The 72089-nt window shown below is 33.7% G+C and overlaps 3 protein-coding genes and 1 pseudogene across 6 annotated transcripts in view; 2 read left to right on the plus strand and 2 right to left on the minus strand.

Moving 5' to 3' along the window:
• The window catches only part of LOC112277719 (peroxidase 71), a 2207-nt gene extending 1918 nt beyond the window's left edge, over positions 1 to 289 (minus strand). For both annotated transcript variants that reach the window (XM_024510367.3, XM_024510366.3), the window contains exon 1: positions 1 to 289. This exon is cut by the window's left edge. The gene's annotated coding sequence lies outside the window, so the exon portion shown is untranslated.
• Positions 290 to 19198: 18909 nt separating this feature from the next.
• On the minus strand, positions 19199 to 21362 carry LOC112277806 (large ribosomal subunit protein uL24z pseudogene; annotated as a pseudogene). Of its 2 annotated transcripts, none has more exons than NR_165815.1 (4): positions 21270 to 21362; positions 20849 to 20961; positions 20449 to 20590; positions 19199 to 20335 (listed from the first exon to the last, which is right to left on the minus strand). The product of NR_165815.1 is annotated as a large ribosomal subunit protein uL24z pseudogene, transcript variant 2 (transcript). The 2 variants fall into 2 exon arrangements; NR_165814.1 differs by having other exon boundaries at positions 21145 to 21286.
• Positions 21363 to 27498: 6136 nt separating this feature from the next.
• LOC112277731 (uncharacterized) lies at positions 27499 to 35856 on the plus strand. The gene is made up of 8 exons (XM_090247906.1): positions 27499 to 27672; positions 27759 to 27814; positions 28079 to 28298; positions 33933 to 33986; positions 34473 to 34592; positions 34876 to 35004; positions 35127 to 35256; positions 35427 to 35856. Exons 1-8 carry the CDS (start codon positions 27499 to 27501, stop codon positions 35531 to 35533), a joined length of 990 nt encoding a protein of 329 aa, XP_090104032.1. The 3' UTR covers positions 35534 to 35856.
• Positions 35857 to 36780: 924 nt separating this feature from the next.
• Positions 36781 to 38890, plus strand: LOC112278159 (uncharacterized). Its single transcript, XM_024511324.3, has 3 exons — positions 36781 to 36827; positions 36966 to 37092; positions 37619 to 38890. The coding sequence occupies exons 1-3, from the start codon at positions 36781 to 36783 to the stop codon at positions 38582 to 38584; spliced, it is 1140 nt and encodes a 379-aa protein (XP_024367092.2). The 3' UTR covers positions 38585 to 38890.
• The last annotated feature ends 33199 nt before the right edge of the window (positions 38891 to 72089 follow it).

Raw genomic sequence — 72089 nt, forward strand, 5'->3', positions numbered from 1 at the left:
ACTGGTAAGATTCGGTTCACCGATGTGCTAGTAGGTGGTGGAAATATCTGTAGCACCTGCACCTGAAATATATTTGTGGTTACGAGGCGCTAGTCTTGGAGTGGGACGCGCCGGAGCTCGAAACTGGATTTGGGTGGGCGCACTGCGTCGCACTTGGATCTCATCCAATATGGACGTGGTTCAGCGTCCTGCAAAAGCGCCAGGAATCGCGGATGATCAGAAGACGAATGGATACAAGACCGCTGATCCAGATGCAGGTCGAGGTCGAGGTCGATCGATTGGGAGCAGCGCGAGTTGTGGTGAGACTGGCACTGCCTCTGAAACGTATTTGTATGTGGTGTTCAGGAACTGGGCAAGTCGCAAGTTTGAGTACGAAGATGCAGGGAAAGAAGATGAGAGTCGCCTTGGCTGATGAAGCTTTGCGCGTCCGGATACGAGTGGCACTGCACAAGACCGCAACGACACGAGGAAGACTGGGAGTGTCCTATATCCGAGTTGACGTCGAGAACAGTACGGGCCGTCGAACGTGTACGGACCACAGAAACCCCTCGTGGCGTTCCAAGACTTTTCGGAGTGGGCTCAAGTCTGAAGAGGGGACAGTATTGACCGTGGGACGGAGAGAGCCGGTCGCCAGCACAACATCAGCGCACATGCTTACAAATCTAACCCACGCAAGATGGAGGCTCTAGCGAAACGAAACAGTTGACAACAGCAGCTGGACTTGGGCAATATGGCGGGACCGGTCACCATGGATGAGTGATCGAGCCTGGTATTGGAGTTGGGTGACCTTGCAACATCCGCCCCTGGAAGTGAGCAGTGATTCGGTCTCCGTGCAGCTGGCAACTGTTGACTCACCAACCGGTACCCGTCATCCTTGGCGGCCGAATTGTCTGTTCATATTAGTGGGTAATTATATGTGTGGGTTGCCTCCTTCCTCGGTGGGGTGCTTCTAATCCGTTTGGATCAGTCAAACACGGTGGAGGTTTATTCTGTGAAGCAGGGGTGGGGAAGCATGATGCTTCTGGGAAAATTTTGTTGGTGTAATCCGTGCAGCTTCCCGCATGGATCCCATCGTGCTTTGTTGAGCATGACGTTCACTTTGTTGCACTTTATGAGTGCGGTGGATTTCCCCCAGCAGTTGAGTTCAGTTATTCTATTCCTCGATTCGATTCTATCATGCACGTGAGATACGTATGGAAATTCATGAAAGTAGCGTTACCAGGTGGCGTGTATGTGTCCTGGTCAAAACATGCGCGTGTCGTAGTGAAATTGAGTTTGAAACTTTGAACCTTACAAGAATATTTGCATCTTTCATCATAAAGCACAATGAGGTAGTCAACCTTGAAAGCTGCAGCAGGACAAAATTACTATGAAACAATTGTGTATAAAGAGTTTATGTTGAGGCCCCAAGAAGGGATGGACGTGATATGCACAGTGTGATTATTTCAAATATGGAATTGTTTTTGTAATAAGTAATAAAATGCATAATTTATACAAACTTTTACATTGCCAACATTGAGGTATTTAAATCAAAGCTTTTATACAAAAGTGTTGGATTTGAAAGAAGAAAACTATGTGAAAATTTATTTACTTCTGTTTATTACTTTCTTTGAAAGTGCAAAGGTTTTAACTTAGCATTTGAATTTAGTTTGCTTTAATCTTCAATTTGATTTGAAAATACATATGAGATTTGTATGAAAATTCTTGAAAGTAGCATTGTGGCGTGTATGTGTCATGGTCAATTTTTTGTGTGATGTAATCAAGTTGAACTTGAATTTTTGAATCTTAAAAGAATTTTTGCTTCTTTGTGTATAAATAAACTTCAAATAAATTTCAAATAGTAAATAGTGTATATATTTAATATCAAACTAATTTGAGAGTGTATACATGTTTGAATAGTAGTACAAAACTTGTATTCCAAGAATGCCATAAAAGTCTAATTAAATATCTAGAAGCACTTGAAGTCTTGGTGTGCAATATTATAAGTCATTTAAATGAAAACTTTGCTTTGGATGTAGTCAATTATACATCATCCATCATTACCTTGTTAATTATATTTTTAGTCTTATATTTTTAATTTTAGATAAATCATAGTTTAAAAATTAACTCAAATTTTAATGTTGTTTTTTTGTTTGATTATTTTATATGTTTTTTTAAAGTTTATATTTACTTAATTTATATTTCTATTTATTATATGTATCTTTTATTTTTAACTTTTTTCTTTCTTTTAATGACTATTTTTATTTATTATATGCATAGTAATTTTTATCAATTTATAGTACTTAAGTAATTACTTTTTGTAAATATTATTGATTTTAATTCTTGTATGATTAGTCTATTATTAGTTTTTCTATTATTTGATTATATTGATGTCAGCTCTCAATTATATTCTAAAATTTAAATTTTTATTATTTTCCTATTTTACGATAATTAAACATGTTACTTTAGGATTTATATAAGTAGAATTCAGTTTTATAGAATTTTTAGAATCAGAACCCCTCATGGTATAAATCATAGCTTAATTCCTTGAATTAGGTTAATTAAGACTAAAGTGACAAGAGTTAAAAAATTAGAATAGCAACTTAGTTAATTTAATAATTTAGAGGTTGTTAGTCATTACTTTAAGGGTTGACTAAAAGCCAATGAGTACATCTATAATCATTCACATGATTTAGGGGTTGGAATTATAATTCTCTAAAAGATTTAGGGAAGTTAGCAATAGTAATTTTGGATTTTTCCTCCAAATTTGGCAAATTTAAGCGGCATGGTGGTTCTTCTACTTAATAGGAGTCTCTTCAATGCAATAGTGGCACCAGATTTACCTCGTGGAGTGAAGAAAACAAGATCAGCAACCTCTCCTTCAAAATACAAGAGAAGCAATGAAATTCTCATTTTGAAGAATTTCACAAAAAAATTGCCTAGATCCTTGTAAGTAAAAACTTCTATGGAAATTATAATTGAATATGGATCAGGGCATGTGAGTAGTCGATCTTAGCTTAAAAAGGTGTTTTGAACACAATAGTGAAGTTAGATTTATAAAAAAATGCCTTCTTGACCACTTACAAGGGCCATCAGCCTTGATAATGAGATTGGCTCTTGGATGAATGAAGGCCGTAGATCTAGATTAGGGATCTGAAAAATCAAGGGTGGAGATGTAGTGACCCTTCTATGAGCCTCCATTCAATTGTATAAGAGAGGCTTGGTTTTCCAAGCCCTCTCTCTCTCCTCTTTTGGTGAAGGGCGAAGCCATGCTAAAATTTGGCCAAAAATCCTAATTTTAATTTCATTTAGATTTTAAATCTCATTGTGAATATTGTGGATGGATGTGCATGGATTTTAAGTTGTGAATGATAGTCATTGGGTCTTAAAACACGTTTCATTGTGGTGAATAGCTCCCTTTGCCTCTCAATTACTCCAAGGGTTTCAAGAGCCTCAGATTTCCCTCCATCAGTCATTCAATTGTTTTAGTTCCAATGTGATTTTTTTTGTGGTCGTAGCTTTTGTTGTTAGCTTTCCAAAAAGGTAAGTCTCGCTCCATTTGGAGTTGAACTAAACTTTTGGTGAAATTTTGAGTGTGAGGGGGTCGACTGCCTTTGCAGTTTGGACTAATCGAGTTGGGGAAGGCATTTCTCAGTGCCTGATAACTGGATTAGTTTGAAATTTTGGGAGCATTAAGATTTGTAAGCTAAGCTTTGAAGGGCTCAAGTTTCCCTGGATTTAAAGACAATTTGAATTTTTAGCGAATTTCTAAGTGAAGGGGGTTGGTCGCCGCGGCAGTTTGGATCACTCAACTTCAAAGGAGCAATTCTCACGACTGGATCACTAGATTGCAATGAGATTTGTTGAGGCAGGAGCGTCTTTAAGTTAACCTTGCAACAACTTGTGAATTATTCAATTTGGAGCTAATTAAAATTTTTGGCAAATTTTGGAGTAGAAGGGGATTGTTGCCTTCAATCTTTGGCGTTGTCAAGGTACCTTCGCTTTTACCTCTCTTATTTTATTTTTACTTTTATCTTCTTAGTAACTCGTAATCTCCACATTTCAACTTTTGACTAATAAATTTTAACTTTTAACTTTTAACCTTTAATATTCTCACTTAAATTTTTAAACTTTGAACTTTAACTTTTGAATTTAATATTTAACTTTAATTTTTAACTTTAATTTTTAACTTTTAACTTTAACTTTTAACTTAAATTTTAATGTTAACTTTTAACTTTTAATTTAAACTTAAGTTTTTATTCTTATTGTGAATTAATAAGAAAAACTTAATTAATTACTTTTATCTTTTTTTTTGTGTGGTGAATTTCATCTAATATTTTAATTTAATATCGATAACCATTGCTTGGAAGGCGTTAATTTTAATTGAATTACAAACACCCACATTTTAATTAACCTAATAATTTCACAATTGGGAGTTCTTCCATTCTACCTCTTGAGCTCGTTGTGTAATACTAAATACATAGAGTGGTGGATGTTAGGCTCACAATTGATAAATTGCTTTCTTTTTTAAGAACAACAAGAAGTAGACTTAAACTACAACATTAAATTACAAAAGAAAAACCTTAAATTGTATTAAGACTTAAATTGTGAGTCTAAAAATTGAAATTTTAGACAAAAGCAAAGAAGAAGTATGGCTTTAAAAAAAAAGGTAGATTCCAAAGCATAGTTCTTCAAATAAATTTCAAATTTTAGAAAAAATTAAGAAAAAGAATATGGCATAACAAGATTAATTAGTTTTCAAGTTTTAGCTAGCTCTTTTTCTTCATTTAAAATTTCAAATATACTTAAAAAAAATATACAATTAGATTTTTTATTCTATAAATAATTACTTAGTTATTTTATTACTTTATAGTATCATTAAATATTAAATATATCTAATTATATATACCAAAATATTCTCTACTCTACTTCTTTCGATAAGATATCTTGATTGTGTTGGTCATAAGTACTTCAATTTTTTGACATTTTTGAAAAGTGAAGTTGAATTAATGGCCAAAATGACTTCTTTTTGTTATTGAATCTATATTTGTAGAAAGTGATGAAATTCACAAAATATTATTAATTATTATAGGTTATTCTACAAGTTACTTTCTTATTCACACTATTTATATTTTGTGATATCTATGTATTATAATTTAAAAAACTACTTGAAATTCTATTATTTATTTTTTTAATTTCTTATTGTAAAATAAAGTCTAAATAATGGATGATTTTGCCATTTTAAGATTAATATAAGATCCTAAAATTTCAAATAGATCTCTCACCTTTATCAACTTTAAAGACTAATATAAGTAATCAAAATCTTCCAAAAAATATTTAATTGATTTAATGATGTTGCCTAAAGAACTATCTAATATTGTGCCTTTGAAATTATAAGAGGCTTCAATTCTTTTTAATCTTCAAAGGTTTAATGGATCTATAAATAAAGACCTATTAACTCACATAGAATAAAATATAAAATTACTAATTATTTATTTAGTAATCAACCATGGATATTACTTAATATGGTTACAAATAACTTTAACATATTTTGCATATGAACGGTATACATTCATATAGAGGAATTATTTACTACATTGAAACAATATCTAGCAACCTTCTTTTGTATGTTTAAATATGTAATTGGCCAAAAATAAGCTCTTTTAACTTTGATAAATATTAAATAAGGTCTCTTAGAAGATATCATTTCTTATGTGAAGTGATTTTATGTATTATGTATCCAATATATTGATATCTTTTTAAATCAAGATACCACAAAATAATATTTTATCCAAAATTTTTCTATGCATTTTATAATTTTAGATATAAAAAATAAGAGACTGAAGTACTTAGAGAGAGTCGTTCATACTCTCTTAAAAGTAGAAATTATTGATAAGAAAAATGATTGTATTCATAAAAAGATAAAAGAACCTATATCTACTTTTATGCATTTATAACATTGATATATTAAATTCCATCAATATTGAACTTTAAACTAATTTTAGCCTTTTCCTATTTTTAATAAGTACTATAGTATCTTTAGATATATAGGCCTTCTATGATCAAGTTATAAATAATACTTCAAATGATATTAAATTGGAATAATTTAAAACTGAGATAAGACAAGAAAATGATGTGTTGGAAAACAAGATGATGAATTCTAAATCCTAAACTTGATTTCATCAAATATCAAAGTCTAACTATAGAATTTACATACCATAATTTGAAAATTTATGACTTTGAGTTGTGATGTACAATTTAATGACAAGTGAACCACACAACCAAATAATGTTCACAATTTCTATAACACATATTTATGAAAAATAATCAATTCCAACCTCATAAACTTGCTTGTTATTCAAAAAAAAAAAAATCATAATTTTTCTTCAAATCAAAGGAATACTATGATACCTTCTCTTATTTACAAAAAGCCACATTGACTATATCAATATTGGATCAAGAATGAAATTTTATACTCCAAATATTAAAGAATTCTTTCTATATATTGTTATAAAAGATCCAATTAGGTCAGCCTATTAAACCTTTCTTTAAAAAACTAGAAACTATGCAAAAAACATATAAAGGGGTTAGATTTGCAGATCCTATTATTTCAATTTTCTATCAACCCTCTATTACAATCATTAAAGCAATGATCAAAATCATCAATCTTCAATCTTCAATGATTAAAATCATTAATTTACTTATACTAATTTAGATTTTAATTATTTTTATGTCAATAGAAAAATGAAAATTATTATCTTTTTATTTTTATTTTTTATTTTTTATTTTAAATATAAACATCAAGCTATCTTTGACTTTTTATATTCAATTTGATGGAAAAATAAAATTAATATAGTCTATATTTAAAGCAATATTTAAGATATATCATCAATTGCCTTCAAGCTGATTTAACAATTTTGGTATCATAGGCAAATTTATCAATTTTTTCAAAAAATTATATATTTTTTTTAAATTATGGTATTATTATCAACTTGATTTATTTTTTTCAAAATTTTATAATTCTATAATAAAGAATTGAAAAAATCATTTATCAAAATTTTATGCTTTAATAAATTAAAAGAAGCTCAAATACAAAAAATTAATATTAGTATACATATTCTAAAAAATAATCTAAATTCTTAGTGAGTATGAAAGTATAATCACTTTATTGTAATATCAAGATTAATTGCTTTTGTAATAAGTTAGATTGCCATTAACTCAAATCATTTCTTATTTATGAACAAATGAACTCAATTGTATATTGATTATATCTATTGAAATCTATAAATATTCATGGTTTATTCCATCTATTTCTTCTTGAGTCCTATAAGATAGTGGATATACTAAAAATAAAAATAAATGCTATCTCATCTTATAAAAGTGATTAATAAGCAAGAATTTGATGTAAAAAAGTTTTATTTTCAAAGCAGCCTTGAATTAGGTTAGAATATGTTGTACACTAGTGTTGATATGATATTAGTAAATTCACATGGGAGCCTACAAAGAATCTTACAAATGTAGCAAAAAAGGTTGATACTTTCATTAACAACATCTATCAAAATTAAAATAAAGAATCAAGATATAATCACCAATCTTTATAGAACTCATTCCTTATAAAAGAAGTAATGTTATAGACATACATAATTATTTAAATATAAAATATTTAATAAAAAGTATATATATAAAAATTTGATAATATCTTTAGAATGAACTTTTAAGAAGCTTCACATATGCAACTTTGATTTTATACATATTTCTAGTTAATTGATAAGTTAAAAACTTGGCTAACAAGTTGACCATATATGACACATCTTGAGAACTTATTGTAAAAGTTGGCCATATGGCAAATATATAAGAAACTTTTTTATCAAGTTATAAATGTACTTTATAAATTTAACACATGTTAGAGGTTTTATAGAACATCATGACATAGCTCTTTGTTAGATATTAGATATAAAAGCAAGAGTGATGCATTCATCACTCTTGTGAACATCTATTTTGTTTTTAGTCTTCTTTTAAGAATCTTTAAACTTTTTGTTTTTGATAAAAGTCATTTTAATTTTAAAATTATACTATCTTTGAATGTTCATCTATTCTTTTTTAATAACAAATGAATATAATGGTCTTTTTATTATTTATAATTTATGCATTTGACACTATTTTCTCTTGATGATTTTTTCCAAATAAGGCTTTAGAAACTTTCAAGAATGAGTTTAGATCATATAAGAGTCGTGAATCATTTTCCATCAAAAAAAGAAATCAAAACAAATTACATATAGATGGAAGTGCATATATGGTTCTGTAGAATGTATAAATGACTTTTCTGGTTCGTTATCGGTTAAATAGTAGTAATGTTGGAATTTAGATGAATGGTTAGTTCGATTAGTTGTTAATAGTAGGAAGTTAGGAACATATACGATTAAGAAGCCAAAGTTTCACAACCTGTGGAATCTGCTGAATGACGATTCATATTTTGGTAGGATAAAGAGGTTGAGGAAGAAGGAATGGGGGCCAGACTGTGATAGTCGTGAGCCAGGGTAAAGCTTGGAGCTACCCTTTTGTTTTCTTTGCTTTTGTGTTTTTCTTTAGTATTGGATTTAAGAAAAGGATTGCTGAAACTGTGATTGAGATATTGAAAATTATGAATTCGAATTAATTAATTTGGAAAAAGAAAGTGTGATTGTGATAATAGAGATTATTGCATTGTGTTAGTAGCACTGGAAGATTGAGTAAAAGTAAAGGAATTGAGAATTGAAGTATTGTGGAAAGAGATTAAGCATCTTGTAGATGTCAGGAATGTCAGTGATATTTAGTAGCTGCAAGGCAGTGAATGATTGTAGAGATTGTGAAGGGATTGAATTGAGATGAGGAAGAGAACTTTGGAAGTTTTAGATAATTAATACATAATCAATTGTGACATAACATATCCAATTCATACAACGAGTCTTTTCCCGAGATCGAATCCACCTATACTGATCAAATATCTTGGTGTTTTGAGTCCGAGTCAAATGACGATTACATTTTTGGCACCGCTGTCGGGGATTGACAATAGTATGAAATGTTAAAGAATTGATGGTACAAAAGACGAGATCGAAGGAGTATGAGCAGTGATTACGATTATGGTAATCACAGAAGGAATCAACAAGTAAAGGAAAGACAGGAGCGATTTTATTTTAGAAATTTATTACGACAACAACAAGAAGGGATTCAACGTAAGAAATGTCGATGTAGTTGGATAAAGCCGTGGCTGCATGCATGTGCGAGTATTCGAGCATATCCAAGTTCTGAAAGAAGTGCAATATTGCACCATTATATACCATTGGAGAAATTACTGCGAGCGCTTATAGGAGATATCGCGAGTAACGAAGCGTCAGAGTCAAGTTCAGTAATTATAAGAAGTTTAAGTACAGAAGAATTGAATAATAGCGATAGTTTACAAGAAAGAAGAGTGAGCAAATATCAAATTGGAACAAAAAAAAGAATTCATATTAATATAGCAAGAAGACCAGCGCAAGCACCAATGGCAGAAGAAGCACCCGTAGTGCCAATAGCGGTACAGATGGGAGCAATTGGAGATTGCACCACCAGCGTGGCTCCATTACCCACGTTTAATGGATGATCGGGTTCTGATCGCGATCAACACCTGTCCCAATTTTTGACAGCGTGTGTAGCCAATAATGGCAGAACTGAAGATGTCTGGCTGCGATGGCTACCATCGACTTTAAAAGATACAGTGTTTGAATGGTATATTCGACAACCAGTGGGACAATTTTCTAATTGGGAAGCATTGAAAAATGCTTTCTTAACTCATTTTCGACCAATAGGATTCGAAGATCGTCTTCGAGAAAATTTGCTGAACAGTAAAATGTTTGTGGGAGAATCGATGCAGTCGTATTATGGCCGAGTTACAGATATATTACGTAAATGGCCAAACAATCAAATTCCAGACGCGTTTATATTGTCAATAATAGTGAATGGGTTGCATCCCCCAGAATTGAAGATGTTTGTTAAGGAGTCTCAACCAGTTATGATAGCTGCCTCCTTAGCACGTGCAAAGGTGTGGGAGGAGTGCCATTATGATCAACTGTTGATGGTGGGAACCACAATGATTCCTAGTGTAGGAAATCAAGTTCCAATGACCAATACGATGATAGGGAGCTACCCACGAATGATTGCGCCTCGTATGGGAAATCCCAATTCTCAAGGAGTATTTAATGCCACTCCTTTGCAGGCGATACCACCTGTGGCAACTTATCCTTCGCCGATGGCATATCGACAACCTGAAGTACCGATGAATGCAACAATTAACGATTCTAACGAAGCTCTATTGTTAAATCTAATGAAGAAAATGGAAGAATTAGCCGTGCATATGACTAAAGATTAAGAGAAAAGGCATAAACCTTCTAATATGAGACCTAATGTATGGTGTAACAACTGTAAAGGGCACGGACACTTTGATACGGAATGCCCCTCGCCTCATCAGAAGATGGGACAGTGTATGTATTGTGGAGGAAAGCATAACAGTGCCAATTGTTGGTACTTACCAAGACAACAAACAATGATACAACCAACTGTATGGGATGTAAATCAAATGCAAACAGGAAATATGGGTGGATGGAATGGAAATAGAAATAATAGAGTGAATCGTGGTTTCGGAAATTTCCAAAATCCTAACTATAATCAGCCATACGGGACCAATATGTAGAATGGTGGCCAAAATCCTAACTATAATCAGCCCTACGGGACCAATATGTAGAATGGTGGCCAAAATCAAATGGGAAATCAACCATCGATGCCAATACAACAGACCAATTCAGCAATGGCGACAACTAGTCAACCTGGATCCTTTACTGCACCAACATGGAACCGACCTGGAAGGTATGTCCCGACGGAGACTCCCAATGTACCTGACGGGACAGGAAGAAAACCAATTTGTTGTTTCCGATGCCGCCAATTGGATCATTATACAAGTGATTGCAACAACCCAAGATTTGTCAAAGAATACGCACCTCTTTGCACAAATTGTAAGCAATCTGGTCATTACCACTACCAATGTAATGTGCCTTTTAATCCAAATAGTAGGGACCAGCACATGACATCAACAGTACAAATTATAGAAGAAACAAACAAACCACAGGAATCACCGGTACATCGGGTGGAAGCGATTCACGCAGTATTGACAAGAAATTAGCAAAAAGGCAAAGAACCAATTCAAATATTGGAGAAATCGATACCAGCCCCGGTCAACAAATCAATACCAAAATCTGCTCCATTATTGGACGAAGCGTCACCGTCACAACCCAATTCGACCAATATATTGGTGCGTCCACCAATTTCACAAGTACCAATATTACACCAATACGGTGGATAGTCACACCAGTTAAAGGATCCAATTTTCAAGGAGCAGTTGCAACCAGAAATCGAAGAAGTACCAATTTTTGATATTGGAAGTACCAATATACGGGGACCGGGATCCGAAATCCGTAAGAAAAAAAAGACATTGGGAATCATGACCAATATGGAACCCTATGATATTCTGAAGGATTTAGGTTCAATTCAACCAACAATCACAATAAAGCAATTATTGGCAGTAGCACCAGAATACCGTAACACCTTAAATTCTTCTTTGATTCGACGAAGAACTCGTCAAAAAGAAATTTGTGAAGTAAGTTTGAATCCAGATCCAGGCGCGCCGACTATTGATGTATCAATTGGTGGAGTATTAATTCAGGGTGTACAAGTGGATGGCGGGGCTAGCGTTAACCTTATGAATGTGGATACAATGGAAGAATTGGGATTGGACCAATTAATGCTAACTGCGGTTGTTTTGCGAATGGCAGATTCAAGTCGAGTCCTACCTATGGGTACTTTACGAGGAATTGATACAGTTGTTGCGGGGATTACATACACAATTGATTATATTTTATTCCGATTGCAAAGCACAGTATTATCATATCCAATTTTGTTGGGTCGAACGTGGCTATATCAAGCTGAAGCTCGGAACGATTGGGGTCATGGAACGCTAACAATTGGAAAGGGTAAGGATAAAATAGTGCTCCAAATGTATCCTCTTCAGTATCACGGAGAAACTCAAATTACCAGTCCAGAATATACATCGGACTGCGAACAGGAGTATATGGAAGAAGAACTGGTTGTTTCAAAATCAAAGGCTGTCGAGGCACGGGAAGTTGTAGTACAAAATAGGAATATTTACCATTGTGGAGGACCAGGAGAATATTTTGTTCTTCCAGACATTATTGATGATTCAGATCATATGATTGCACACTGGATGCAGTGAAGAGATGTTAATCAAGTTGGTGCTATAGATCCCGAATTGAAAAGCTCCAATTTGTCGGAGTTTTTGAAAGATCCCAAAACAGAGCAGAAGATTACCGCTGAAGCTCTTAATGGACCAAAGTGTCAATCAATAAATCTAGGCACAAAGGATAATCCCAAATTGATTCAAATTTATGATGGTATAACGAATAAAACTAAAGAGCTTTGGACAGATTATTTTATAAAACATAAATCAGCTTTTGCTTAGTCTTATAAAGATTTGAAGGGTATTCCAGCTGAAGTTTGTGAGCATCAAATAAAATTGGAGGACACGGCTACACCAGTATGACAAAGGCAACATCGACTGAATCCTAAATATTTGTTGATGGTCAAGGAGGAATTGGATAAGCTTCTGGAGGTGGGATTTATATATCCTGTACCACATAGTGAATGGGTTTCGCCGATAGTTATGGTTCCCAAGAAGAACGGGAAAGTCCAAATTTTCCAAGATTTTTGAAAGTTGAATGCTACTACAAAGAAGGATTACTTTCCTTTACCATTTACAGATAGTATCTTAGACGCAGTAGCAGGCCACGAATGTTATTCGTTTCTTGATGGTTTTTCCGGATATAATCAGGTACAAATTGCAAAAGAGGATCAATTAAAGACTACGTTTACTACGGATTGGGGAACTTTTGCTTATAAGGTCATGCCTTTCGGACTTTGTAATGCGCCAGCTACATTTCAGAGGGTGATGATGCAAGCATTCCAAGATGAGCTACGGGTTTCAATGGAAATCTTTTTAGATGATTTCTACACATTCAGCACCAGAGAAGAACACTTAGACAAATTGAGCCGGTGTTTAAGCAAATGTGCTAAATTTAGAATTTCTTTGAATTTAGAAAAATGTAAATTTGGAGTACCCTCAGGAAAATTATTGGGTCATATCGTATCGGAAATAGGTATCGCCACCGATCCGGATAAAATAAAAATTATACTAGAACTCCAAATACCCGATACAGTGACAGGTGTTTGCACCTTTATTGGGCATGTTAGCTATTATCAACGTTTTATTTATCTATTTATTGTTATCTATATTCCATTGATAAATTTGTTGAAAAAGCAACGACCGGACAGTCTCAAACCAATTTGGACTAAGGAATGTACAGTTGCGTTTGAAACATTAAAACAAAAATTGGTTTCTGCACCAATATTGGTTGCCCCTTGTTGGACAAAATCTTTTGAGGTTTATGTTGATGCCTCTAATGTTGCGATTGGTTCGGTATTGAGCCAGAAGGATGACAAGGGCCACATTCATCCTATTTATTATGCAAGCCGTCAGTTGGTGGCTGCCGAACGGAATTACACTACAACTGAGCGAGAGGCTTTGGGAATGATTTATTCTGTCCAAAAGTTTCAACATTATCTTCTTGGATATAAATTTGTCTTCCACGTGGATCATGACGCTTTAAAATATATGATTAACAAGCCCCAGTTGAGTGGCCGCATCGCAAGATGGGTATTGCTTTTACAAGAATTTGATTTTACTATTAATGTACGGCTCGGGAAGTCGCATGCCAATGCGGACCATCTATCGCGACTGTCCAATATATTGGGAAATGAACCCATTTCTAATGCATTACCTGATGCTGAGTTATTTCTTGTCAACCTAATTACGTCGAAATATAGCGAATTAATACAGTATTTGACTTTTCAAACTTTTTCTTTCCATTTTACGGAGAAGCTTAAGAGAAGATTCGTTTTGAAAAGCGCACCTTATACTATGATTGGAGAAACTTTATATAAACAAGGGAAAGACGGAATTTTACGCCGTTGCGTTTATCAGAATGAAGCACGCACTATATTGGAAGGATGTCATTTGGATAGTTGTGGTGGACATTTTGCAGGCGACAACACAGCACGCAAAGTTTTACAAGCGAGATATTGGTGGCCGACAATGTTTGCGGATGCTCACCAGTTTGCACGTCGTTGTGACCCGTGCCAGCAAATTGGTCATCCTACGGGTACATCCGCAATGCTGTTAGTTCCAATTCTGGCACAGGCACCTTTTGAAAAATGGGGTATTGATTTCATGGGCTCAATTGCACCTGCCTCTCGCCATGGACAAAAACGGTATATATTGGTTGCCACGGACTATGTTACCAAATGGGCCGAAGCGAAGGCAACAAAATCTGATAGTGCTAGTGATGTAGCCACATTCTTATATGAAAATATTATTACACGGTTTGGCTGTCCAAAAGAATTGGTCAGTGATCGAGGAACCCATTTCATTAATAGTACAATTGAAGCATTGACTGCTAAATATGAGATTAAACACCGCAAGACGACACTGTATCATCCCAGAGCAAATGGCCAAACAGAAAAGACCAACGGCATATTATGTACAATTATCACCAAGACAATATCTGGTGCAGGCACGGATTGGGACACTAAATTGTTTGCCGCTTTGTGGGCATACCGTACTGCATATAAAGTTATGACTAATGCCACACCCTTTCAATTAATTTATGGTCAGGAAGCAATATTACCTATCGAATTTGAAGTTCAAAGTTTGTGCATTGCACTGGAGGAACGATTGGGGGATACGGAGTCGTTACAAGTTCATTTCGCACAATTGGAGCAGTTGGATGAAACTCGAACCAATGCCCTATTGAGACAGGAGGCCACTCAAAGGCGATGGAAAAGTTATTATGATAGTAAATTAAAACCAAAATTTTTTATGCCCAATGATTTGGTACTGCTTTATGACAGTCGTTTTAAAAATTTTCTAAGAAAATTTCATATTCGGTGGCATGGGCCATACAGAGTCATTGAGGGTTTTCTCAATGGCTTAGTCTAATTGGAAGACTTTATGGGTGCTAAATTTACCACGCGTATAAATGGGAATCGGCTACGTCTGTATACTACATAAACCCGGGACAGGTTTTATATCGGTGGGGGGGGAGAGAGAAAGCCAATTTAGTATTGAAGTGACAACGCAAGAGTTGTGATGGGAAGGAAAGAGCGTGTGATGATGAGATTATGGACGGGTTGAGTGAAGGTGAGCCGTCAGGAAGACACTAATAGGATAGGTTGTTATAGGCCTGTTAGGTTAAGTCATATCAGGAGGAGAACCAGGGTAGAAGTTAGGAATGGGGCTCTTGGCTGGCATTGTTTACATTGCAATTTCTTGATTCATGTTGCTAAGCACAGGATTTAGAGGATTATCGTGAGTAGCAAAGATGGTGATTGAGCGTAAGAAGAGGACAGCTACGAGAGAGGAGCGACAGCGTAATGTCAACACGAAGGAAGCATTGCCACCAATCGAGTGCGTGATAGTGACCAGCATGGAGCCGGTCGCTATGGACATTTTTTGGTCGCAAAGGAGACAGAGAGAGTTTTGCACGGCACAGATGTATGGGTTTTTGAAGTTTTTGCAGAGGCTACCACCAATAGATATAGCATTGTTAACGGAATATGTGACGAATTATGATCCGGAAGACGGGTCCAATGTGATTCATGGGAGAATTATTGGTATAGATGAGGTGACGTTGAACAAGGTTCTATATCTTCCCATGGGTGAGCTACCGGTATCGGAAGACTTGGAGTCTGATTTTGTTCCAAGCAAGTACTTCAAGTCGGAAAACGAAGCATTTGAGAAAAATCAAGGGTGGAAGACAGCGGATGCGCTTACGCCGAAGCTGGGAGAATGGATGCGGTTTGTGCAGAAGCGATTAGGGCTGAACTGACATTCGACGTATATGACAAGGAGGTTATTATTTTCAGCAATTGCGATGCTGGAGGGGATGGTCTTCAACTGGGCAGCGTATGTTGCGACCGGAATCCATGTGGAATTGGACGTGAAAAGAAGAACAGGGAAGGTTACCACGATGTTATGCTCCAACTACGTATGTGAAGCAATTAGATATCAACTGAAACAACCTTCAATGGTGGAGAGAGTAGACGCTGTAGCAACAGAGATAAGAGTAGAGTCAACGCCATTGCCATCAAAATAAGTCGAGGAAGCGGCGATGGCAGAGTGCAGCCAAGCTAGAAATTACGAACGGACCAATGTCAGCTCGTCATCTAGAGAATTGGGTCGTCCCAGTACCAATATGGCCGTCACTCTACCAGTACTGGTAGAATATTATCAACGGGTGGGTTTATCGGGAACTGGCCAGCAGGCAAGAGAACTCAAGGAGTTAATCTCGGCACAAATTACTCAATTACAGATGGCCGTTGAAAAAATGGGCAATGAGTTCAGCCTTAGACAGGTACTGGAGGAGAAGGACAAGATCATTGAGGATCAGAAGAAGAAGATTGGGGATTTACAACGTGCTTCAGTAACGGACGCTCTCAAATATTCAAGATTAGAGCACCAATTCAAGGAGACCCAAGCGAAATGGGCCAAGGAGAATAAGTTGGCAAAGATTCTGATGGAGCTTACCAAGCAGGAGTGTATGGAGTTGTGGAACCAATACCAGAAGGAAAAGAATAGGGTGGCGAAATTGGAAGCCAGGAGATCCAAATTGGAGGACAATTTTTGGAGACAATTGGAGAGCTCGAAGACGAAGAACGAGCAATTGAAGAGAAGGATTGCCGAATTGGAGGCAGAAATGATTACAGTTACCACGCAGCAAGGAGAGGTCAATCCAGCAAGTACATCTTTATGGGAATTAGAGAAACAGGTGCATGCCTTGGAAGAGCAGCTGAAAGAGCGAGACACCCAAATTGCGCTTTTGGAGTCTCAGGTTCGGGAATTGGGAGCACTTAACGAGGATTTGACAACTTTATTGAACGGAGAGCAGGTGGGAGAGGGAGTTGGAGAAGAAGCTCAAGAAGTCGAAACCAATCTCACTTATGGAAATGATGAAACGGACCAAGGCAGAGCAGAGGTTCAGACATTGGAGAAAGCCAATGATGTGGTGATATTGTAAAATGTAGTACGAGGTGGTTTGCGAGGACGCTGCACAGTAAGGAATGGGGCTATGTAGAATGTATAAATGACTTTTCTGGTTCGTTATCGGTTAAATAGTAGTAATGTTGGAATTTAGATGAATGGTTAGTTCGATTAGTTGTTAATAGTAGGAAGTTAGGAACATATACGATTAAGAAGCCAAAGTTTCACAACCTGTGGAATCTGCTGAATGACGATTCATATTTTGGTAGGATAAAGAGGTTGAGGAAGAAGGAATGGGGGCCAAACTGTGATAGTCGTGAGTCAGGGTAAAGTTTGGAGCTATCCTTTTGTTTTCTTTGCTTTTGTGTTTTTCTTTAGTATTGGATTTAAGAAAAGGATTGCTGAAACTGTGATTGAGATATTGAAAATTATGAATTCGAATTAATTAATTTGGAGAAAGAAAGTGTGATTGTGATAATAGAGATTATTGCATTGTGTTAGTAGCACTGGAAGATTGAGTAAAAGTAAAGGAATTGAGAATTGAAGTATTGTGGAAAGAGATTAAGCATCCTGTAGATGTCAGGAATGTCAGTGATATTTAGTAGCTGCAAGGCAGTGAATGATTGTAGAGATTGTGAAGGGATTGAATTGAGATGAGGAAGAGAACTTTGGAAGTTTTAGATAATTAATACATAATCAATTGTGACATAACATATCCAATTCATACAACGAGTCTTTCCCCGAGATCGAATCCACCTATACTGATCAAATATCTTGGTGTTTTGAGTCCGAGTCAAACGACGATTATAGGTTCCAACTTGAATAAATCCATCAAAATATTAGAAATGATGTAATTGTAGATAGTATTGATTTATTGTAGAAATCATCAAAATTTTAATTTTAATCTATTAAAAATTTTAATTTATTAATATTTTTTTATAATCATAAAAAAAATTGAATTCACTTATAAAGTTGATTAACTCATTTCTCTCAATTGCACTATTGATTGGCATAAACATTATACCTTATTGTTGATTTCTTCTAAACGCTTAAGAATAATAGTTCCATAATTGATATTGATAATATGTAAAATTTCTATCCTAAGATTGTTGGCAAGCTTGTAAAGATCTACAATAGTTATATATTTTTTTTCATTTCTATTAAGTATAGCATCTATGATCTTTTCTTCCAACTTTTTAACAAATGACTTTAATAAATCTGTAAATTGAATTAACATAAGATTATATGCAACCTCTAATATCTAATAAAAATTTCTACAAAAAAAAGATAATCTACTTTCTATAAAAAAATAATAAATGTTAGAAAATTAAAATATATATAATTTAAACATAAATAGTCCACCACTTTTAAAACAAAATAAAAAGAATGGCATAATTCATTCACTTCTCAATAATAATAATAATAATAATATTTTATTATACTTATCAAACTATTAAAAACATTAATCATAAAAAATCAAAATATCAATACACTTTTTTGTCATTAAAGAAAAAAAATAATCAATTAAAGATGGTATAATTTTAAAATTAAAGTGGTTATTATCAAAGATTAAAAAAAAACTAAAAACTTTTAAAACAAGACTAAAAATAAGAAATGTGTTGATAAGAGTGAAGAAGTTCTCACCTTTGCCTTCATATGTACAATCTTACAAAGAACTACATAGCAACATTCTATAGAACCTCCAACACATATCCAACTTGCACGATATGTGTCTAATTTATAAAACAAGACTCTTATACGTGCACCTCATTGCCAACTTGTAATATAAATGGCCAATATGTACAACACATTATCAACTTATTGATCCAGTTTTTTACTTATCAATCATATTAAACATGTATAAACTCAAATTAACAAATATAAAAAAAATTAAAAAATCCATAAATACTACCATTGGTTAAAATAAATAACATATTGTTTTTACATTATTAAAAGTCATGTAAAAAACATGTTGAAACACTATAAAAAAACATGTTGAAACAAAAAATTATGTAAAAAACATGAATAGTCCACCACTTATCCTTGAAAAGAATCATGGTTTTTACATGTTTCAGTATATTCTGCAGAATTAGTACAGTTCATGACAGAAGTTACATTATAAATTCAGTTTAGGTTATTTACATGAACCACGACTAATTTTCTTCTATATGTAAGTATTCCATTTATAAACAATAAAAGAACTAAAATCACAATTCGGAGTACCAATCCTAAAGGCAGTCCCGTTGAGGGGCTCGGTTAAGCTGTGTCTCCTGGGATTGTGCCTGACAGCTAAAAGATCACATCACCTGACAGAAAGTTCTCAATCTCTAGAAAACCAAGAGCAAGACGAGAGGCTACATCTAGACCAATATTCCGTAAAGTAAGAAGGCAACTATTGTGAAGAACTCCATGGATTTCTCCCCCAATTTGAAAACAGCACAACCGTGATGTGCAATTTGTACCAATGGAGGAAGTGTCTATGAGCACAATATCATACTAAACTGGCAATGGAGACCAGCTTGTAATCAGTTTGTTAGTGCGAACGATTGCAGTACAAAAACGTGACGACTCGTTAAAAAAATATACAAAGCACAATGCAGACTCACGAATGAAACACTTACGTAGCACATTGAGCTCAAAGTACATCTTCCATAGACTCGCTCCGGAATAGCCATCAGACTCGGTCTGTCAGATATGGGCAAAGCCAAACCTGTCCGCATCATGGTTGACCAGTTAGGTCACATCACTTGGCTATTAAAATTGTGTGGAAAGAACAATTTCAGTCCTAGCAGACATTGACAATTGACTCACACGTGAAACGAAAATCAGATCAATTTCCCTCGTAGACTGATATGAACAACCAGGGGCAGGGTTATAACTCAGACTAGAAGGATGACATGAATAACCATACACAACAGAGCCTTCAATTAGAACTTGTCCACTGCACACAACATCAATCCCACAATCATACATCTGAGAAGTATCACTGACGAAAATAAAGACTTCTTTAATCCACTTCCTGCAGGGGAGGAGCCATATCCTCATTTACGAACTTCCCTTTTCCCTTCTCTGCAGATCGACCCTTGCCCTTACGGTCAAGGAGAGCCTTCCTGTCGTTGTCTAACTTCAACTTCGTTGTCACTACCTTCAAAGCATCGATTCCAACATTAACGGTGGCTCCTGCAATCACAAACCGTGAAATCCAATGAGCTCGTCCCAGACACAATCTCATTACTCCACAAAACTTCAAGGGTCGTCTAAAACTAACTACATGGTCTCGAAAAGAGGATTACGGTTCACGTTCTCGCGAGTGATACACTCAACGTGGTTCACCCAATTCCGTCTATATACTTGAGCAACCTTCCCTTCTCGGCCTTTGAATGTGCCACGGACCACCATGACTTCGTCATCCTTCCTTACTGGTACAGAGCGAACCTGCAACCGTTCGCTCAAGTGAACATCAAACCACGATACCAGAAATAACTCGTGGGACACTACTAAATAATTCTACTCACGCGCCAACCAATGAAGCATGGGCGCGACCTGTCGGAGCTATACAATTGCAGAACAATCCATGTATACAAAATCTCAGTCTGGATCATACAAAAATGCGCGTTGTCTTTAATTGAACAGCATGCAGTTGGAACGCCATTTAGTTAAGTTCCAAATCTATTAGTGGAACATCCGACTTACATTGTATTTGTTCTTCAGGTCTGAAGACAGGGAAGCGCTCATAAGAATCCGTCTCTCACAAGAAGGGGCACTAAAGTGTGCCTTCCTTGACTTACGCCTTGAGCTGCTCACACCTGCACCAACACATCCACCAATTCAGAACATGTCATGCGACTGCTAGCAACATGTGGAGGCACACAAGCCTTTACCATTTAACAACCAACAGCTACTGCAAGAATTTGTGATAATTGGATTTATGTTCAACAGCTCCACTACATCTGTTTCAGCCAATTTCTTATCTCCAGCGTAACACTAACCTCATGTACAACTCCAACCACTAAACCTCTCGACCAAATCTCCCACTCAGATAAAATAGAGCGATAAACTCCATTTCCATAGCCGAAAATCACAGCATAGAAGAGCAAGAAGAACAGAAGCTTACGAGGAGAGAACTTCATGGCTACGGCCAGTGGAGCCGAGACACAAAAACGAGGAAAGAGGGCGTGACCATCACCTTAGCGTTGGCGATGGAGGGAGCATCCTTATTAGCTTGAATTCAGGGTTTAGGATTTGTCAATGACCTTATGGATGTACGATTTCCGTTGGAGTGAGCGACCCAGACTGCGATTATATTCATCCGTCCACCTGAGCCCATTTTACCTTTGTTACAAACCAACCTCGTATACAGAGTCACTTCAAAGTATGGTTGTTTGGTCAGGCGGACCTTGGACAACTCGACTTAAAACTGGCCATTAAGTCAATGTAAAAGTCATTAAAATAAAATAAATATGACTTTGATCTTGTGTACTTGATTGAGAATTGAGCATCTATTCTAATAGGCCCAATTTTTATGTAAATGGACAACTTTTTGGCACCAATACTACCATAAAAAGTGCTACCATGTAGGCACTTTTACAACCAAAACGTCCATTGATTGTTCACCTTATTGAGCACTCTCCATATTATTTATTGTAGTTTATAATAAATACTATAGCTACAGTATTTGGAATGTAGTAGAGAAGAATTATTTATCATCTCTCCTTCTCTTCTTGTATATGAGATACAACTAGATCAATAGATTTTTATGTATGAAGCTCCCTCTCCTTAAAAATCCTCTTGTGTGTATTACTTACTATTATTCTTGTGTATGTGTGCATTACTTACTACTACTCTTGTGTCTTTTTAAACATTCTCAACACGTTATTAGCATGACTTTCTTCTATATACTATCACAATTTTTTTTGCTCTAGTCTTGACTCTTCAAACCTATTGCTACTCTTGCTCCTTCTCTAACTCATGATCTTGTTGCATTTCTTGCTGGCCCCTCACACATTAGCAGCTTGCTTAGAACACTTGCTCCACTCTTTGCCCTGCTTGCTTAGAATACTTGCTCTAGTCCAACCTCCCTGCTATACCCCGCGCTTGCTACCAAATTACTGCCAAACAACCGTTGTTGCTGACCGTCAACTGCCGTCGTCCCTACTATTGCAACCCTGCCGCCCCACCGCTGTCTATCGGTACTATCCTACTGTTGCTCTATTATCACAATCTACAACCTTGTTTACAAAAATATATATATATATATATATATATATATATATATATACAAATTTTTTGTTTTCAAATTCAAGTTAATCATTTTATTTGACTTTATATTTTAAGATACATTTTACTCAACTTTTCTACTTGATCTTGTATTTTCTTTATAGATTTATTTATAATGAGTGCTTCAACATCTTCAACTACTTCTACTATGGTTCCAACTATTATTAATATATTCTAATATTTTCAAGATCTTTTATTTCCATTATTGACTATGGATAGAAATAATAATCTATTATAGGCAAAAATAGAAAAAGAAAATTTATTTATAGAACAACTCTCAAATATCATTATATTTGAAGAATCTCCTACAATAAGTAATATTATTCCTCTTACTATTCATTGGAAAGCACATCTTCTCCTTCTTCGTCATCTTGTACTTGCATTATAACATCAATATTTGAAAATGGAAGATCTTGCAAAACTTTGGAAGAATCTTAAATCCAGCTTCGATGATCAAAAAACCATTTTTCTTCCACACGCACGTCATAATTAGACACATTTATGTGTCTTGGATTTTTCAAATTCAAATGCTTTCAATAATAAAATATATAGTATTATCTCACAATTACAATTATGTGGACAAAGCATCTCTGAAGAAGAAATGATTGAGTAAAATCTCTTTACATTTCCTCTTGTATCTGCTGTGCTTGCACAATAATACATGAACATAAAATTTTAGAGTCATTTTTATCTCATGTCCTATCTACTTCTTGTGGAGAAGCAAAATGAGCTACTCTTGCACAATGCGGAAGCTCGTCCTATTGGAACCAGAGTTCTAGAATCTCATGCACTTCAAATTTCAAAGTCTAAGAAAAAAATTATATAAACATAGAAAATGTACTCATAAGTATTAAGGTAGTCATAATCATGATCATTTTTATTGATATGGAAAGAATAAATATTCTACTATTAATTATAGTAAAAAACAAAAATCAGAGATACATTCTTGCCATAAGTATGGAATGATTTGACATTTAGCATATGTGTATTGTATTTTAGAATATTTTATTAAAATATTCCAAGAAAATAAGAAACTACGAGCTGACGCTCGTGAAGTTCATACCATGGATGCATCCATGGATTCAATTGGTGTTGATGACTTAAAGGCTTATATGAATGACAAAACTTCTAATGATGAATTAAATGATGCATTCATTGATTCTGCAATAACACATACTATTCTAAGGAATAGATGATTTTTTATTAAAAAATATTCAATTTGGAAAATTAAAAATATAATGATCATGGCTGGAGTAAATGCATTTTGTTTCTAAGAAGGCACAGCGATAGTAAGATTACTTGTGTGTTTCATCATAAAATGTAAACATGCAATGTTTACACCTTTAGTACCTTGGAATCTGATCAACTATCGAGATATGTATATCAATGGTTATCACCTCTCGACAGCCATTTTAAATAGAAAAGAGATTTTTGGTTCTTGCGAAGAACCATAAAGTTGTTGAAAAAATAATTGTTACAAAAAATGGTTTATATCGAATTGTAATTCCACCTCTTATTATATTTAATTTGACATCATCTATCACAAAGAGTCGTACTTCTCTCTAGCATAGACAATTGAGACATCCAAGATCTACATTATTTAGAAAGATCATTCTATGTATAACTGGATACAATTTAAAGTCTATGGATGTAGACTCTATGAAATTATGTTGTGCATGCGTGCAAGGTAAGATGATTACTCGGCCTTCAATTTAGAAATTCCTATAAGAATTACCACTAATACTTGAAAGATTGCATGGTAATATTCGTGGTCCTATTAATCCAATATTGGGACTATTTCGTTATTTTTTGGTCTTTATTGATGTATTAGGTAAACAATCACATGTTTCATTATTATCAATTTGAAATATGGTGTTTGCAAATCTTATATCCATGCTTATTCATTTTTGGACACATTTTCTTGATTATCCTATAAAAACATTGCATATGGATAATGCAAAAGAGTTCACATCAAAGTTTTTTGAAGACTATTATACTACAACAAGAATTGAGTTGACATATTGTGTTCCATATGAACATGCTCAAAATAGACTTGTCTGTGGAATGTAAGATGGAATTAATATGCAAGCGAGATACTCAAGGTCAAATAATCAGATATAAAGCTCGTCTTGTTCCTCAAGGATTTACTCAACGATTTGACATTAATTATGAATCTACATATTCTCTAGTCATGGATTCAATTATATTTTGATATATTATTGGAATGGCAATTCATGCCACCCTTGAGATGCATCTGATGGATGTAGTAAGTGCATATCTATGTGGTTCTCTTGATGCAAATATTTATATGAAAGTTCCACCAGGCTTAGAAATAAGAATTCCAAATGGACCTACTCCAAGACAATATTATGGTATTAAATTATGTAAGGCCTTATATAGTTTAAAACAATTGAGATGCATGTGGTATCAATGTCTTTGAGATTATTTAATTACAAATAAGTTTGTAAGTGATCCACTAATCCCTTGTATATTTATCAAACGAGATAAAACTAGTTTTGCGATCATCACTATATATGTTGATGATCTTAACCTAGAGGGCACTAAATTTGCATGTGTTGTAGCTATTAACCTGCTTATATGTAAATTTGAGATGAAAATGCTAGGAAAAAAAACTTTCTGTATTAATCTTCAAATTATGTATTTCATAGATGGTAGCATTTTTTTTTACCAACTAACATATATTAGATGAATCTTATGAAGATTCAATATGATTGATGCTTATCCATTGTCTACACCAATAGTTGGACGTGGTTATGATGGTCATGATCCATACTGTCTATACGAGGAGGAGGAGAAAATATTAAGAGATCAATATCCATACCTTGTAGTAATTGGAGCACTTTTATACTTGACTACATCTACAAGACTAGATATTACATTTGTAATTAGTGTTATTGCAAGATATAGAGCACATCCAATACTATGACATTGGAATGGCATCAAATATTTATTATGCTATTTAAAAGGTACTGAAGACTTGGAATTATACTACACATAATCTGCAGATCCAAAATTGGTTGAATATTGTGATATAGGATATAAATCTAATATTGCAGCAGCTAAATCTCAAACATGATATGTATTTTTAAGACATGGAGCTGAAATATCATGAAAATCAGTGAAATAAATAATAACTACAACTTCATTCAACCATGCAGAAATTATTGCCTTACATGAAGCATCTCAAGAATATATTTGGTTGCAATCAATTGATAAATTCATTCAAACAACATGTGGATTTTCATATGATGATTCTCCAACTATTTTGCATAAAGACAATAGTGCTTATATTACACATATGCAAGTTGGTTTCATTAAAGACAACAAGACAAAGCATATTAATTGAAAGTATTTTAGTTATATCTATGACTTAATTACTGATCAAGTACTTAAAATTAAAAAAATTAAATCTGCAAATAATCTTGATGATCTCTTCACCAAAGTTCTTCTATTGTGCAACCATTGTCAACTTACTTATGGCATTAGTATGCAATGACTTACTTTCCTTGAATAAGAAAGTTAATGAGTTCTTTAAATAATTAAAGAAAATGGTATTCTAATCTTTTTCCTTCATCTATGGTTTTGTCCTTAAATATAATAAGGTTTTCCTAGATAAGGTTTTAATGAAGCAACAATTGTTGATCTTGCAAGTTTATATAAAAATATAGATCATAATTTTGTACAAATTTTATATTATATAAATATTATAATGAGCAAAGAGGAGTGTTGAGAGCATTAAATATAGCGTGCGCTCTCCATGATATTTATTGTAGTCTACAATAAATACTATAGCTACAGTATTTGGAATATAGTGGAGAGGAACTGTTTATCCTCTTTTCTTCTCTTCTTATATACAAGACACAATGAAATCAATAGATTTTTAGGTGTGAAGCTCTCTCTCCTTAGAAACCCTCTTGTGTATATTATTTACTATTAATCTTGTGTATATTACTTACTATTACTCTTATGTGTGTGCATTACTTACTAATACTCTTATGTCTTTCTAAACATTCTCACCACATCTCAAGCCTGAAGGCAAAGCAATCAATGTTTTTTTCTCCACCAATCATCTTGTTTGAAGCTTGTGTCTACTTGACAATCAACCATAGTGCAAAGTGGCCCTAAATCTAACTTTTACATAAACGATGGTGTATACAAAATACTTCAACTTCTAGAGATGTAATTATTGTTTTTTTAATTTTTCATGATTGATGTTATTTATTCAAAGAAAATATTTTTTATAAAATTTTTATATCAAACTAAATATTAAATCATATGATAAAAATTGAAAGAATATGTACTAATTGATGCATCAATTTGCATCATTTTAATTTTAAATATTTTAACAAAATTTTATTTAATATATTGAATTAATTTTGAATATGAAAAATTAATTAATACTAATGATAAAAAAAAACTATTTGTACCATTAATCTAATTGTATATATATATATATATATTAAGAATTAAAATGAAATATTTATTTATTTTTAAAAAAATGTGAAAGTTTATTTTAAAGATGGTGAAGTAACAATTTGTGTAAAAATCTGTTATCAAATAGCTTGTTTCACAATTTGATGGAATTTTAGAGAATATGTTTTTAATGCTATGTAACAATAGAGATGAATGATAAGACATTATAATAGTTAAATTTGAAATAAAAAAACATCACGTGACAATAGTGCCAAGTAGTTTTCCTTGCTTTTGATTCTCGGCACTTGCCACACTCACAGTGCTGGCTATTGCAAACTAGTATTAAAAACGAGGACAACTTGACAAATTATTTTTTCCAATATCATTTATCCAATAACTTGCAAATCCTATTGTAAATTCACATTTTTCGATTCCTATACATTCACATGTATACATTAATGCAAAATAGATCATTAACAACATGGTTTTACAATGCTTATATTTTTTGAAAAATGTTTTTACACAATAGATATTAATTTTCTTCATCTTGGTAAACGATGCAAAAAACGTAAAATTTAAATGTGGAAAGGGAGGCATTAAGCCTACACAACACTTTATGTACAAACGGTGGAATGAATGGGTGCCTGAGTTGCACCAATACAAAATTGTTGTCGATCTCAACAAGTGGCGCCTGCGACGAGGGGGATCTTTGCATCTGCCATAGCCACAGCGGGGCTGGATCCCTCCGGAGGTGTCCTCGTTTCTCTCGTTCTTTTCGCGGTTCTGCGGTTTCGGGGACTCACATCGTATAGCTTACTGAGAACCCAGAATTCGTTTTGTTTTGTTTTGTTTTGTTTTTTTCCATCTGTTTGTGTTGGTTTATTGTGAGCAGCAGATTGCCGAGGCCATGGCTGCTAGAGTCTTGTACACCGTAGGGTTTTGGATTCGGTAGATGGGCCAGATGCTGAACCGCGCTGGATGCAGGTTGCAAGGGAATTATGTGTTGAGGGGAGAATGTGAGTGATTGTTGATACCTCGATTTATTTTTTAATTTATTAATTTTCTTCTCTCTTTCGCCAGTGTTGAGTTTGGAGGTTGAGAAGAATGGTGTTCGGAAAGGATTCGAGTTAGGGTTCTGTAATCTCTATTATCGCTGTGCCCGAGTGGAGATCCAGGAGCGAATTAGCTCGACGTGGGCCATTTGTGGTGGAGTTGTTGTGATGAGGTGAAATTCGTGTTGAATTTCACGTCGAAAGGAATTGGAGTCTGTAATTCGATTGAGTGGGAAGTTTTTATGAAAGCAAAACTGCAACAATTTGCTTCGCATCGGAAGCGTGATTCTCTTGACCTGGGTTTTGCAATGTGCTATACTGCATTGTATTCAGCATCGCAGAATACTGATCATGACCTTCCCGCTCTGTCTTCAGTGCCTGTTAGTCTCCGCCCATATGATTCCACTCGATCACTTGCATACAATAGCTAATTGAGGCGATTCGTCACTAGAATTGTCATAATCAGGCTGTACACAAAACAAACAAAACAATCGTCACTACTCAGGTCGTTCCCCTTTCTTCTTATATTAGGCGCTAAAGCATCTGATCGTTCACTTCTACGATTCAAACTTGGGTATATAATGGAATAGTTTGGCTGAATAAGCATTCGCTTACACCAGGTTACTGTCGTTATAATCAGCAGGTTACAGCTCTCATAGGCACATACTTGAACTTTCTTTTTCAGGGGTAAGGTGACTTCACAATTACTAGATTCAAGTAATTCATATTGTTGTGGTATGTTTTCCCTTGTTTCCTCCTGTGCTCTATCGAGGTATGAACCTTTTTGACCTATTGTTGTTGAAGACCCATTTATTCCCTCATCTATGGTGATGAAGTTGGATCCAAGTCCTCTATTTGATATGGCTGTGTATTAAGAGGTAAGTGATTGTGATTTTTGCATGTTCGTGAGCACAGATAGGATTTTAAAATGAATATTATTTGAGTAGTTGATATTTTTGTTATCATGTAGTAGCACAACCATTACTTGAAAGTAAAAAGAAAGTATTTTATTATAAAAGAGCCAAATTAAAAATATATAGTAAAGAAATATAGATAAATGATAGGCAGATAATAAAATTTATTAGTATTAAAATTGCTTTTTATAAAAATAGGTTCTATTTATTTTGTAGAGCCATAAATAAACAAAAACAAGGTAGATTAGAAAAATAAAGGATATAGGTATATATAGGAGAGAATTAGGAGTTGATTTTAGCAAAAATTACCTTAAGAAGATAAGAAATGATATCCGAAGTGGATCAGTTGCCAATCAAGGTCAAAATTAGACCTTGAGGCACAAAATTGAGCACCTACGGCAACTTTGAGATTCTTTTGGAAATCAGAGAGTGAAGTTTAAAAGCAAACTTGAAAAAAGATTTTTGAAACTTTGTTTCAAGTCATTTGGATTAATATTGAGATTTTGAGAGATTTTCAAAGTTAGTAATGTATACAGTGGATTTAGATTTTGAGAATTAAAAATATATTTATAAATTTGAGGATTTCTTGAGTTTTGTAGTATGTACACAAGTGAAAATTGGAGAATTTGTTGTTCAGCTTGTTCTAATTATGTATGAAAAATTTGAGGTTAATGAAGAAATTAAATTGAAGTATATGAGGATTTTTGTGCATTATGGTCTCAAAAATTTGAGATTTAGGATTTGTGAATAATTCCAAGATCTAGCAATATTTTTTAGTTGGATTGTAGAAAAATTTAGAGAAAGTAATCGAGACTTGAATATCTACACATTACTCAATTTTTTGAACAATTGAATGGTTCAATAAGGAAAAATCGATGTTGAAAGATTAATATTCAAGTTGGAGAAGGAAAGCGACCAATGATCAAGAGATTTTGGAAGCTTTTCTTGCAATTGGTAAGTTTGATTCTTTTCAAATTTTGTATACTTGTTAATTGCTTATTGATTAAAGTTTGGATGAAATTTTAGTCAAGATCTATTGTTTAATTAATTTTATTGAGATTTTAAAATAATATAATAATTGATTGAAATTTACTTGAGATTTTCTTGAGATTGTTTAAAGTTTAGGATTTTATTAGGATTTGGTTTAGGATTTGCTTAGGATTTGCTTAGTGTTTTGTATAGGATTTAGTTTGGATTCATTTAAGATTTGTTTAGGATTTGATAGGATTTTATTAGAATTTAAGATTTTATTGGGATTTGATCTAAGATTAGGTTTTAGAATTTGATTAAGATTTGGCCTAGGATTAGGATTCAAAATTTGTTTAAAATTTCTCTAGGATTTGATCAAGATTTATTTAGAATTTAATTAAGATTTATTTAAGATTTAACTAGAATTTAATTAGAATTTGTTTAAAATTTGATTAAGATTTGGGGTTTGCTTAGGATTTGATTAGAATTTGCTTAGAATTTAGTTAGAATTTTTCTAAAAATTTATTAAGATATATTTGAGATTTAGATTTTCATTAAGATTTGGTTAAAATTGATTTAGGATTTCATTAAGGTTTGTTGAAGGTTTTATTAGGATTTGATTAGGATTCAATTTAGATTTTTATTTTTGATATTTTTTTAAAAAAAATTAATGATATATGTTTCATTAAGATTAGTTTATGATTTTTTTATACTTATTTTATAAGTTCTTAAGAATTTTTTTGAATTTAATTAAAGATTGATTAACATTGGTATAATTAAATTGAAGTTTATTTAGGATTCTATTAGAGATGTTGGAATCATCTTGTCGCGAGTTCCATTTTTTCTTCTATAGCCAAGTTTCTAATACATTCTCAAGCAGACTTCACATAATATGACACCATTGTTTATATATAATGATTATGTAATTGTAATAGATCAGGAACCTAAAATATGATTAATTCAATGTATTAGTTCTTAGTATTATTAATGATCTAGTAGTAGATTCAAGTAGCATAAGAATTGATTTTGAGACAAATATCAAAGATCATTGTCTTATGACCATTGGTGGTTCTTAGTTTAACAATGACAATTCATCCACTTCAATTGGCAATAAGGTCACTATAGGTGAGTGTTCAATTCATTAATAAGTTTGATTTGTGCTTTTTTTTGAATACTTTTTGAAAAGTGCAAGCTTAGAAATGCTTCATGTTCATTTAATTTCTTTGAAAGTAAATTTTTTTGTCAATTGAGGACATGTGCATGTGAGGATACAAGGCATAATGTAGTCATTGATGGATGCATTATAGATGACAAGGCATTTGTGGATATAGGTGCCACTCTTCTAAATAGTGTGATTGTAGATAAGAGTGCATTTATTGCTATAAGATTTTTTATTACTAAAAACATCCAAATTCTAGCTAGCCAGGTTTTTTCTATGCTTGAAATGTTTTGCAAATCTGGTGGTTTATACAAAAAAAAATTGTACATATTTTGTTATCAATGTTAAAGCTTTTGATTATTTTTTTACTAATTACATCCATCTCTAAAATATTATCAATGCATATTTTTATAGTTGTATGTAAATATTATCTAAGACTTAGAGAATTATTATTATGTTAATTTTTTTATTATTGTCATCTTCATTACAATCATCATCATCATGACTAGTAGTAATAGTAAAACTTGTTTAAAAATTTATAATCAAATTAAATTTAATTAATTGCATTACCAATGCAATTTTTAAAGAACCTCTTATACATAAACTTGATTCTTGCTTGCCGTCCTTTTCAATATTTTGCATTTTATGATCCAACACATATGGACTAAAAATCCAATAAAGTTATTGAGAGAGTTAAAAGGTGATGAAACTACATTTGTATCAATATCTATAAAAAACTATTCAAAGTTGAAAATTGTACATAATAAGGTAAATGCTTAGAAATTTCATGCCTTGACCTTCATCTTAAATGTAAAAAATAAAGAAGTGAATTCTATAGAATATGATCTAGAGCTAAGTTCCAATATAAACCCAGTTTCTCTTATATGACTTTTACAAGGTATCATCAAAGATTTGTACAATAAAGAAGAATCTATTTGCAAAAGAAATTTAATCTTGTTTCTTTAAGAATTACCAAGTAGCCTCAAATAATGTATCTACATGGGATGTTTTTTTCCATAGGTTGGTTGAAGTCGAGGTATAGTAGTATGATTCTTGATTCTATATGAAAGGTTGATGTTCTTATATGTTACCACTACATCTTCTATTTTGATGTTGATTTACGAGCCATTGAAGTACATGCAATGAATAAATTACTCAAAATTAAATCTGGTGACTAAATCGAATTGCTACCTTAAGTATTATAGTATATGGATTTCAAAAGAATAAATAGAAATGAGGCAAATTATTATTGCTCAATGTCACCACGATGTTGCTATATATTTTGTATATTTTAGTGAAAAAGATGGAATAAACATCCAATTTCAAATAAATTTAACAAAAATTACTACCAAAAGTTGATGGTCTATCAAAATAATAGTATACCATTGACTTGTTTCTAAATAGGTTTATATATATTTTTATAATAAATAATTTTTATTTATTAGTCTATATATATATATATATATATATATATAAAATAATTCTTTGATTTTGTATAAGGTGAATAAAAATTAAAATGATTTATTGATATTGATACATTGATATTGTAAAGTTGATAATAATGTGGAAAAAAAACCTCTTTACGCAATGAGAATCTTAACTATAAACCTTTGATTGTATGTATTGTAATATCGGTTATAGTTCTTATATATATATATATATATATATGTATACTAACAAATAACTTATATTATTTGATTTATGTTTTCTTGTTAAAAATTAACCATGAGAGTTATTGAATTATAATTCTATATTGAGTTATGCATTTCTTTTTCTACAAACAAAATATTTTTATAAAAATATATGTTTTCTGAATATTTTGAACACTTTTTGTAATTCCTATTATATTATTAACAATAATACGTTTTTTATTTATCAAAATCTGTAGATTCTATATTTTATACTTACTTTTTAATAGTTGTGTTTGTTTGCAATATTGGATTTCATTGTTTTTGAGCAAAAATAAGAAAATGCCTATAACATTAATTACTACTAATAATAATGATAATAAATAAAGAATAAAAAGCATATCATACATATTATTTTTTTTCAATTTTTCAAAATTTCCATCATGTGGTAACTTTGTACTTTTAAAAACAATTTCATGTCTAATGCCAAAATTTTCACATTTTTTGATATTAAAAAATTAATAAAAAATAATTAAAACAAAGACTTCATAAATACAAGTTTACCATATACACTTGAAACCTAAATTTATCAATTCTCTGAGATATTAATGGAAACTCACACAATTTTCTATTAACTTGATTTTTCAACAACACAATAGAAAACATTAAATCAGATGTTAGTTACTATATGCAACAACTATCAAGCATCATTTTTTATAATTTATTGTTATTTTCTGAATATAAGAAAATTCTAAGGATTTGTACATATATATATTTAGAAAAATCCAAGTACCTCACAAATAGTACATTATTGATGTATCCCATTATTCTGCATCCGTAAATGTGTGTCAAGTTAAATGGAGCGGCCACAAAAGCCCGTCCTCATTCCATGCACTTTCCTTGGGAGCCTCGGGGTTAGGACCTAAAACCGGGTCGGTGTCCGTGCGACACCCATGACCACGAATCGTCGTCAAGAAAGTGCTTCCCATGTGATCTCCTCGTTGTCTGCCCATTACCCTTGTTGCAATTTGAAGAAGAGCCTCCACCGATCGACGCTTCACCCCTCTCGATTAACACAACAGTGCGCATCCATGGTAATTTCTTTTTTTTTCCTCTTCTGGGTTCTTTGTTAATCGTGGTTTTGTGTTGTGGGTCTGTGGCTCTTGTTCGTGGGTAGCCGGTCTTGGGGTTTGAAGATTGCAGGCTTAGCACGAGTAGAGGATGACGGTGATTCCAGATTAGCGCTTTTCCACGCTCAATCGCGCTGTTAACGTGGTTTCTAGACTTCTCCTTCTTGGGGTGTAATTTCGTTGTGCTTCATTGATTGAGCAGTTGGTAATATAGCACGAGGGAATTTTTGTCACAGAAATTTGCGTGATCTACTGGTTTTGCACTGCGGTAAGTGGAATTGATTCGAGGGAGTGGCACCCGTGTGCGTTATCTACGAACCCTAGCTCCGCTCTTAGTAATTGCTGCAAAGTTTAGTCGTACCGGAATTATGATGCTGAGAAGTCCTTCTTGTGTGTGAACGAATCGAAGAGAAGGGGGTGTTTGCGTCAGTCTTAGGTTTGGATATTTGAGCAGCCATATTAGTGAACCCTATTTTAATCGGTTGTTGCAACGTTGTACGACGTCCCCCATGTTTCATACTATGCAGTGTTAGGGTTTCTTTGTCTTTCTTCACAGCTCTCTTTGTTTATCACATTGTTTCATCATGGCGAATATCTGTCAAGGACATGCTAGGGGGGGAATTTTGCTACACACGAACTTCAGATTGAGAAAACGAGTTCATGTTAATTAGTGCTTGAGTTGGATCTGAAACTATCCTAGGGCGCTTGGAATGATATACGGGTAAAACCGCATTTTTTTGTTTTTTCTGTTCAGACATCGCGAGCAAGGCTGTTTAAGGAGTACAAGGAAGTACACCGGGAAAAAGGAGGTGACAATGACATTCAGCTGACGTGTGACGACACCAATATATATCGCTGGACTGCTTACATTAAGGTTCTGTTTCTCCTTTTAGATTTGCAACGATTCAATTTGTTTATGAAGAGCACCTCGACTTATTTGTTGAATGGATTCTTAACTTTTTATGTAGCACTTCTTGAATATTTCTTTCGATGCCTTGGTTGGGTCGGCAACTGTTTGTTGGATTAGAAAAAGGTCGAAAGAAAAGTTTATCTCTTCAGATAAAACTTCCTCATTTTTATGTAGAAGTTCTTGGCTGTTGACGTCAGCCAGCTTCCGTTTAGACGCTGAAGGTTTTTGGTTTATAAACGAGTTGCAGGGGCCAGTAGACACCCCATACCAGGAAGGCGTGTTTCAGCTTGCCGTCAATGTACCTGAGCAGTATCCTCTAGTTCCACCCCAAGTGCGCTTTGTCACCAAGATCTTCCACCCCAATGTTCATTTCAAGGTTCATCTTCATCAAAGTTGCATTATTGTTGCTTCTTGAAAACAAAACAAAGTATTCTTTTACGTTTATTCTTGATTAGTTTGTATTATGAAGCCATTTTAAATACTTTTTTGTGTTCGCAGACAGGTGAAATCTGTTTGGATATATTGAAAACTGCTTGGAGTCCTGCGTGGACATTGCAATCAGTCTGCCGTGCAGTTATTGCCCTCTTGGCGCATCCTGAGGCTGATAGCCCCCTCAATTGTGATGCAGGTATGTGTCTAACGCAATTTCATTAGATATTAACTATTAGTCCTGCATAAGGTTCTTTTTATGATGATGGCTGCAGGTATAATTAGTTTTAATACGAGAGTTACTACTTATTGTACTCAAACCTGCTGCCTAAGTGTTCTCGATTCTCAAGGCATATGTACCTCGTGCAGGAAATTTGTTGAGATCTGGTGATCATCGTGGGTATCGATCCATGTCACAGATGTACACCCGTTTATGTGCAGTTCATTCTAACGGAGGTCGACCAGGTTCTTCTTAGTCGTCAATATTATAGTGTACACTGTTTAAACCTTCAGATAACTAAGAAACAATGGGACTACCAGTGGTCGCATTTAGCTGCTCTTGCTAGCATGTTACTACACGCTGCGCAGGGGTCTATTCTTGAATGGTTATCTTCCTGGAGTACATTTTCTGGATGGCCTACGTAGGGTTGTCTGCTGCTATGGCTGCCCATCGTCGAAGTTAGCGAGATAATCTTGTTGTTTTTTTTTTTACTTTGAATTCTCAATCAAAATGTTAGCATGAAAATGTATTATTATATGTGATTTAAATCATTATAATTCAAAATCCTAGTTTAAATTAGATTTATTTTTAGACATGTATTCAATATGACCCATATTTAATTTTTGTATTATTAATACTCTTAGTGTTATTATTGAAATAAACTTGAACATTGAAACCATATAAAATAAGAAAAGATAAATTTTTGTATGAGAAACTTACGATTATATATATATATATATATATATGCACACACACATACTTTTGTTTAGTTGGAAAAATAAAACTAAAAAGCTAAATTATTTTGCCACACAATTATCACATTTGACAAAGAATTGAATTTTGTGCTACATGCATATAATCAAATATATTTAAACAGGAAGGAAAAAGTTTATATGAGAGGTGTTCCACCAAGAACTGGATCTATCCCTTGGGATAAATCTTTCAATTTGTACTATTATCCACAGCAAATGGAACTTATTGTTTTCTTAGTGCGTCGAATCCTAAGATTAAGACAAAAATAAAACTTTGTTTTATCTCCAGATACACATATTATTTGTACTACTGCACAATTCTACATGTTTTCCGAAACTTCAGATATTTCTTATCTAACATAATGCACATCGAAAACTTTAAATGAACAATTTTTTTGGATTAAGAATTTTTTCTCGCTCCTTAAATCACTTCCAAGTAGACTACAAAGCAGCTTAATTAATCGACTCGCCTCCAGTTTGAATGCCCAGATTGAGGCCACACACTGCAGTAGGGTTTTTCAAAAAGTAACCTTTCATTCCAGCCACTCGGAAAATGCACATGCATTAGCTGCCTCACTCACCTCCTATAGATTCCAGCCTGGTAGCCACGGAGGACAGTTTAATGCCAGCTAATCAAACCCATCCCCCCCCCCCGATTTCGAGTTTAGAGCGCACGTGCTTTTAATAGAAGGGAACTCCGAGCTGCTCCACGAGGGTTGTGGTGGACGCCGTGGGAGCTCGCGTTCAAGGCATGGGACGCAGGACGAAGATGGTCACCCGCGCGCGCTGCGGCAAGCGGTAATCCCGAGACACCTGAATCCCGCCTTGGCCGCGACCCCTCCCGACCCGCCAGACCCGACAGTAATCTGGCCACCCACGCGGCCTCGCAACGCCTTCAAATTCCCTGGCTGCGCCTCCACATATCACTCTTCCCAGTGCTCTGCAGTGCTGTATCGAGGAGCTGCGAGCCAGGCGTGGTCGAAGTCCTCTCCTTGTGCTCCTAAGGATTAGCGTCTTCTTCGCTCTGCGGCTCCCAGCTCTGGTTGCTTGCAAGTTCGATCAGGTGAGTCAGTATCGTCTAACTGGAGTTGGCCGCGCTGGACTCCTTGTATCGCTCTGTAGTAGCCGAGGCACAATCCTGTGCAGTGACCACATTGGCGGGGTTTTCAGGTTCCTGCGGGGCCTGAACGTGAATTGGTGCTTCTGCTGCTGAGTTGTAGTTTTTCATTTTTCTACTCTTGTCTTGCCTCGCATTCTCTTCGCCCCACTGGCATGATCGAGACTCATGTACTCAGCTCGGTGGACTTGGTTCTCAGAAAGTCTTTGTATTAGTCCGTGCGTTGGTACGAGGTTTTTGTGAATCTAGGGTCATACTGATTCTCAAGCTCTTCAGGCTCGAGGATTATGAGTACAATACCAGAATGGTACAGTGTTGATCGTTTCTGCTACTGAAGCACTTGAACGCATATATTTGTCTCAGTAACCTTCGAAGTTAGAGTTTAACATTGTAGCGAAATCCTCTGATACCCTTTACGGAAGGGGCTCTTGCCGTGATATTTACACTCGGGCGAATCCAACTTTCTTTGCAGGTGAACAGCTTATCGACAATGAAGATGTCTCGCGTGCTGTTCGGAATCTTCGTCCTCGTGACGCTGGCTGTAGCGGTCACTGCACAGGATTGTGCCTCGGCTCTCAATGGTCCAGAGTTCGCCGAATATTCAGCTCAAAGGGATGCCATGATGGCGAGTGGAGTTGCTTCTGAAGTCATGGCACGGAATTCCCTCACTCTTCTACTCATCAAGAATGGGCCATTCGCCGGATACGCGTCTTCGCACCCTGACTACACGACACAGATGCTTGCTGATGTTCTCAGGTACCACGTGCTTCTTACCTATTACGACTCCGAAACCATCAAGCAGGCCAACACCCTGAATGCCGATGGCGTAGTAACCACACTGTACCAAACTACAGGACGAGCTAACGGTATGGATGGATTTGTAAACATCACATACAACCCTACTTCCAATGTTGTGACAGTGATGCCCTCGACTATCGGATCCACCACGATGACCACCGTGGTCTCATACCCAAAGGCTGTTCCCTACAACTGCAGCTACGTCGAAGTCAGCAATGTCCTCGAACCCGTTGGCCTTAAAGCCGCTCAGTTGGCGCCAACTGCCCCTCCCACAACTGCTCCGACGCCTGCCCCCATGATGATGGGACCAGTTGAATCACCAATGGAAGCTCCCATGTCTTCCCCGATGATGGCACCACCAATTGAATCTCCCATGGAGTCGCCAATGGAGTCGCCAATGGAGTCGCCAATGAAGTCACCAATGGAGTCACCAATGGAGTCACCAATGGAGTCACCAATGGAGTCACCAATGGAGTCACCTGTTGAATCCCCTGCTGAAACCCCAGTCATGATGCCACCAATGCCCGATTTGGAGGGACCTGCGATGGGACCATCCTCCGCAGTCAGTGGTGCATCACTTGTCAACTTCGACATCGCCGCTTTGGTTGCGTCGGCTGTTGTGATTGCCGCCATCTTCTAGATGGACTGTGTCTGCTGTTCACTAGTTCGTAGCGGTTATTCATTGCACTCCACATTGGACGTGTTACGGACAGTGCCGTCGTTTCAGTACTCAGCGCTTATTATGACGTGTTTATTGACGCGTTGATGAGCAGCTTCGTACGGTAACGTCTTGGAAGACTGTAAACGTATTGTAATTGTGACTAGCGGTCGTGTAGTATTATTGATGATTGATCGATGATTAGACTTTGTAGCAGAGTTGTGATGGACGAGTAACTGGATAATTGACACATTTGTATTCTCTTGCAATAAAATGCGTGTTCATTTAGTCAGGCCTATTGTGTATTCGTACTCTTTCGTAACATTAGCCTCTGCATCTCTGTTTCCATCATCTTCATACGAACCTCTTGCCAAAAGTTGTAGACACACGCAGCTATATTGTCTAGAATAAGTTCTACTTCTGATGAGGAATAACTACTGACACGCACAAGTATCAACATATGCATATGTAGTCCCTTCTTCGGTAAATTATATAGCTTGCTCATAAAAATCAATTATATACCTTGCTCGTAGAAATCAACCCGATTCATTCAATTTTTTTTGTCACAATCCTGGACAAAAAACAAGATGTCAACAACATGTGAACAAATTACCATACTATACACCTAATGTCTCATTTCAGAAATTATTTCCTTCCTATCTATCGTTCACATCTTCTTCACTGACCGTTCGCTCTTATCGACATCAGCAACTGCCAATTCTCCCGGATATTGAATTGGATATTCAATCGCATTCCCCCGATCACACAGGAGAAGCAGCAATAGCCGCTGCTGCGGCCAGTAGCAGCCACAGCAACTTTCACACCAGCCATTTCTCGACCGTGCGTGTTGCGGAACACAGTCGCATCATCGCATGGGTTCCTCCAGTGCCGAAGTTGCAGGACCAGAACTTAATTCTAAAAGGCTCGGACGCTCTTTGCTTGGTGAATCCGGCGAACCTGGTGGAGCCATTGAACCGATGTTTTCGCGCCTAGCAATTAACCAGCAATAAGTTCACTCTCGACGACTATCGGCTCGCAGTGCATGAGGGTACATCTCTCAGCCAATCCGGCAGGGAAAAGTGGGAACTTTGATTACAGGCATAATAAAGAGGGTAGTGGAGCGAAAAGTAAGCTGCACTTCTGCCCGCATCTTCGGCACCGCATCCATATTGAGTCCACACTATGGCATGGCCGGTGTGGGAATCGAAGGGAGGGCGACTGATTGGCTCTTGGGGCCGTGGTGGCCGTGTCATGACCAGCTAAAGACAGTTACCCAAAGATGGCATGGAGTTTGCGGTGCCATTGGACGAATCTTCGGTGCTATTGGATCGTTGTTGCTTCACCGCTGCAACTATATTTCGCGTTTGTCTGTGTCTCTGTGTCTCTGGGTGTGTGTGTGTGTGTGTGTGTGTTTGTGATGTGCGTGTGTCTATCTATCTATGCACGCGGCAAAAAGGAGCATCGGTTGGGGTGGAACGAGGGGGAAGCTTGCAGGAATTCATGCTTTGGATGGGTGTGATTTTTCAATGTAAAGACCAGTTGTGAATTCAACAGGTTGAAAATACTATAATATACATATATATATATATATATATATATATATATATATTCACACAAAATAATTTATTCACACATATCCAATGTTTGAAAACTATATGATTTGAACAATTTAATTCATAATATATATATAAATAAATCAAAATAAAAATTAATTATTTAAAATTTCAAAAGTATAATCATCATATGTATATATATATACACTTATACTTGTGGAAACCTGGGCGGTTGGCCACGAACCCATGCTGTTGTCACAAAAAAACAGAAGCTATGAATTGACTTTACAATCACATTATGTGCACCTGATCAAGGGTTGTTTTGTATTTTATTTTATTATATATTAGGCGTTCACAGATAGACTTTTTTGTTTACGTGGTGATTGAATTTGAAAATCCATATGTGTTTTAGATTTAATATTTAGTGTTTGCATTGTAGATGTAAAGTGAAATCTAATTCTATGATATTGTGGAACACATGCTTGTGGGGTTCACATTCAAAGATATAACAAACTTGAAATTTCTGAGGTGGATTGAGAGACAATTAAATGAAGGAACTTAACCCGGAAAGGCAACAAATCTACCACGGAAACAAAAATAAACACAGCTGGAGAAATTTTTGTTCAGCAAAGGTAAGCATGGATCATTCAAAAAAAGAAAAATTATCTGTTTCAAACTTGATATTACTCCCTAACACAGAATTATGGAAAACTACGGTGTCATATGTAAGAGACATAGAAAGCCAATTGCACAATAAACATGCAAACACGCCAATGTACATCCAATATTTCATACCAAACTCATTCCTAGAAGGAAGCTACAAAACCATTTTCAAAAGTACTCAAAACGTTTTTCAGAACAATTTTCCAATGTCAATGTTTAGGAACGACCAAAATTACTTTAACAATCAACAATAATTTCAACAATAATTTCACTAACATAATGATAATAACGATCATTCCTTTTGAACAGAACTATGGCTTGTTGTAATTGATTAAAATCTACGTCTGTGGTGAAAGTATATTTTTCATCGCATGAGGGAACACTCAATATAATCTTGTTAATCAAAGATCACTTGTACTTGTTCGTAACTATTTTTCATATCACACAGCATTAGATTAAAATGTATGAAAAAATCCCGTATGAGAAGTATTCATACAAAGAGAATAATGAAAAAAATATAGAAAAAAGTATAGAAAAAAATAAAATACAAATTTCTGACAATGATCAGACTCGTTTCATCCGGATGAACTAAAAGGAGGTATATGGATTCAAAGACCTATGCAGCTTTCGGAAGACGACCACATCTGTTCATCCTTTGGTGCCACTCCATGAAGTTGCTGCAATGCTCGACACCAGATAACGGACTTGAAAGTGAAAGTTCAAAAGGGTCATCGATTGTAAAAAGTATTGAATATGTGGCTTTTCTCCCCGCTGACTGGATTTTCTGGCTGGTGAGATCAAGAGCATTCTTGGAAGAAGGTAGAATAACAAGCTCCTTCACCTCTGGCTGCGTCGCACTCGTTTCAAAAGTAGCAGTAGACAGTAGGTCCTTCAGCGATTCTGAGGACCTGCACATCACTGTCCTCCGTCCATTTGATGCACATCCTCCGTCCATTTGATGTATGTGTCTGCTAGATAACATTGTGCTATAATGATCCTCCGTCCATTCGAAGTGACAATGCTAAGCTCGAGGGACTCCAGAAGGCGACTCAGATCAACCCCACTCGTCCAATTCTTTGGCGTCTACGAAGTTTTAGACGACCCTATCGAGTGGTACCACCCCAAACAACTCCAACCAGTCTTGGCCTCTCTCCAGCCTCCTCTCTTACCAAAATCAGGCTCTGACTATCGCTTCCTAACTCAAAAGCACGGATTTCAAATGGTTGTAGATCTCTAGTATCCAAATTTTTCTCGAGATAGCCCTGAATAGATGAAATCCGAAAGAAGCAGACTAAATCCAAAGTTTTCCAGTTCAAACCTTTCCAATATGTCCAAATCACTGCAATGCAGTCCATCTACCTAAAGTACTAATAGCAATGTTTACATCCAGGCATTTTTGAATAACAAGCACACAAATCCTTGAAAATGTATGAAAAGTAAGCAACGTTGGAATCTGAGGAATATGCTTACTCACCTTACTTCAAAATCTTTAGTTTGTGGCAATGTTTGCTAGAGGCAGCTGTGCGAGTCTGTGAAAGGATTCAAGATACGCAGATGAGCATGATAAACTTTGAATCATCATTCTACTTCCCTTTAGGAAACAATACCAAAAATCGATAAGCTTTAAATCCGCTGATTGAAAACTAAAGCAACCAACGTCCAATCACAAAAATGCCGAATTTGAATTCCTCGACACTACATACCAAGGCCTGCAACCACACTTATAATCAGCCTTACAAGATCGTAGTCGGTTCTGTAAAGATTAAGAAACTAATCCTTTTTAACCACTGAAAAAAACAGACGCTCCTATAAACTCCATTTTCAATCAACAAACTAGTAATCGAATCCAACAGCAACACATTGACATGAATTATCGAGTAAACTGTAACCATCACTATTTCTAAAAAAATAAAAAATAGTATCGAGGCAGCACAATTTCCAACTCTCACCTCTGATGCTACCAAAAAAATAATACATTAGCTCACGTACACTCTTGCAAGTATACTCACGGGTTTACAGCGATTAGAAAATACTTAATAAACTCCTAGTCATCTGGGCACTTTGCTTGATTTTTTATCGATAAAAAGTTGAATTAACTCTGCACTTTTGCTTTACTTTTGACAAAATCGATAAGGCATGCAACTAATTAGAGAGTGTTTTTATCTCTTCTTGTTTGTCTTCTAAGCTGTCTTACATAATAGAGTAGTTGAACTCTTGCCGTTATGGATTTTTGACATGGATTTTGAGCAAGTTCAGTTTGTCAATATTAAGGTCTCAGCTTCTTAAGCATTTCACCTTGCATATGTAAAACAATCCAATCTGCTTTATTTATTTGTTTACATATTGTCAATAAATAACCTGTTATTACCGACAATCTAAAAAATGTTAATTAATAAACTTATATCCACTTTTGTCATAATGTTATATGGGATGTTATTATTATTGTAATTAGAGATAATAAATGAAAATAGATAAATTATATTTAAAATATTTAGGTGAATGATAAATTAAGTCATGGTGTAGCAAATGCAAGCTTCAGAAATGGACAAAGCATAAATAATCAATTAATCAACACAGTACTAATTATTTTAATATTATAATAAGAAAATTTATAACAGTGATTTTATAATAATTTAAAGTATGAAATATCAATAATTCTTATATATCTTTCTATTTATTGTAATTTTTTAAAAAATAAAATATGTAATTGGAAATTGAATAAATTATCATATATACATATATATATATATATATATATATATATATATATATACACACATAAGTATAGTTCTTTATAAAAATGTGTATTAATTTTGATTTTATTAATAACACTTTATCCTTTAATATTATTATAATTGAAAACATTTACTTGATTTTTTCTTTAAATTTTAAGTCAATCACCTATTATAATTAAAATAATTCATCTTAAAATTAAAAATTAAATAAAAAATAAGCATCAATTCGTTTCATAAAATTTATTCAAATTACATTTTTTTCTTATAAAACAATTGTAAAGAAAAGTTTAAAAATTATAGCATATAATAATAATTAAACTAATTCTATATTGAAAATACAATGAAAAAAAAAAAAAAACTTAAATTCAACATGGTTCAAAAACACATTCACACAATCAATAATTCTTATATATCTTTCTATTTATTGTGCTAAAAAAAAATTATAAATTTGATGTTGTGATTGCCATTAATTTTCATTAAATTGTAGAATAATTTATATATGAATTTGTTTTGCATGAACATAACAACTTGTTGAATTACTCCTTATGTTTCATCTCTAAATTGAGGTCTCTTTGCACACTGTTCTTTCTCCTTGCCTTTCTTTTACTATGGTTCATACCATCTGCTCAGCAATATTATCCTATGTATCAGCATAGCCCCAATGCCAATCCACCTCCAACAAGCAATCTCCAACCCTGATAACTCACAGTACCAACAACCTCGTTGGATGAAGTGCCAAATACTCAAGAATTCACTCATAAATTCATGAAACTTGTACTAAAGTCATGCGCATATTCCCAATGCTTGACAAAATTGAAGCACATAATTAAAAAGAAGAGAAATGTATGTACCAAATTCTACTATATTTACACAACCAAGTTACTTTTGATAGGCACCCTAGATTTTTATCAAATTTCTAAATTTCAGATTATGCTTGTTGTATTGTGGTTGAAAAAGAAAACATGTGCTTTAGTAGATCACAACCCCATAATAGAGGACTTGTGAAAGAGGCTTGTAGAGCTTTAGAGACTCTAGAAGTGATAGCTTTGTGTCCGGTAGTTTTCAAGCTTCATCTTCTCTTAATAGATGACTCCACTTCAATGTACTTCATGTATCTCAAGAACAATTGTACAATAGAAAGTAGTAAGTAGCTTACAATGTTTTGTATGGAAGCAACAATACTAGAGTAAATGTGACATTTAACAGTACTGCAGAAGTTAGATTTAAAGCCGTGTGTCAATTGCATATTAGCAAAAATTACTAGCTTTTTATTTACATGCAATCTTATTTCTTCTAGATACTAGAAGAAACAAACATTCAATGCAAACACTGTATTGTGAACGAAGATAATGCATTTGTATTTAGAAAAAACGTGACAATGAACTCTTCAAATTACAATTTATTACAAATGTTAGTAAACCAAAAAATATTTTTTATAATTTTTTCAAAAAAATAAAAAATAAATATAGAATGGAATATGTAATCAAATCTGAAATACTGGTTTTTGAAATGTTCAACACAATTGATTTTATCAAAAAATTTAAGAAATAATTAAAATTATTGAATTATTATTAAAAAAATTATAATAATTACTTCAATAAATTATCATGTTATCATATTATTAAAATTATTTCAATTATTTCTTTTAATATTTATTAGAATTGAAATAACTGGTCCACATATACAATAAACTACATAATGATGAAACTCAATAATGACATAAATTGATACTAGTTGAGTCTGTTAACTTTGATTACAATTGCAATTGTATCGAAATAAATCTTCAGCACTTGTGCAATTTCACCAAAAACTATTTTTCATTATTGTCAAATTGATTCTAAGGTGGCTAAGATGCTTGAACTTCACAATCTTGATGATGATGCTTGCTATTGTTAAGTTCTAATATAAGCTCAAAATTAGCATGATTCTTTTTTTTTCTTCTAATATTCTAATCCATCTTTTCCATATTGTTAGCCAAGATGATCAAATCATCAACATAGAAGATTACAATCAGCAAGAATTCCTTAGATTGTATCACATATAGTGAATAATTAGCCTCACTTCTTAAAAATCTCTTATTAACAAAAAATATGTCAATACGTTGATATCATGCTTTTGGTAATTGTTTCAATCCATATAGGGATTTCTTCAACTTGCATATAAGTTGTTTTTTATTTTATTGTACAAATCCTTGAAGTTGGTCTATGTAGATGTCTTCTTGCAATTCTCCATTCAAAAAGACCGTCTTCACATCCATTTGGTGCATTTTCAAGTCCATTACTGCTCCAATTACCACAATGCTCCTAATGGTAGTAAATTTGGCAATGGGTGCATAAGTCTCATTGAAATTAATTTCAGCAACTTGTGAATATCCTTTGGCAACTAATCTTGCTTTGTGCCTCACTACCTTATCAATTGCATCTTTTTTAGTTTTAAACACCGACTTACAAGCAATATTAGATCGATTCACTAGAAGAGATGCCAATTCCCATGTACCATTATTTATAAGAGATTGATACTCTTCTTCTATAGCCTTCTTCTACTTCATTCCATCTTAGGGCTTTGTAGCATGACACAAAGACAATAGATCAACAAGGAGAGCAACATTTGTATGTTCTTTACTTACTTGAAGAAAGATGTGGTTCTTCTATTATTTACCACAAGGTCTTCTTTCTCTCAAGGAATATCTTCTTTCATTTGAAGAAGATTCAACTTCTTATATTCCAAACTTTCTTCGAAGCTTCTTCTCTCTTAAAGCTTATCTTTTTTCACTTAAAGGTTGATACTCTTCATCATCATAATCTTCAATATCTTCATTACTGGTCTTTAGAATTTGTAAGTTTTTTTTTTTTTTTTTTTTTTTTTTTTTTTTTTTATATCTTCTTTGCTTTTTAATCTTCATTCACATCTTTATCATCTTAATTTTCTTTATCTTCTTCTTTTGTTGCTAAAATTTGAAATGTATCTACAAACATATCATTACTCCCATTTGAACACATCTCTAAGTACTCACAAGTATTTTTTATTGAAGAAACACAATAAGCAAGAGACAAGTAAGTAGAAATCAGCAAGATTAGACATAAGAGAAGTGTGGAATGAGATACCTCTCACTACCAACACTCTTTACTTATAGGTAGATGTTACATCCATTTTGGCCAATATTCATCTTACTTTCATCAAACTAAACCTTAGATTCTTCTTAACCTAGCTACCACTTAAAATCCTAGCTGCCACCTATAACCCTAGCCGCTACCTATAACCTTAGCTGCCACTTAAAATCCTAGCCGCCACCTTGATAACTTTCCTTCATCCTTTTGCTGCCCTTTGACCATTAGTAACTTATCTAAGATAATATCTTTTACCTTCTAACTTATCATCTATTTATTTTAACACTCCCACTTTGTTGTTGGTCAAAGGCTAATAAAACTAATCCCTTTGTCAATTTGTAATGTCTATCCTTCACCAATGCTTTTGTGAGTAAATCAGCAAGTATGTCTTCCGGTGCACAATATTTCATGTCAATTACTCCCATCTCAATCTTCTTCCGTATGAAGTGATGTTCAATGTCAATGTGCATTGTCCTTAAATGATGCTTTGGATTCTTGGCAAAAGCAAGGCATCCTTGATTGTCACACTTCATTGGAGTTGCTTCCAATTGCAGAAGAACAATGTCTTCTAAAACTTGTCTTAGCCATATTGCCTCTATTGTACCATGACTTGCTGCCATGTATTCCGCCTCTATTGTAGATCTTGTAATTGTTGGTTGTCTCTTATAATTCCATGAAATTACTCTTAATCCAACAAAGAATACATATCTCGTTGTTGATCTTCTATCATTTGTATCTCCAGCCCAATCCGCATCACAATATCCATGCAATGTAATACTATCACCTCCAAGATACAATTTGAAGTTCAAAGTGCCTTTTAAGTACCTCAAGATCCTCTTAATGGTTGTCCAATGAATTGGTCCAGCCTTTGAGATGTGTTGACTTAAAATACTCACCGCATATGCAAGATCCACCCTTGTACTAACCATTGCATACATAAGTGAGCCTACTGCTGCTTTGTATGGAACATCTTTCATTTCTTCTTCAACTTCAGCAAATTCCTCATCTGTGAGCTTCATCAACTTCAAATTTGCTTCCAAAGGTGTTCCAATGGACTTACACTCCTCCATGTTGAACCGTTTCAGCACTTCTTTAATGTACTTTTTTTGGCTCAATGTAATGATCTTCTTAGCTTGATCTCTCACAAATTCTACTCTCAAGCAATAGTGGAGCTCTCTCAAATCACTCATTTCAAATTCTTTTGCTAGCTTTGCCTTCAATCAATCCATCTTTTTCAAAGTATTGGTCAAAATGATCAAATCATCAATATAAAGAATAACAATTAGCAAGAAGGCTTTTGATTGCATTATATACATAGAATGATCAGCCTCACTCCTCACAAATCCTTCATTCACAAAGAAGGTGTCGATATGTTGGTACCATGCCCTTGATGATTGCTTAAGCCCATACAAGGATTTCTTCAACTTACATACAAGGTGTTGTTTTTCTTCTTCAACAAATCCTTGAGGTTGATCCATGTAGATGTCTTCTTCCAATTTTCCATTCAAGAAAGCCGTCTTCACATCCATTTGGTGCATCTCCAAGTCCATTACTGCCCCAATTGCCACAATGGTTCTAATGGTGGTGAATTTGGCCACGGGAGCAAATGTCTCATTGAAATCAACATCAACAACTTGTGAGTAACTTTTGGCAAGCAATCTTATCTTATACTTCATAATATTGTCCATTACATCTTTTTTGATTCTAAACACCCACTTACAACCAATTGAAGCTCGATTTGGTGGAAGTTGAGTCAATTTCCATATTCCTTTGTCCGTGAGTGATTTGTATTCTTTTTCCATAGCATTCTCCTACTTCATAGTATCCGTGGACTTCATTGCATTACATAAACTCAATGGATCAACAAGAAGTGTAACATTGGCATGTTCTTTACTTACTTGAGGAAAAATATGATCCTTCTACCATTCACCATATTGTTTTCTATCTCTCAAAGGATATCTCCTTTTATTTGAAGAAGACTCAACTTATTGCACTCCATGGTCACTTTCAACCTTCTTTTCTTTTGAAGATAGTCTTTTCTCACTCAAAGGTTTATAATCCTCATCACCATCATCATCAACATCTTCATGCTCTTCATTGCTGGTCTTTGCAATTGTAGAGGCCTTCTTATCCACCTTCTTTGCCTCTTCATCTTCATTCCCATGTTTACAACCATCATTGTCTTTGTCTTCTTTCTACTTTGCTGAATTTGAAGATGTGTCCACAAACACACCATTACTCCCACTTTGATACTCTTCTATGTGCTCAAAAGTACTCTTATGCTCCAAAAACTCAACATCACGACTTTTGATGATCTTTTTAGTCTCCAAACACATGAGCCTATAAGCCTTTGTATCTTCACAATATCCAACAAACATACATTTCGTACCTTTTGTATCAAATTTTGATCTCATACAATTTGATAACTTTGCATATACTATGCATCCAAAGATCTTCATGTGAGAAATACAAGGTTTTCTCCCACTCCAAGCTTCTTCTGGCATCATTAATGGAAGTGCACTTGTAGGACACCTATTTCTTGTATATACTCCATTCACCACTACTTCCACCCAAAATTCATGTCCAAAGTATGATTGCTCGTTTTATTTATTCCAAATTAATCTAATGGAAATAAACCTGTATAGGAGGATTCAAACATGAGAGATGACTAGTTGCTTAAGTGTTCACGTTAGGGTTACACAATCAATTATCTCCTAAATGTATTGTCTCTATTTCCAATATCTGAACACACAAGGAAACTATAATCTCCTCCTTCATCTTATTGGTCTCTTCCTTACAGCAATTCAATCATACCAATAACTGCTATTTCCACCAATATATTCAGCTTCATAATCTCCAACTGTAATACTTCACCCTCATAGCTTTTAGCACACAATTACCCTCATTCCAATCGCTGGAATTCTTCACATAGAACTGCCATTCACATTACGGTGTTTCATACAAACACAAACTCATTCTCTTTGCTGAACTACAATCAGATTTCAGCATTCAAACTTTCTTCTTATCAAATAATATCAATCACATTTCCATTCCATAATTCACTTCACAATATTCAGAAACTCTCAATTCTCTTATTCAAAGAAAATAACAAACAAAAAAAAAGAGATAGCACCAAGCTTACCCCGGCTCACAATTATCACAATGATGGCACCTTAATTAACTTCTACAACTCCTATATACTTTCTCTTGATTCTCCAGATTCTAACCGTAATTCTATAATTAACCGCTTTTAAGAATTAAATCACTCATCCGTCCTCTTGAATTTCCTATTATATAGACTATTAATATATTTTATCAATATCTTTCAAAAACAAATTAATATCTATTCTACACAAGGTGTTGTATATAAAGCATACTCCTTGACATCTCCACAATGGTCTGATTTGCTCTTTCAATAACTCGATTTTGTTGTGGAGTGTAAGGAGTGGAGGTTTGTCTTGCAATACCATGTAACTTTAAGAAATCATTGAATTGCTTTGACATATACTCACCTCCATTGTCTGTATGCAATACCTTGATTTTGCATTCACATTGCTTCTCTACAAGTGCCTTAAATTCCTTAAACCTTGTAAAACACTCACTCTTTGGTTTGAGGATGAAAATCCATACTTTCCTTGAAAATTCATCAATGAATGTGACAAAATACCTTGCACCTCCTATTGATGGCATCTTTACAGGTCCATACATATCAAAATGGATAATCTCCAATAACTTGGTTGCACGTGTTGCAACTCCACTTGGAAATGAGGCGTTTTATTGTTTGTGTTGAATACAACCTTCTCAAGCAAGTGTCATAGCATTGTGGCTTATATGACCAAGATCTAAGCTATTTACTATGGATTGGAGCTCTTTCATGCTCTTGGCATTCAAATGACGAAGGCATTGATGCCAAATGCCAAACTTGTCTTGATCTTAAAGAAATTCAACAAATGTCGCCATTTCAATTCCATTCACCTTCTTATACTTGATGAAGTAGAGATTGCCATCTCTAAAGCCCTTTGCAATATGATCTCCTTTCAATGTCTTCACAAAACAACCATTCTTATCAAATTACACTTTACAATCATATGAAACAAGTTTACTCATCAAGAAGAGGTTTTTCTTCATCTTTGGCACATGTAAAACGTCCTTTAATGTGATCCTCTTGGTTTGGCCTTTCACAATAATTTCTATAACAATGGAGCCCATTACAATAGTTTGTACCATGCCATTGTCTCCCATGAGGATATTTGATGTTGAAATCTCTTCATAAGTATCAAATGAACAGTTGTATGGAGTCATGTGCTTGGTGGCACGAGAATCAATGATCCACTTGGACATGGTAGCCATAGAAGTACCTTCACTTGCCATGAATGCATAATCATCACCTCCATATTCATCAAAAGCAATATTTGTACTTTCTCTATCTCTTTTTATAGCCTTATAGTAAATTCGAGCAAAGTGACCTGGTTTTCTACAAATGAAGCAAATTCTCACATTGCCACATTGGTTGGAATGACTTCCTTTGCCTTGCCTTGAAAAGAGAGCCGAATCTTCACTTTAGTGCTTTTTTTTCTTTTATCTTGGTCATTTCATGGGTAAAACTTGCCGTTACGTAATCCATTGTGAGTTCTTTTACTTTGATGGATTCCAATGCCATAATGAGGTAGTTATAGGACTCGAGAAGGTTCATAAGCAAGGTCATGATAATATCACTCTCTTCTAAAGGCTTCTCAATATTAGCAAGTTGATTAGCAAGGGCCTTTACCTTATTGACATGAGCCATGAAGTCTTCACCTTCGTCCATCTTGCAAGTGAAGAATTTCATCCTTGTGAAGATGATATTACACAAGTTCTTCCTCTCATATATGTTGCAAAGAGTCTTCCATGCTTCTGCTAGTCCTTTACAAGAGATGATGTGAGAAAAGTTGGCTTCATCCAAATTAGTGGAAATCATGCCAAAAGCCTTCTTTTCACGTCTTGTAAGGTCCTTCCTGTCTTTAGCATCAGCATGCATGCTTGGAAGCTCTTCATTTTTATCCACAATATTCCAAAGGTCCAAAGATGCCAACAAAAGCTCCATTTTGACCTTCCAATGGTAGAAATTATTACCTTTAAACTTCTCAATCACTCTCAAACCTTCACCCTCACTTGAAGCCATGTCTTAGAAGAGGTCTATCAAAAAAATATAAAAAAAAAGAGTCTCTATATGCTTAAAATCACTAAAATAATTTTGTACTAGCAAAATCTCAAAATGCCCTCTTGTGAACAAATGAATCATTCTTCAGTCCAAACACTCCCAAATCAACTTTTGAAGCTTCTAACAGGTATGTGAACTCCAATCAACCTCGCTATATAATTCTTCCACTCATAAAACTCACTTTCTCACTACAAAATCAAAGACACTATGTAGGTCTTTGTATAAGGTCTTAATCACTCAATCCTAGGAGTTAAGAACCTTCAAATTAATGTAAGAGATCTATAAGGCCCAAATCAGAACCTCTACAAGTCAAAACACCAGATTAGATCATACAATCTTTAACATTAGCAAATACCATAAGATCTATTCTACACAAGAACAACAACTAGTAAATGACTTCAATTTACTTGAATAGCACAATAAAGTGTATGTAGGTCCATAACCTATTGAAGAAACATAATAAGCAAGACATAAGTAAGTAAAAATCAGCAAGGTTAGATACAAGAGATGTGAGGAATGAGATACCTCTTACTTCCAACACCCTTTACTTATAGGTAGAGGTTACATCCCGTTTGGCTAGTATTCATCTTACTTTTATCCAACTAAACCTTAGATTCCTCTTAACCTAGCTGCCACTTTAATTCCTAGTCGCCACCTATAACCCTAGCCGCCACCTTGGTAACTTTCCTTCATCCTTTTGCTGCCCTTTGACCATTAGTAACTTATCTAAGATAATATCTTTTACCTTCTAACTTATCCTCCATTTACTTTAATACTTTTATGCTCTAAAAACTCACCATCACAAATTTTGATGATCTTTTTGGTATCCAAATACATTAGCCTATATGCCTTGGTACCTTCACAATATGTTAAGAAAACACACTTTGTACCTTTTTCATTAAGTTTGGACTTCATAAAATCTGATATCTTCGCATATGCAATGCATCTAAAGGTCCTCATATATAAAATACAAGGTTATCTTTTACTCCAAGCTTCTTGTGGTGTCATTGATGCAAGAGTACTTGTTAGACATCTATTTCTTTTATATATTACATTCACCACAACTTCCATCCAAAAAACATAACAAAGATTTTCAGCATAAAGCATGTTTCTTGCCATCTCTACAATAGTTTAATTTTTCCTTTCAATAATACCATTTTGTTGTGGAATATATCGAATTGTTGTTTGTCTAAAAATTCCTTCATTCTTCAAATAAACATCAAATTACTTAGACATGTACTCACCTCAATTGTCCATATGTAGCACCTTGATCTTGCACTCACTTTGTATTTCAACAAATACTTTAAACTCTTTAAACTTCCAAAAGTATTTATTTTTTGCTTTAAGAATATAAATCCAAATTTTTCTTGAAAAATCATCAATGAAAATGAGGATATACCTTTCTCTTCCAATACTTGTATTATTATGATGGGGAGTGGGCTGGAAATACAAATGATAGAAGATCTATAATGGGATATGTTTTCTTTATTGGAATGGAAGATATTTCATGGAACTGCAAGAGACAACCTACCATTGCAAGATCAACAATGGAGGCAGAGTACATGGCAGCAAGTTATTATGCAATGGAGGCGTGTTGGATAAGACAACACTTAGAAGATATTGATCTAGTGTAATTAGAAGCAACTCTAATTATGTGTGGCAATCAAAGATGTCTTGCATTTGCCAAGAATCCAAAATACTAATCAAGAATCAAACACATTGATGTTCAATATGATTTCATATGAGAGAAGATTCAAGATGGAATAATAGATATGAAGTATTGTGCTACAAATGACATGCTTACAAAGGCATTAGTGAAGGATAGACATCATGACTTGATTCAGAGATTAGGATTAAAAACCATTTGAAAATTAGTAAAGTAAGAGTATTGAGTATCAGCAAGTTCTTACTTAGTTACTACCACATAAAGATTAATCATAGTAAGTTTTTAATAGTCAAAAGGTACCAAAGAATTAAAAGAAGTTATTATGGTAGCGGCTAGGGTTTTAAGGTAGCAGCTAGGTTAAGATGAATCTAGATCTAGTTGAAAGGTTGAAGGTGACTCTAGACAAAGTCTATGTACTTGGGATGTAAACTCTAGCTATAAGTAAAAGGTGTTGGAAGTAAGAGATATCTTTCTCCATACTTCTCTTAGAGTACAATCCTTGTTGATACTAAGTGTTTGTAGCTTTTAGACTTTTTTCTTCAATAAAGCCTTCACCCTCACTTGAAGCCATGTTTTAGGAAGAGGTGTATCAAAAAAGATCAAGAAAAATAGTTCTAAAGTTCTTAAAATCAGCAAGAAAGAGTTCCTGCCTTAAAATATCAAAATGCCCTCTTTGTGAATAAACTATCATTTTCACTCTCAAAACACTTTCAACTTCACTTCTAGGACCTCTCACAAGTTCAATGATCAATATAAACGACTCAAATCAGATTTGTCACTCTTCTATCACTTATGCTTACAAATTACCTCTAGGCACCATAAGAGGTCTTTTAAGTACTTAAAGCTCTTTTAGTATATGAAACTACAAAATTAATCTACCAAGGATCTTAATCAATAAGAAAACATAGCATTGGTATTCTATAACATCAGCATAAGGTGCAAATCAAATCCTAAATCCAAGATGCATTTAATAATGAATAAGAACAAATAAAGATCTAGATTTAGATCTGAATTTAAAAGTTAGGAGTATCAAAACTCTAATATCAGCAACAATAATATGATCTACTCCATATAATAACAAAGACTTCATAAAAATTCAAAGAAATTTAGAAAGGAATGTGAGTGGACCCATAATTTATTGAAGAAAGAAGAGTTAGAAGCCACAACACTTAGCATTACTAAAGTTGCATACAAAATAAAGTGTGGAATAAGATGACTTTCACTTCCAACATTCTTTACTTATAGCTGGAGTTTATATTGATTGGAGATGAATATAATCATTTTCATCCTTTTTTCTTACATCCAACTAAATCCTAGATTCTTCTTATCTTAGTCACCACCTAAAAACCTTAGCCGCCACTATTGTAACATCTTTTAATTCTTTATTATCTTTTGACTATTAGCAACTTACTATGATTTAATTCTATATGGTGGTAACTATACAAGATCTTATTGGTCTTCAAAAATTAAGAATTAAAAAATAAAAATATGTTTATAAATTTATAGATTTCTTGAATTCTATGATATACATATCAATGAAATTTGGATAGTGTATTTGTGTGCTAGTTATAAATATGTATGCAAATTTTGAGATCAATTAAATAATTAGATTGAAGTACATAAAGGTTTTTGTGGGTTAAGATCTCAAAAATTGAAGTTTGAAGGTTAACAAATGTTTCAAAGATCTTCAAAAATCTATCAATTAGATTAAAGTAAATTTTTTTTATATGAATATTAGACTTGATTTTTAACATTTATGTGAAATTTTAAAGAAATTCAATAGTTTAAGAAGGAGATATTAGTGATGGAAGTGTAACATTTAGATTGAAGGAAGAAGCTATTGAATACCCAATTAGATTATCTTACATTTCTCTCAATTTATAAGTATTATTGATTCTATTTTTCTTATGCTTATTTCTAACTAAGACATTAAAAAAGTGTGCAAATTTTGAGTTGATATCAATGGTTCAATCATTAGTTGTTGAAGTTTCATTTTACTATATGATGTGTTAAGAATTTATTTAAGATCTAAGATTTGATTAGCATTTGATTAGAATTTGGTTTAGAACTTATTCAAATATATATCTAGGATTTAGGATTTTACTAAGATTTAATTAGAATTTGACCTAAGATTTAATTAAGATTTAATTAGAATTTTAATTAGGATTTTATTCAAGATTTGGTTAAGATTCAATTAAGATTCAATTAAAATTATATTAAAGTTTTTATTTTTAATATTTTTTAGAATTATTTATATTTCTTTTGTGACTTCTTTTAAATTTATTTCAATAAATCAAAGTTTGATTGAATTATTAGAAATTACTTCAAATTAATTTAAGCCTCTATTAGACTTAATAGAATTATTTTTGTATTGTTACTTACCTTTTGCAACTAAGTGCATGGTATATTTTTAAGCAAGAATATATATATATATATATATATATATATTATAAAAATATATATTTAATTTTTAATATTTAAACTTTCATCCAATTTTTTAACTTATCTTTGTAAAGAAGAAGTTATTTCTTTTAATAGGTTCAAAAAAATATAATTAATTTGTGATATATTATGAAATTTTTAGTTGAACTTGAAAATAAAGATGAGTCTCTTTCTTTTGAAAAGATGAGTCTTTTTCTTTTGAAAAGACGAGTCTTTTTCTTTTGAAAAGATGAGTCTTTTTCTTTTGAAAAGATGAGTCTCTTTCTTTTGAAAAGATGAGTCTCTTTCTTTATGCAAATCTTATAAAGCCATTATATAAGGACCTTCAAATCATTTATTTACGTACGTTGTAATCTCTTATGTGATAAATTGAATGGAATAAATTAACTTCTATTAAAGAATAGAAGATTAGTGTGACTTTTAGTAAAATTATATACATACAATTATATGATACAAATAAATACTTTTAAATTTATGGCAATGGTATATGTTTCAATGATCATATTAACTAAGAACATAAGATATGTAATCTATTATTGTTGGTATAAAAATTGCCTTGACTCCACTCATTTAAGTTTGGCCAAAATCGTATTTTTTTTCTTAGTGAATACTTGTACAATGTTTTGATTTTTTTTTTTATTTAATTTTTTTTGGCACAAATGAAATAAATATTTAATTGAAAGGAGACCAATAAAAAATATTTAATCTAATTAAAACTCAAAATTTTCAATCAAAATATGATATATTTTTAATCTTATAGTATAATATTATAACTCTACTAATGTGGATCTACTTTATTAATATCATAGTAATTATTGAGATACCATTTCATTTTTCTACCTTACTTTATATATATGTGAGTGTAAAATTCATTCTTCAATCCAAATTACAAGATGGCTTCAATTAAGAGTTACTTGTAATTGGTGGTGTGAAGTGGAAGTAGCAAGAACAAGGACAAAAGGAACAAAATACAATAAACAAGTGAAACAAGTACAATCAAGAAATTGTACACTACAAAATTATTGTCACAGACATACATAAGTATTCTAATTAATACTTATATGATTAAGTAGGAATAGGTAAAAGTAGATAAAAGTAGATTAATTTCATAAGACCTCTTAGAAAAGCTTCCTAGAAGCTTTATAAATGCTGCTTGAATTTACATATGTTTGTAATTAATTGATAGTTTAAAAACTTGGTCAATAAATTAACCACATATTAATAGCTTGTGGAATAAGCTAACTATGTGGTACACATATAGAAAACTTGCCTTGCAAGTTAAGATATGTGTCTTGCAAAGTCAACATGTTTTCGAGGTCTTAACGAACATTGTTATGTAGCTCCTAGATAAGAGTATATATGGAGGCAAGAGTGAAGCCTTTACTCTTGTCAATGCCTTTCTAATCCTTAGTCTTATTTCAAGACTTTCTAGTCTTCTTGTTTTTGGCAATAGCCATTTTAGTTTAATATTATACCATCTTTGAGTGACTTTTTAGTTCCATTTAGTAATACAAGAGTGTATTAAGGATTTACTTTCCTTAAGATTCATATCTTTCACAGTTTAACAAAAATGCTAATATACTATTTCTATCTTGTTTTAGAAGTGAATGGATTATCTTACTTTTATTGTTGTATTTTGAAGGTTGTGGACTATCTACTTTAAACAAAAAATCTTATTTTCTAACACTAATCTTTTCCTTAAAGAGAGTAGATTATCCCTCTTTGTAGAAATTTTTATTAGAGGTTGCGGATTATGCTCATTTTATTTAACTTTTTAATTTTTTTTGAGTTATCTATGGAAGGAAAGATTATGGATGCTACTCTTAGTAAAAGTGAGAATAGATTTACAACTATTACAAAACTTTATGAGTTTATCAACATTCTAAGAATAAAAATCTTACATGTTTCTAATGTGAATCATGGAAGTACTATACCTATGTTTATGGAAGAAGTTTAGAGTTTGGGGCAAGAAGTTCTGTAGTTGAAGGAAGCAAATAGATCAACTTCACAATCAAATCCAACGAGTTTTTCTTCTACAAGTATGATTGGGACAAGGATTAGTATGCCTAAGAAGTTTGATGGAACAAGATCAAAATTTTAAGTATTTTTGCAAAAAAATAAGTTCTATCTAAGATTGCATCTTTTCCAATATATCAATAAATTTATTTAAGTTGGATTCATAGGCACATTTTTATCAAGAAGTGCTCTCTTTTGGTTTGCACTTTTAATAGAAAAAGATTTTCGACTCTTTTATGATTTGAATTCATTCCTAAAAGTATTTATGGCCACATTTGGAGAAAGTGATCAAGAAAGAGTAGCGGAGATCAAGCTCTTATCTTTATGGTAAGGATCACAATCAGCTACTATATATGCTACTGAATTCCAAAATCTCACTTGTAATGTGGATTAGAATGGCAAAGCCCTTATCAATCAATTTTAATATGAGTTGAAGGATAATATCAAAGACTTGTTATTGACAATGTCAAAGACAGAATCTTTGGAACAATTAATTGCTCAAGCCATTGCATGTGACAATTGATTATTTAAAAGATATCAAGAACAAAGGTATGGCTGAAGAAGAACAAATGAAATAATGACGGTAGCTCCTAAGTTTTTAGAATCTTATTTATAAAAGCCAAATCAATACAAATTGATATGATATATTTTAAATCCCTCAGAGAGCAAGAAAAGAATTGAGAATGTCAAGAGGGCTTATGCTTATATTATAGAGAAGCTAAATATAGTACTCAATACTATCCAAAAAAATAATATAATTATAAAATAAAAAACACAATTACCAAAGAAGACAATGTATTGGAAAATAAGTTGCTTCAGCTGCAATAGGGATTGTGTGGCTAAAATCATGTACAACATCTAATAAAGGTCCTATTTTCTCCTCTGATCTTTCATCTTATTTTATAATAGAAATCTGTTTAGGATTGAAAAATCACAAAGCCTTAAACTTGTTGGATTCAAGAGCCTCAACTTTTTTTTATAGATGAAGACTTTGTCAAAAAATAAGACATATTCTTAATTAAAAAAATCAAACCTATACATGTAGAAGTAATAAATGGACATTCATTGTCTTCTAAGGATGTTATATATGAAACTATTCTTATAGAAGTAGCAATTAGTAGTCACAATAGTTTAATAATATTTAATGTGATTAAATCTCTTTCTAACTCAATTATTTTAGGATTATCATGGTTAAAAAGATATAATCCTCAAATAGATTAGATTTCTTACAATCTTGATTTTTTCCATAGTTTAGTCCAAGGTCTTACTAGGCAAGTAGAAATCTATAAGTCTAGTATATCCAAACCCTTATTAGTAGATGGTAGAGCTTTCATACATGCTGCAAATGAATAGCCATCTTTTGCTATATATGCCACACCTATTGTTGATGGTGAGAAGATATCAAGTGACATTTCTAATTAATATCAAGATTTTTAAGATATTTTTAAAAAGAAGAATGCAGATATTCTATTGAAGCATCATCCTTATGATTGTACCATTGATCTTCAAGAAGGAACTCAACCACCATTTGGACCAATCTATAGCCTATTACAAAATAGGTTGGCTGCACTCAAAGAATATCTTAATGAGAATTTGGCTAAGAACTTTTGTGATTGTCGTTTTACTTATTCTACAATTCCTTTCAGAATAAACATATATAGGGGAATTCAAACATAGGGAAAGACTAAGTGCATGACTTTCACTTGTTAGGATCACACAATTAATCTTATTCCGAACCACTAAAATACTAAGAAATACTACAATGCTTCTTCCTAGTAACAATACTCCTTCATCAACTGATAATAACAGTATGCAACCTTGTACTCTCAAAAGACTGCTCAAAACACATAATTTCCATCAAACACCAGAAATAACAGACTTCATTCTAACCAATCTGAATTCACAGAATTTCTGTAATCACCAACTTCTTTTGTCCAAAACACACATAGCTCTCAATAAACAACAATCATAATCCTCCAATAATTCCTCATATAATTCAATCACTCAGTGCTTCAATTACATAATCAATAACTCATAAATCAATCTCTAATTTATTCCATAGACTCACTTCTTAGTATTTAAAAACTATCCATTACTCTTCAACAACAAAGAAACAAAGAAACAAAGAGGTAGTACCAAGCTTATCCCGGCTCATGACTATCACAGTCTGGCACCCCAACAAACTTCTACAACTCCTATATAATTGCTCGTGATTTCCAGATTCTAATTGTATTCTTATAATTAACCACTTTTAATAACTAAATTAATCATCCGTCCTCTTGAACTAACTGTTCTATGGACTATTAGTCTATTTTATAAATATCTTACACAAATAAACTAATATCTATTCTATATAGTCCCACTTCTATCTGTGCAGCGTCCTCACAAACACACAATTGATTCCTATCTAAAAACTACTTAATAAAACTCTACAAAGTTAATATTTCCTCTGGCCCGTCTAATTAATCATTTCCTGCATTATCTAATGTGGGTTCCATCGATTTTGGTTCTAATTTCAAATCTTCCTCTTCCTCCAATCCGTCCATTGACTCCTTCCTCAACTGGTTTGAAAGATCTTCAATATACTCTACCAAATCACAGACTTCAGTCTCTAGTTTCAAGATCTGGATATCACGAAGTTTCAATTGATGCTGTTGCTGACTCATCCATTCTAGAACATCTTCAATTGGCACTTGTGACCGGTTCCTCACTATTAATTCTTCCATCAATTTTGTCACCTCAGCTTGTAAAACTTCGATTTCGGACCTCAACTTCTTCGTTTTGCATCTGGATTGGTCACTCAATGCCGCTTTCTCTTTCATCAATAACTCTCCCTTATCTCCTTCCACTTGCAACTAGTATTTGAGTTTCTCCCATTCCAAATTCCATGTCTTACAATTCTCGATCAATTTGTCCTGTTGTCCTTCCACAATTCATAAGATGTGTTCTTTTTCTTTCATCCAAGACTCATATTGGTGAATCCATTTCCGCTCCAATGTCAGCTTGGATTCCCCAATTTCTTATATAGTCCATTCTTGCCCTTCAATTCTTCGGTTTTGTTCTGATATCACCTTCTTGCTGGCCTCCAATTCCGTTTGCTACTATCCTCTTTGTCCATAGTTCTCTTTGTACTTTCAATTGCCATGACACTCCCTCTGTCAAGCACTAAACTGGAACTACTACTCTCAAATATACAAAAAATACAAGAAATGGCACTCCAATCAATCCAAGACAACACCACAGAATGACTTTAAGTCGTGCTCTAATCCTATTCTTTTACTACTTGGTGATAATGACAACATGTTACCCATACTGTCTATGAAAGGTAATGGGAAGTAATCTTTTTTGGTGGCCGCATTAAGTTTTTGGAAATCCTGATAAATTTGGATTTTTCCATTCTTTTTCGGCACCATCACAATTGGAGAAACCCAGTCACTATTCGGTATCGTATAAATAAAACCAATTGCAAGAAGCTTGTCCAATTCCTCCTTCACCATGAGAGAATATTTAGAATTAAGGCGATATTGCCTCTATCATACTGGTTTAGCATTCTTCTCTTAAATGATACGATACTCACAAACTTCAGCGGGGATACCTTTTAGATCATCATAAGTCCAAGCAAAAGCGGATTTATGATGCAAGAAAAATTCTGTCCAGCAGGTCAATTCCTGTTCCTTAATATCTTTGTAGATCTTAATTGTTTGAGGCTATGCTGTGGTTGCCAAGTTGATAGTTTGACATAAAGGTGCAAAGGTGATGTTTTGTTTCAACTATTGCACAGATTTCAAATCAGTCGATAAGTTCGATATGTGCAAAGTATTGAATCTTGTGTCCAAGGTACTCATAAGGTGCACATCATACTTGGTCATCCAATCAATACTAACTTTAGCAGATATTTCCGAATCTGACGAGTATATCAAGTATTCCCTCGGACAGCCAGATTGGTACACCACTCCAGAGTATTGGGTTGCTTCCACGGATGCCTCCATAATCGGTGCTACTGCATCATCATTAGAGCTAAGCTCATCGTCCGATATCAATTCATATGCTGACTATTGAGACTCCCCGTGATAATGTATTGGGTACATTTGTAATACCATTTTATCTTCGCCCTCGCCAATTATCAAAGTACCTCAACTCCAATCGTTCTATGCCTTTGCTTGATAAAGCGAGGATCATCTCAATAAAATTAGATATGATAAAGTCGAACATTGTAACCAAAAGATGATGTAGTCGATTTCATATGCAATACCAACAATTATAATTTGAACACTCTATAAAATATCCATTGGTTTAACCCGGCTATGATTTGCTATCCTTAACACCAATGTTGTGCATACTAAGTTTTTCAAATCTAAAGCATCCATTGTATCGACGTTCATTAAATTGACGCTAGAACCACCATCTACCTGAACACCCAAGATCATAACACCGTCAATCGAAACATCGATGGTTGATGCACCTGAGTCAAGGTTCAAACTAACTTCACAAACTTCCTTATTGCGTTGCCTATGTCATATTAATGATGAATTCAATGTAGAACGACACTCTGGTGTAACCGCTAGAAGCTGCTTCATAGAAATAGAAGGTCGAATAGTGTTCAGATCCTTCAAAATGACAAAGGGTTCCATATTTAAGGTAATTCCCAATACCTTCTTTCTTTTCATTGGGTTGAGTTTAACTTCGAGAGGTAAGATATTCTTCCGTCCTGGACTTGAAATTGGTACACTAGTCGGAGCTTCCTTGAAATTCACGCTACCAAGAGGATCTTTCAATAGATAGGATGTTTATTGAAACTGCATAGAAAATGAAACAGCTTGAAATGAAACCGAAGCCTCCATAATCGTGACCACATTGGGTTATCGAACTAAGTCAAGTCTCATACTGGATAAAAGGCCCGTTGTTGTAATACGTGAAGTCTTGCTTGAGAATGCTCCTGACACCTAGTTGTGGAAGGAAGAATGGAAATTATAATTATAAAATCTTAATTATAATAGAATACTAACAATACTCTAATTAGACTATAATAATGCTAAGCAAGCTTAATCAAATTCAAAAAAACCTCAAAGAAATTTCAAACAAACAATAAGAATTCTTAAAGAAACATTAGAAAGAACACAAATATCACTCAAATATATCTCAATTCAATCTTAATTTAATTCTAGTTAAAATTCTATTGAACTTCATTCAAACTTTAGGCCAAAACTAATTGAATCTTAAATCCTAATAAAATCTTAAATCCTAAATCAAATCCTAAACAAACCTTAAATCAAATCCCAATCAAATCCTAACCAAATCCTAAACCAAACCCTAAATCCTAAATCAAATCCTAACCAAATCCTAAATCCTAAATAAAATCCTAACCAAATCCTAAACCAAATCTTAATCCAAATCCTAAATCCTAAACCAAATCCTAATCAAATCCTAAATCCTAAATCAAACCCTAATCCAAACCCTAAATCCCAAATCAAACCCTAACCAAATCTTAAACCAAACTCTGAGAATTCTTACAATAGATTTAAACCTCAATAACGAATGAATTAACCGTTGAACTTAACTCAAATTTTGCACACTTCTATTAAAATAAGTTAAAAAAAGCACAAAAAAATTGATAAGGATCAGAGTTACTAAATTGACGATAACCTCAAAAATGTGCTTGGGTATTGGCGGGCCTCCTTCTCTAATCTTGATGCCAATCTTCTAGAGCAAATATCTCTCTTTTGCATTGTTCGATTGATCTCAAAATTCTCATACACATAGAAAAACAAATCTAATATCCTCTCATGTAAGTTTCACTCCAATCCAACCAATAAATTGCAAGAAATCTCAAAAATCCCCACTAGATCTAAAATTCTACTTTCTAAGACCTTGATCCATTTAAACCTCAATATTCCTCAATTCAACCGTTAGATTAAGCTCAAATTCACGACACATATTAAACACAACTATAAACATAAACCCACAAAATTTCACCGATAGATCTATTACAAAACTCTTGAAATCATCCAAAATGTAAATCCTATTTTATTTCATAAAATCCAAGTCATCCAAAACAATCCTTGACTTTGCAAAGCTCTTACAAAGTCATATCAACTCCAAATCACCCAAAATAAATGCTCATAGAAAGTGTATTCAGTCTGCTATCTAATTTCATTCTTCGATCTCCAAAAGAACCCCGGAGTCATCTTCGAGACTCAGTTTTGTGCCCTAGGGTCTGATTTCGACCTTGGTTCATAACTGGTCCTCTCTAGGTATTAATATCTAGTTTTTCTAAGTAACTTTTTTCTAGAACTTACTCTTAACTTCTTTCTAAAGATGCCTATATCATTTTTTTTTCCAATCTACTTTGATTTGCCTTACTTATGGTATTACAAAGTAAGTAGAAGTCACCTTTCTAAAAAATAGCATTGCTACCTTTTAATTTTTCTACCCTTTCGACTATTAACTATATTTCTAAGATAATTTGTTCTAATACTTTGAACTAAGATCTCCTAAATTATAATAATCTCGACATTCTTTCACCTATTAATCGTGTTACATCATGACACCATAACAGGACTTGGATTGGAGTCCCCATAATTGGATCAAATTGGCCCTTTGCATCAAGCTCATCCAAATGTTGAATTCGTCCTTTCTTCTTTTGCTGGCTCTTGGTAACAATGGCTTGGACACATTCCACCCAATTTACCAGAGAATCTTGAGGACCTCAATTTATTTCCTCTTTTTTTCCTTAGTTTTGGATCTCCTGATCTCGATTATTGAAATTGAATGGAGCATTACATTGCTTATAAGTATGCTCTGACTGCTTGCAATTTCCACACATTGGTGCATAATTGTCACTCGCTCTAGGATTAGAACATTCACTGACATAATGACCAATCTATCTGCAATGGAAATAACAAAGTGGTCTTCTTGCACCTCCATCAGGCATAGTGGGTGTCTCCATCGGTATATACCTACTATGCTTATTCTATATAGGATTAGAAAATGATCTTCGCTGTCCCGTTGGTACGGAGGATACTTGGTTTGATGACGTCAGTGGAGCATATTGGTGATACTTCTATTGCTCTTTCTTGTAATTCTAGGGATTTGATGCAGACCCCTAATTAAAATTAGAACTTTGAAAGTTATTGAATGCTCGATTTTATTGATTACATCGATTTCCATTCCATCTATACATATTTTTTGTTTGAACTTGTTTGACTTTTCACTGAGTCGATGGAATCATGGTTTGATTATTGAATTATTGTTGCCTTTGCCAATTCCAACAATTAGCTGTTAAGTGCTTTTATCTGCAAAATATACATTGACCCATCATTTGTGAGGGTGAAGGGCATTCTGTTATCAAATGACCATGGCCCTTACAATTACTGCACCATACATTGGTCCTAGTATTAGTAGGCTTGTACCTCTTTTCTTTATCCTTAATCATATTAACGGCTATTTCCACCATTTTCTTTGTCAGGTTCAATAACAAGGTTTCATTGAAATCTTTTGGGACTGGTATTAATGGTAACTTTGTCACTTATTATTGATATGAAAAATATGGAGTATATGCTATTGTGACATTCGATGGTATATCTTGCAATGGGATGACATTAACTAGCCCTTGAATATCCACACTGGAATTGGCCACTATTTCTAACATCTGTGGATAACTATCCACTGATCTGTTCTAAATGAGATTTTGATAGCTGCCTTGAATAGGAATCATCGTGGCACCCGCAGTTAAGAATTGATCATAATGGCATTCCTCCTATGCCTTGGTTCTATTAAAAGATGCAGTTACCGTATTTGATTGAGCGTCTTTTACAAATATTTTTAGTTTGGGTGGGTATAATCCATTGATTAATATAGACAATACAAAAGCCTATGGCATTTGATGATTTAGCCACTTGCGGAGTATATTTGCCAAACAACCATAGTGTGATTCGACTGCCTTTCTTGGACCCATTTCGCTAGTCATTATTCTTTCTCGAAGTCAATCCTCAAAACTAATTTGGCAAAAATGGATTAAAAATGCATTCTTCAATGCTTCCACATTGAAAAATTGACCCACTAGTTGACGGTTGTACCATTCAAACGTCGTATCCTTCAAGATTGCTAGCAACCAGCATAGCCAAATATCTTTAGTTCTTCTATTATTGGCTATACATGCTTTCAGAAACTGAGACAAATGCTCATCGAGATCCACACCCGGTGTCGTATTATATGCTATCTTGCTTAAGAACGCACCGGGCATCTAACTATGGAAGATAAAACAATATTTTACAAGTTTCCAGGTAGGCTAGTGGATTTCAACCATCTAAATACAAACTATTTCGAATTTCAATGTAAAAGCTTAATCTCAATATAAAGTGCTTAGAAATACTATTTCTAATACTTTTAAGATATTATAAGCATAAAGTCTTTTATTATTTGTTAGTTTTTATTTATTTTTTATTTTATTATTATTATTATTATTATTATTATTATTTATTTTTTAAATTTATTTATTTTTAATTTTAATTTTATTTTAATTTTAATTTAATTTAATTTTTATTTTATTTTATTTTTAACTCTAAGCCTAGACAGCAAGCTTTGGCAAGCTGTAATTCTCAATTTGACCGTCCAATTGTTATAAACTTCTACCACTAGTATCTTTGCAAGCCTTCTAAATGCTCAAGAAGTTTCAATCCAATCTAACTTACAAGTTACAAAAAAATGCCATAAATCCAAACTGATGTATCTTGACCACCGCCTAAAAGTCCTCGTTTTACTATGCCAAAAGTCACCTTATTCTAGCTGGTGGATCTCAAGATATTATAGAAACCTTAAACAACCCCAATCTGCTAACTTTCGATACCTCTTTACACTAATGGTTAAATATCCTCTATCTGTTCTGTGAGATTAATACAAACTTTTGCATGCACTCGGCATACTCAACCCTTTAGACACCTCTAAATTTCAACCACAAAAGTTTCTCCAATTTCACAAAACAGTCAAGAGTATCAGCCTTAACTTTATTGCAAAAAAAAAATCCAAATCACCAATACAAACACTGACTTTCAGCAATAATGGCCAAAGTCTACCCAAATCCTATGAAATCCAATTCTACACCTTTCAAAGAAGCTTGAAGTTAGCTCTCCGATCCCAAAATCCTGATCTCCAAATGCCCTCTTTTTTTTCCTCTCTTCTCTTTTAACTTTGTGAGATCTCCTATTCTTCCGCCATGGACTCAAAATCGGAACAACCGACTGCGCTTCCCAAAATTCCTGTCTCTAAGAGGATCTTATCTTGGAAATGACGTTTCTTCTGGAACGGCATAGAGAACGGAACAACTTGAGATGGAACCGAAGCCTCCGTAATCGGAACCTCATTGGGTTGTCTAACCGAGTTAGGTCCCATACCAGATAAGAGGCTCGTAATAAGACCTCGATTAGATGTCCCGTAATTGGAACAAATTGGCTCTTTGCATCAAGCTCACCCAATTGTTGAATTGATCCTTTTCTCTTTTTCTGACTCTTGGTAAGAATGGCTTGGACACATTCCACCCGTTTATTGGAGAATCTTGAAGTCTTTGATTTATTTCCTCAATTTTTTCTTGGCTTTTGATCTGCTGATCTCGTTTATTGAAATTGGATGGAGTGTTACATTGTTGATAAGTATGCCCCGACTGCTTGTAATTCCTACACACTAGCGTGTAATCATCACTAGCTTTGGGATTGAAACATTCAGTGCCTTAATGACCAACCTGTTTGCAATGGAAATGATGAAGTGATCTTCTTGCGACTCCATCATGCATATTGGGTGTCTCCATCGATATATACCTACTAGGCTTGTTCTATGTAGGATTGAAAAGTTATCTTGGTTGTTCCAATGGTACAGAGGGTACTTGGTTTGATGACGCCAATGGAATGATATTAACTGACCCTGAATATTGGCACTGGAATTGGCCACTGTTTCTAACATCCAAGTTGACTAAATATTAATAATATCTTTTTTATTTATATTTTTACCATATAGTCGTGTTACAACACGACATCCACCTCCTCTGAACCTACGCATCCTCTGGTATGCACCAAATAACTCAGTTGTTGTTTGACTCATAATATGTTCTCCAAGGCTTCGTCCAAATCTTCTTCATCATTTTTGCTATCCATGTCAAATTCATCTTCCCGTTGAAGAATATTTATATCTTCACCAAGGTCTTTTATATTTATTTCTATGTGTCTTTGTTTAGATATTTTTACTGGCTTCCCTCCAATTGGTATTTTTAACCTTGTTCCATCTAACTCCCGCAATGAGTAAGTTGCATTATAATGAACAGTTGTTACCACATACGGTCCAAACCATCGTTTAAAAAACTTCCTTAAAGCACTATTTTGATTGTCCAAGCTACTATCATAGACTAAAATCCAATGACCTTCTTCAATTGCTTTAGGCCTCAATCGATGTTGCTTATCAAATTGTGTCTTATTTTGTAACCTCGCTCTTTTTAACCTTTCTAATGCTATTTGCACATCTTTTGATCTTTGCTCTAATTGTTGAGTTCTTATAGCTAGAAGTTCTTCTCTTGTCAATCCATCTTCCCATGGTAGCACACTCCAAGTAGGTACTTTTTCTTCAATCGGCATAATTGGTTTTTGACATGTCATAAGCTCAGTAGGCATATATCCCATTACTGAGCTATGAGTTGTTTGATCAGCCCATAATGCAAATGACAAAAGCCGTGGCCATTCTCTAACCTTCCCATTACAAGCTTTAACTAATGCTTTCACAATCGGTGGGTGACCACGCTCACTTTTTGCATTTCCTTCAGGATTATAAGTAGTAGTCAGTGATAGTTTAATTCCACATCTTTCAAAGAATTCACAAGCTTCTTGTGCATTTAATTCTCTACGATCTATAGTGATTTTTTTCTACACATCCGTAGTGGCAAATAACATCTTCAAGCAAAAATCTATAAATTTCTTCCGTAGTTTTTGTTCTCAATACTCTTCCTTCTACTTGATTTGATAAATCTTCACAAGCTAAGACCAAATATCTCATTTGTCATAATCCGATTGGCATAATAACCAAATCAACAACCCATTTAAAATGAATAGCTAGAGGATATGTAGGATGAAGACCATCTCGATGTCGTATATTAGAATACGCTTGACGAATTTCACATGATTCTACAAATAAGAGCACATCTCAATACATATTTCTCCACCAATCTCGTTCCTTAAATTTAGCAAAAGTAGCCCAAATTCCTCTATATCCTATCCATAAACTATCATGAAATCCCTTTAATAATTTTTGTTTCTCTTCTTTATTGCTTATCACTCTTTGTGGCATTCCAATTCCTTTCTTTGGTCTCTTCTATAAGAATCCTTCTTGAAGCAAAAATCCATATGGTTTTTTTTCTTATTTGTTTAAATTTTTCTGTAGACCAATTTTTTTGTTTAGTCAAGATATTCAAATAATGATCAATATCCAATAATTCTCCTTCATAAAATTCTTCAAGAAATAGCTTATCTTCTTTGTTAAGATTTGATACTGAATAGAATTTGGATCCAATATCATCAATGTCTTCAACAATTTTGTCTTCTCTTTCATATCTTGCTCTAGATAGCATGTCTGCTATTAAATTATCTTTTCTAGTAACATACTTAAATTCCAGATTTAATGACTTAATATAAGCAATCCATCTTAATATTGTAATATCCGGCATTGAATAATTAGTAATCATTCCAAGTAATGGCAAACAATCCATTTGAATTACTACTACTGCACCAATCAAATAATCCCTTTCAGCTTTTATAGCCGAAACAACTCCCCAAAGTTCTCTTTTGACTTGCGAATATGCATGTTGATGAGTACTTAAAACTTTAGCTGCAAATCAAACTGCAAATCTATTTCCACTTGAATCATCTTAATCCACAATCCATCCAATAGCAATAGGACTAGTATCCACAATAAGAATTACTTGTCTATTACAGTCATAATCAATTTTTCTTAAAATTGGAGGTGTCACCAATAACATCTTTAGCTTCTACATTGCTTCAGTATGCTTTCTTTCCCATTTAAATCGATAACCCTTATGTAATAATTCATACAATGGATCTGCTACATGAGCATAATGAGGAATCCATATACGATAAAATACACAAGCTCCTAAAAACTTGCGTACTTTTGTTAAAGAGTCACATGAATCCTTCATCCTTCTAATTGCATTAACTTTGCTTGGATCTGGCTTTCTCCCATAAAATCCACACAAATGCCCAATAATAAGAACTTCTTGCACTCCAAATGTAGATTTTGCTCCTGAAAGTGTAAGATGAACTTCTTCAAGTCGAGTTAAAATCTTTTCAAAATCTTGTATATGATCAACAACATATTTGCGACACCCCCTCTCATCTTAAGTTTCATCTTTTTCTCCTTCATTACATCCTTTGATAGGAACATCATCTAAAAAAGGCATAGTTTTTTTAGGAATGAAGTCTCTTAGTACCTTCTTCATCCCATTCATCATATGTGCAATTGAGTTAGTAGCACTTTGTGGGAGAGTACACATTTTAAGCAATCCAAGTGGCGTTTTCATTGTTGTCAAAACTCTACTCCTATACACAAGTTGAAATTGATCATAATCCGAATATAAATCATCCATTGAATAAATTACCCTTCTCGCAAATGCTTTTGCAAACTCTTCTACTAAAGGTCCTATACCAGTATTTCTTATAGTTACTGCATTCATTGGCTGCATATCTTGAATGAAACGTAAAAATCTATTTTTCTTAGGCATCATAAACCAATGATTAGAATATGGAGCAAAAAAAGGCTCCAAAATTTTTATTTGCATCTTTTTTTTCAATAATTCCACCAATTTAGGTAAATGTGCCCTCGGCATGAGAATTGGCCTTAAGTTCTAAGGCACATGAGGTATTGTAAAGATAACCATAGAAGCAACAACATTAGGATCTAGACATCCTATTTCAGAAGACTCAAAAGCAAATGATTTTCCTCGTTCTGCAAGCATTTTTTTAAAATTTTCAATTTCTGTTGGAAATAAAGAACCATCACATCAAATCTTCGATTCTTCAAAAGTCTCTTTTGTAAACTGATGTCCAATCTTCTTTAGATCTCTTAAACTCTCTTGTTTTGATGCTTCTTTTATTTGTTCTTTAGAATCTTCTGGTAAAGGTTCAGCAATAGATTTTACCTTTTTATTTATTGTTTTATATTTTGTCTCTACAATAATTTTTGGTGCTTGAAAAGATTCAAGTATAGAGTAAACCTCCCTCGAATGAATTTCCACAATCTTATCATTATCTCCTAATCTAATAGATGTAATTAATTCTAAAGAATCCTCCAATCCATTTTCTTCATAAACACCTAAAATCTTCTCATCATCTTCTAATGTCCCTAACTTGCATAATTCCTTTTCAATACTATATAATCTTTTTTTTTTTTTTTTTTTTTTTTTTTTTTTCTTTTAAAATCATCAAATTTCTTATACATAATATTTCCATTCTCAAAAATACCAATAAAACTCGCATCAAAGGTACCTTCATCTCGCGAGAGTACATCCTCTTTTATACCTCCATAATCTCGCTGTCGTATGGCGTGATTTGCTATCTGAGAATACACTGGGTATTTAGCTGTAGAGAGTGTACCTTAAACCTTTATATGATTCTTTTCTTGGCTTCCAAAACTCCTTTATTTTTGTGTAAAACTCCAAATATAACAAAATCCCTTCAAAACATATTTTTTCCGCGAAGGGTTTTTTCGCCCCAAACTTTAGAAAATCATAACTATTGATTTAACTGCTCAGTTTGTTTCAAATTTACAAGATAGGTAGAATTTACCCTTAAATTGTATTAAAAAAAAAAATAACTACAAATTCACTCCCAATCTTCTGGCATCTAAGAAATCCTAGCAGACACTCCAAACCCTAATTTACAAGCACTCGAAAACTATTTTCCTTATATCTCAAAAAATCGAACTTCAAATGTCATAAAACTTATGCACAAAGTTTACTAACATGAAATTACACATTTCTTGCAATTTTGAGCCAAAACTTCACAAAATTGCTCAAGATATAGCTCAAGAGACAAACACTAGTAAATCGGTTTACCTAC

Source organism: Physcomitrium patens, chromosome 26 (assembly GCF_059467195.1).
Source record: "Physcomitrium patens ecotype Gransden chromosome 26, ASM5946719v1, whole genome shotgun sequence".
Taxonomy (NCBI): Eukaryota; Viridiplantae; Streptophyta; class Bryopsida; order Funariales; family Funariaceae; genus Physcomitrium; species Physcomitrium patens.

What these genes read in the sequence shown, in the direction of transcription:
- LOC112277731 (XM_090247906.1), top strand. Translation starts at nt 27,499, where the DNA reads ATGAATGGGTGCCTGAGTTGCACCAATACAAAATTGTTGTCGATCTCA. An exon ending in GCTGGACTGCTTACATTAAG is followed by an intron (nt 34,593 to 34,875) that starts GTTCTGTTTCTC and finishes AACGAGTTGCAG; the next exon opens with GGGCCAGTAGACACCCCATA. An exon ending in CCCCCTCAATTGTGATGCAG is followed by an intron (nt 35,257 to 35,426) that starts GTATGTGTCTAA and finishes TACCTCGTGCAG; the next exon opens with GAAATTTGTTGAGATCTGGT.
- LOC112278159 (XM_024511324.3), top strand. Translation starts at nt 36,781, where the DNA reads ATGGGACGCAGGACGAAGATGGTCACCCGCGCGCGCTGCGGCAAGCG. An exon ending in CGCGCGCGCTGCGGCAAGCG is followed by an intron (nt 36,828 to 36,965) that starts GTAATCCCGAGA and finishes CACTCTTCCCAG; the next exon opens with TGCTCTGCAGTGCTGTATCG. An exon ending in TTGCTTGCAAGTTCGATCAG is followed by an intron (nt 37,093 to 37,618) that starts GTGAGTCAGTAT and finishes CTTTCTTTGCAG; the next exon opens with GTGAACAGCTTATCGACAAT.